Source organism: Gossypium raimondii, chromosome 7 (genome assembly GCF_025698545.1).
Source record: "Gossypium raimondii isolate GPD5lz chromosome 7, ASM2569854v1, whole genome shotgun sequence".
NCBI lineage: Eukaryota > Viridiplantae > Streptophyta > Magnoliopsida > Malvales > Malvaceae > Gossypium > Gossypium raimondii.
In genome coordinates, this window is record NC_068571.1 from 39,400,028 (window position 1) to 39,472,116 (window position 72,089).

The following is a 72,089-nucleotide window of genomic DNA, read 5'->3' on the forward strand; positions in this document are numbered from 1 at the left end:
CAGAGAAAGTTAAGTTTTTCAGTGTTGATTTTTTGGGTCCAGGTTCACAACCTGCCCACGGGTCTTGCTTCAGAGAGTTTGGCGAAAAGTTTGGGAAATGTTATGGCTGAATTCCTCGAATATGATGCTAATGGTCATCGTAATTTTATGCGAATTTGGGTTCGCCTTGATATTCAAGAACCGTTGATGAGGAAAAATAAAATCAGGAAGCAAGGTGATGAATTTTTTGAGGTTGCGTTTATTTATGAAAGAATCCCTGTGGCTTGTTATTTGTGTGGTCGCGTTGGGCATAGTGAAACAAGTTGTCATCGTCTTTTGGACTATCTGAAGGGGCAAGCGGTGTGAGAGTGGCCGGAGGAAATAAGAGCAGAGGTCCGCCAGCAAAACAGGAATTCTTCAGCTCAATGGCGACGGGACAATTGGTCAAATTCTTTCCATAATTTTGGACCGAATTTCACGTATGGAAGCTGGAATTTTGGGGAAATTGTAAAATAGGTGCATTTCTTTCCCAAAAAATCCGACTATTGATCCCTCTATTAATGGTGCAAAATCTGCTGCTTTTACTGCAAGGAGTGCTTCTGACTTGGTCAATGATGGGCTGGCTGCTGCTCATTTTGGTGGTGATGAAAAGGGCCTTAAAGAATCTGCTGTTTAGACATTGAAGAAACGAAAAAACAGTTGCTGGGGCTGGTCAGAGTATTCGAATGGATGGGTCGGGTGTTTCTGATATTCAGTCAAGTGTCTCTCCCTCTACCAATGTATCATTGACTGGTCTCAATAATAAGGCCCGTTGGCAACCATGAATTGTATTGCTTGGAATTGTCAGGGTTTAGGCAACCCGAGAGCAGTTTTGTCTTTAAAAGAGATTGTCTTTTCTAATAAGCCCGATTTCAATTTTCTTGTCTCAAATGCTAGTGCATTCTAATAAAATTGAAGAGCTTCGTGTGGCTTTGTAGTATGATCATTATTTTAATGTTGATAGAATTGGACATAGCGATTGTCTTGCTTTTTTATGGAATTCTGTTGATAATGTTTCAGCTATTGGTTATTCTTCAAATCACATCGATTTAATTACTGAGAATTCTGACCATATTCATTGGTATCTTACTGGTTTTTATGGTTTTCCTGAAGCATCTAGAGAGCGTGATAGTAGGCAGTTGCTGCGATCTTTGGCTAGTCATCAATATTTTCCTTGGGTCTTCTTGGGAGATTTTAATAATTTTTAGTCTCCTGATGATAAGTATGTCGGTGGGGATTATCCGACGAATTGGTTTGATGGTTTTTGGGAACGCCTTACCGATTGTTAACTGACTGAAATTGCTTTGTCGAGTTTTGGCTTCACTTAGGAACGAGGGCACGGGACGGATGCTTTGGTCATGGAGTGTTTGCTAATGTTGATTAGTTCCTCTATGTTGTTGCGTTGTCCTCGTCATTTTCGCTTCGAAGATTCTTGAATTTCTAAAGATGGTTTTATGGATGTGGTGACTGTAAGTTGGGTAGATCATTTGGCTTTGGACATTGCATCAAAAATAAAATCTTATGGTCTGAATTTAATGGATTGGAGGCGACAAGCCGGTACTAATTTTACTTCGCGCATAAAGTTGGAGGATTGTATTGATCGTCGGCGTGTTAGGTGCCCTCACGCGACAGAGATTGTTCAATGGAGATCAAATTCAATTTCTTTATTGGCACAGAAAGCTGTTTATTGGCGGCAATGTTCTAAGAATTTTTTGTATAAATATGGTGAAGCTAATTCTAGATTCTTTCATGCTCATGCTTCTAAGAGGCGAAGGGCAAATTATATTCATGGGCTTTGAGATGAAAGTGGTCAATTGTCTTTTGATGCTAATGGTATGTCTGGTATTGTTTTAAGGTATTTCCAAGAGCTTTTTTTCTTTTCAAATTCTACTGCTTCTACTTATGATGCTTTTTTCGCTTTTTAGGCTACTATTTTTTATAGTTATAATACTACTCTTACCGCTCTGTTTTGTATAGATGAATTTTGGGATGCGATTATGAGCATGCATCCCGATAAATCCTCAGGTCTAGATGGTATGAACCCAACTTTCTTTAAGAAGTGTTGGGCAATTGTTGCCAGGATGTTTTTAAGCAATGTCGTCATTGGTTAGATTCTTGTACGTTTCTTGCTTCTTTGAATGATACTACTATTGTTATGATTCCTAAGAAGGATCAACCTGATAGCATAAAAGATTTGAGGCCTATTGCGTTATGCAACGTTCTTTGTAAGGTTGTTGCCAAGGTCCTTATGAACCGGTTGAAGCGGATTTTTCCAATTATTATTTTTCCATCGCAATTTGGGTTTGTTCCTGGTAGACTTATAATATTCTTGTTGCTTTTGAGTTAATTCATCATATGGAAATTAAGAGGCATGGACAAGTGGGTGAAATAGCTCTTTAAGATTGACATTCGTAAAGCTTATGACTGAGTTGATTGGAGCTTTCTTAAATTTGTAATGCTTAAAATGGTTTTTCTAGTCAATGGGTTGATTGGGTTACGTTGTGCATTACTTTGGTTAATTGTCCTGTCATGTTTAATGGGACAGAGGTTGGCCCGATATTTCCTGGTAGGGTCTTCTTCAGTGTGACCTGTTGTCTCCTTATTTATTTATTTTATGCACTGAAGGGTAGAGTTTTTTATTTTGTGAAGTTAAGCTGAGAGGAGACTTGCATGGTATTTCGGCTTGTCGTGGGAGTCCTACAGTGTCGCATCTGTTTGCTGAAAACAATTTTCTATTTTTTCGGGCCACTAATTTTGAATGTATAACCGTGATGCATATTTTTGATGTTTATAGGCAAGCTTCAAGGCAAGGTATCAATTTCCAAAAATCTGAAATTATGTTTTGTGTTAATACGAAGCTTTAGGAAGATTATTGGTGCAAAAGTTGTTGGGTGTTTTTACCCCTCTAAATCATGGGTGTTACATGGGCCTTCCTCCTATTATTTATCAAGAAAATGGTGTTTTCATTTTTGAGGGATAGGCTTAGTAAGCGTGCTCATAGCTGGATGAATCGTTTGTTGTCAAAATCGGGAAAAGAAGTTATTATCAAGATAGTTGCCCAATATTTACCTACCTTTTGCTTGAGTGCTTTTCTATTTCTTATTAGCACTTGTTATGCTCTGCAAAAGATGATGAATTCTTATTGGTGGGGCTCGAATGGTAATGCTGATAGCAGAATTCATTGGGTCTCTTAGGATAAGCTTTATGTTTTAAAAATTTTTGGAGGTTTCGAATTTTATGACCATTATTTTAATATTGCTATGCTTGGTAAGCAGGTTGCGAGGTTCATTTTTTAGCTAGAATCCCTTCCAAGTCGTATCTTCAAAGCCAAAGATGTAAAAGTTGTCCACCGTAAATTCTGGGCTATGAATTTCCTACTAATCTAATGTTATTGTCGTTTGATGAGTTTGACATTATTCTCGACATGGATTGGTAAGCGCTGCACGATGATGTTGTCAACTGTAGATAGAAACGAATTGGAGTGAGATGTCAGGATGGTGAATAGATAAATGTTGAGGTTGACAGATTCAATTATTCTACCAATATCATATCAGTGATATCTGCTAGAAAACTGATCAAAAAGGGTTGTGAAACGTATCTAACTTACATTTTAGATACCAGAGTACCAGGATCAAAGATAGAACAAGTTCCAACAGTTAACGAATTCACTAATGTGTTTCCTGAAGAATTTTAGGGTTTACCACCTGAGAGAAGTTGAATTTGTTATTGGAGTGGCTCCAAGGACTGCTCTGATCTCTATTGCACCGTATAAGGTGGCACCAATGAAATTGAAATAATTGAAGGCACATTTGCAAGAATTGTTAGACTAGAGATTTATTCGACTGAATGTGTCACCTTGGGGTGCTCCAGTTTTGTTTGTGAAAAAGAAAGATGGAACTATGAGACTATGAATTGATTATCGACAACTAAACGAAGTGACCATAAAGAACAAGTATATGTTGCCCCGTATTAACGACTTGTTTGCTCAGTTGAAAGGAGCTATTGTGTTTTCAAAGATTAATATTAGATTAGGTTACTATTATCTCAGAGTCAAAGAGCCAAATGTACCGAATACTGTTTTCCGGACTCCATATGGATATTATGAATTTCTAGTGATGTCATTTGGACTAACTAACGTCCAAACACTTTTATAGACCTGGTGAATTGAATATTTCAACTATATCTGGAAATTTTTTTTTGTTGTGTTTCTTGACGACATTCTAATTTACTCGAGAAATGAAACTGAACATGTTCAGCTTTTGAGAACTGTGTTGTAGACATTGCGAGAGAAATAGTTGGACGCGAAGTTCAGTAAATGTGAATTCTGGCTTCGAGAAGTGTGATTCTTAGGTCAAATGATATTGGTTGATGGTATCCATATTGACCCGAACAAAATCTCAGCGGTTGTAAACTAAAAAACCTCCAAAAAAATGTCGAAGAGGTGCGTAGTTTTCTGGGGTTGCTTGGGTATTATAGACGGTTCATTAAAATTTTTTAGGTGATAGCTTTACCACTAACGAAATTGTTACAGAAAAATGTTAGTTTTGTTTGGTCAGTTAAATGCCAATAGAGTTTCGAACAGTTGAAAGCTATGTTGACGAAAGCTTTGGTATTGATTCAGCTCGAATTGGGGAAAAAATTTGGTGTATTCAACAATGCTTCACTTAATGGTTTGGGTTGCGCGGTGATGCAAGAGGGAAATGTAATTGCTTATGTTTCTCGGCAACTTAAGTCATACGAGAAGAATTACCTTATGCACAATTTGCAGTTAGCTGCAGTGGTTTTTTTCCTTGAAGATTTGGCGACATTATTTATACGGGGAGAAATGATATATTTTTGCAGATCACAAAAACTTGAATTATTTGTTAACCTAGAAAGAGTTAGATATAAGACATCAAAGATGACTCGAGTTGTTGAAAGATTACGAGTTGATTATCGACTATCACCCGGGTAAAACTAACGTTGAAGCTAATTCTTTGAGTACAAAGTCTTTATTTGCTGTAAAGGCAATGAATCCACATTTAATTCTAGAACATGACAATTCTATTTTAGCTGAATTAAGAGCTAAACAGGTATTCTTTTAGGGAATTCAAGAATTATAAAAAGATGATTCAGAGTTGCAAGCAAAACGGAAGCTTGTTGAAAGCAATCAAACTTTTGAGTTTAGTATTGATGATAACGAGAATCTATAGTTTTGAAATCAGTTATGTGCCGAAAGATTTAGATCTGAAATGAGACATTTTATGCGAAGCTTACATTAATGCCTATTTGATACATTTGAGCAGTAACAAGATGTGTAACAATTTGAAATAGTTATATTGGTGGTTGAGAATGAAAAGAGAAATTTTCGAATATGTGGTAAAGTGTCTGGTATGCCAGCATGTCAAACCCAAATATCAAGTTCCGTCAGATTTGTTATCGCCTGTGATAATTTCAGAATGAAAATAGGAACGAGTTACAATGGGTTTTGTATCAAGATTACATTGAACTCCGAATATGAAAGATGCAGTCTAGGTAATAGTAGACATATTGATTAAGTCAACACATTTTATTCTTGTCAGGACATATTACTTACTCGAGAAGTTAGCTAAACTATACAACTCTAAGATTGTCAGATTACATGTTGTGCCATTGTCTATTATTTTTGACCAAGACCCAAGATTTACCTAAAAATTTTGGGGTAAATTACACGAAGTTTCGGGTATGAAATGAAATTTTAGTACATCGTTCCATCCTCACACTGACGAACAATCAGAAGTAGTTATTCAGATACATAAAGATATATTGCGATGTTGTATAATTGAATTTGAAGGCAATTAGACACTAGCTTTGAATCAGGGTTGCTAACATTAGCTTGGTTCGATGCTGCTAACACTAGCTCTAGAGAATTCGTAACATATGTTGAATCTCAAGTCATTGAATTAATCCCTGATCACAACACACATTTGTTCATACAAGCTGATGTATTTAGGTTGCTAACACTAGCTTGTAATTAGGATTGCTAACACTATCTTGGTACGATGTTGCTAACACTAGCTTCAGAGAATCCGCAACATATGCTAGATCTTAAGCTACCGTATTAACTCTTGATCAAACACCCGTTTTCCTTCTTCCATATCATTACAAACCCTGTAACCATATAAACACTTTCATATTTCAAATAGCAATTCATGCACATTTTGAACCATGTAACATCGTCTTATACTCATCTTCCAATAATATAACAATTTCCAATTCATTCCATATAACGTATCTATTCACATTTATCTAATATTTCACATATCATCGATTTAGTCCACTTGATACCAAAACAATATATATACATACCTTTTAAACAATATAACATCACCATGTATATATATCATTCATTCATATTACAAATTTCACATCCATTCGACATCTGCATATTTATTCGTATTTATCACAAATATCACATTTTCCAATTTAGTCCTTTTGATGCCATAAGTCATTATTATTTCACATGTATATAAATAAATATAAACATACAATTCAAACATAATATAAAATAAAATAGTAAGTTCCATATGAACTTATTTGGAAAAATAGAAATCATAAAGTATTAGGGACTAATCCATAATTTCTCTTTTTTCTTAATTAACTTCCGATATGCAAGGAGGAGAGCTTGGCTGAATAGGGGAAAGCTTTCAACAATGGCTATTTTCTCATTTCCAACCGTGGAAGAAGAAAGTGATAAAGATGGCATTGTTTTAATGTTGACTTTATTTATTTAACACATATTTTAATAGCATACAAGCACTAATCGTCTCACTTATTTTAAAGTGGTTAATTACCACATAAACCCCCAAACAACCACATTTTAAACCTTTCTAATTAATAAAAATCAATAGCGATTAACTTTTACAGTTTTTATAATTTTTACAATTTAGTCCTTATACCTTAATTAACCATCAAATCACTAACATTTTTGGATCAAAATTCAAATCACCTATATAGAAGCTCCATAAATATTTAATAAAATGGTTATGGGCTCGGTTTGCTAAAACTTGGTCTCAATACCTTATTTTTCAAGACCACTGACTTTAGGGTCGAACTACTTGTACTTTAACTAATTGTCCAATTAGTAATTTATTAGGTCAAAATCCAGTATAACATTGTAATAAACTCGTAAATATTATTTAATAATATTTACGGACTCGACCATCAGAGAATCGGGTTTCAAAACCACCGTTTTTGGTACCACTGAAATTTAGGATGTTATAAATATTGTCAAATGAAATGGTTTAATGATATGGCCTCATTTGTATTTCTATGTGAAATATGATGAAATGCCAAATTACCTATTGAAAAAATTATTGAAAATGAGCCTGAAAGGCCGAAATGGTTGTGAATATGATAAATGACTCTAGAAAAGTAATTGAATGATAAGCTACCAAGGTAAAGGATGTTAAGTGAATATGATATTAATTAGTATGTGGTTTTGTATTTAGTTATAAGCTCGATTTGAATTGATTAATGAATTAGCTTATCAATGTTATATGTATGTTATATGTACGAAGATATAATGGAAATGGATTATAAATGTGGCCATGATTTAGTTAAACATGAAATGTACAAGTATATGCAATTGTATTAGATCATGATATTAATGTTTGTGTTATACTATCTTGGATCATGAAAGTACCATTAAGCCCTATCACTCTACCTATGGTTGTTTTCTTTGTGCGTAGGTATAAGTGATCCTAGAGAATACGAGAAGTACCAGCATCCAAGAAGAAATCCCTGACTCGACAAAGTTTGTAAAGTTCTCTTTTGATTAGTATATAACATGAACCTAGGGTTTATTCCGATTTTGTATCATAAACAGTCAGTTTTGGAAATTGGTTTATTGGTGTTATCTTGAAGTATCATTTTGGCATGAATACAATTAGTATGTTATTGAATTGGTTATATTTGGAATGTTTACGTGTTATTTCAGGTATCTCAAACTCGTACCAAGTTGGTCTTTTTGGGAAACAGTGAGACACATTGTGACAACGTACTCTTAACGTCCCGACAAGACCAATCGGAGAGTTACATTGCGATGGCGTATACTCAATGTCGCAACGAGCCTAATTAGTGAGTTGCATCACGATGGGGAACCCTCGAAGTCGTGACGTCAACTCAATACTTTGAAATCATTACTATTTGATCCTAATTCGACCTCGGGTTAGCATTAAAGCTTTCGTAAGCACGTATAAGACTAGGAAATGACTATGCATCGCATCATGTGTTTATAATACTCGTAAATGAATGTTTAATGGTATAAATTGAATGTAATTGATCGAGTTGCTCCAGCAACGAATGTGACATCCTGTAACTTAGACTCGACGAACGGGTTGGGTATCGGGGTGTTACACTCACGATTTACGTAACACCCTTAAAATTGCTATACCATAAAATCAATAATAAATCAAAATTGTGTACAGTTGATTTCTCGATAAAGTGAAATAAGGAAATTAAAAGTGATAAAAGAGAAGGTTGAGTGATGTCAGGGGAAATTGAAATAAAAAGAATGTTGTGACATATTAATTTGAGCTAGGGACTAAAACATAAATATGTGAAAAGCTTTGGGGATTCAAGTATGATTATTCAAAATTTGAAGGGTTGAAGTGTAAACACAAAAAAGTTGAAGGACTAAAATTAAAAATAACCTAATTTCTTATGACATGAAATTGGTGTGTAGGGACCAAATTAAATAAGTTAAAAATATGATGGACCAAATTGCAATTTTACCAAAAGTGAGTAGTGATTCAAGGATAGAAGTTTGAAGAAAAATGAAGGGTAAAATGGCATTACGTAAATTAGATAATTATATGGTGCAATAATTAAGGAAGAAAATGTTAAATTATGATTGGTTGGATACTTTATTATTTTATAAGATATTTTAATATTTTATTAACTAAATTAGTGAGATACTTTTATAGAAAAATATAGAATTTTCTTTCATCTTTTATGCTTATCAAATTACTATGTATATATGTGAAGAGGAAGTTTTCATTTTCTTACATTTTGGTCCCTTACCATGAAATTTCACTATTTCTCCTAAATTCCTTGAAAGTTTCCATAGCCACTTAAAAGAAAAAATGAAATAGAGACACTAGAGAGCTAGAATATCATTTTAGAAGCAAGAAATGAGAAATGCAAGTGATGAAAATAGAAAAGAAAGGAAGGGAAGTGATGGAAGTGAGAAAGAAATAAAAAGGAAGTAAGGAAAAGTAAGTTCTTGTTAAAAAGAGGTTAATTGATATTTCAAAGTAATAAGTTAAGGTATGTACTAAATTGAGTGTTTAATATGTGAATTTTATTTAAGTAGTAGTGATGAAAAGTACATTATAAATTGTAACCCAAAAATAGTGATATAAATTGTGTTATGAGAAGTTATGATTAAAACTATATGTTAATGATATGTGAGCTTTTAAAACTAAATTGAGTAATAATTCAAGAGTGATGATTTACATAATCAAGTGATCTTGTAAAATAATTTAATAGTTGATAAGTAAAATAAATGTCAAGTGTTGGTATCGTTGATATAAATCATAATAAGTAAATATATTCATTAAAATAATTTTGGACAGCAACAGTAGTTTAACTTTGAAAATTCACAAAAAATTGTAGAAATCAATTTAAAGGTTGAATTAAATCTTATTTAGTCTAGTTTTGCGTAAAAGAAATGATGTAAATATATGAATTTTTATGAGACAAGATCAGACTGGTTTCGGGTTTCCTTGTTCTGACTTTGAAAAATTATTACAAATTGTACAAAAATGTTTAGGAGATGAAACTTATATGCTTAAAACATTGATGAGCCTATTTTTAAGGGAAACAAATGACAACATTAGACGAATCTCATACTGAAAGATAATTAATTTTTAGTGAAGAAGGCCAAAGTTGCCTAGCAGTAGAACAGGGGAAAGTTTAAAAATATATTGTATTAATTGGCTTAAGCGGAAATTATAAAATTTTTATGGTAAAAATTTCATTGAGTCTAGTTTCAAAAGCAGCAAATGAATCCAAAATTTGAATTTTGTAGGCCAAGATATAAAGAATTTAGTGACTGCTACTCAAGTAGGCAACTTTGTTAAAAGTATATATGTAATTACTAAAATCATAATTAATGTTGCATATAAACATGCTATACTAAAAGCCATAAATTCTCGTATGAATACATGCACTTATAGGATCTGGAATGAAGAGGAGGAAAAGAAAAGAAAATAATAGAAGAGTTGTAATATTAAGAAGTTGTTCTAAGTTACAAAATTGCTAATATATATATAAGAGAAGTTTAAATAAATTGTTGAGACATTATGTGAGCAATTGTTATAAGAACTATTAATGAAGTTTTAGTTAAAACATTGAAGTATCGTATAGAATTAAATTAATTGGTACATTTTGGTAATAGTTATGGTATGTACAAAAGGCAAACCAAGTTTGTGAGTGTGAGACTTTTAATGGACTCACTTGTAATATTTTAACCATTTTAGTATTTGTTAAATTTAATTATATTTAATTGAGTATCATATTACAATATATGATATCAAGATTGAAATTGGGTAAATGTAAATAACATAATAATTAAATTGGTTGTATTGGGAAGTACAAGCATGATTTGAGGTAATAAGAGATCAAAGAATGGAAACAAGACGAAAACAGAGTTGACATCGCGAAGACAAGCTCACCATGTCGTGATGAGTTTCAAATCAATAAGTGATGTTGCGACGTCGGTCCGAAAGTTTGAAAACTTTACAAATCAGTCTCTGGTCAACTGTTAGACTTTATTGAAGCTATTAAAAGCTCATGTTGAGTTTAGATATGTTTTTAAACTTTACTATAAATGTCAACTATCTTGTTAGCTTGAATAAATTCATATATTTAATTTAATTTTTTTGAAGTTGCTCCGACAACGAATATAATATTCTGGTGCCTAAACCCGGTGATTGGATTGTGTACGAGGGTGTTACAATTTGCAACGAGTGTCTAAAGTTACAATTGATCCTGTTTGTTGGTCGGATAGCTTAATTTGGCATTGGACTACTGATGGTTATTATTCGGTCAAATCGGGATACTGTTTGGCAGTTGACCTTCATACTAATTTTGACCCATAATAGGGAAGATGACCCTTGTTTGAAACTCTAGAATAGCCATGTTCCGCCAAAGGTTAAAGATTTCGTTTGGCGGTGTATGAAGAACTTTGTCTCGACTAAGGTGAGATTACATGGGAAAGGCATTAATATTGATGATGCCTGTGCGTGATGTGGTAATGTTGAATCTTTGGATCATGTGGTTATGTCTTGCTCTCCGACTCAAGCTGTTTGGAAGCAAGTTGGTTGTACGTCTTTGGGATCAAATTTGCAACATTTCCTTACCACAATGATAAATGGCATTGATATAGTGACTGCTCAGAGTTACATTATTGTGCTCTGGAGTGTATGGTTGCATCGTAATCTTTTTATTTGGAAGGGTACTGCTGCTTCTCCGACCCATATGATTCAAACGGCGGATAATTTTCTGCAGCATTGGGTTGAGAGGACGGAGGGTGCACCAAATGTTGTTAATGATTTTCGGGCTAGTTGGAGTCGTCCAGAGCAAGGCTTTCTGAAATGTAATGTTGATGCTGCTACTTTTTGTAACGCAGGTTGTACGTCTTTTACAACAGTTCTTAGGGATCATGATGGTCAGTTTATCCGAGGATTATCAGGGTTTGTTGATACGATTTTGGATCCTTAAACCGTTGAGATTTATGCTATTCGCAAAGCATGGAAATGGCTTCGTGGGCAGCATTTGGATAATTTGATTGTGGAATCGGATTGTCTTCTGGCGATGAAGGCTTTGCAGAGTACTAATAGAAAGCGAGTTTAATCTTTTCTTTGGACTAAAAGGGAGGCGAATAAACCAAATCATTATTTAGCGAGGGCGGCTTTATCGTTGGATTCGTATTATGAGTCGATATTAATCTTTTGTGGAATAGGGATAGAAGTATTCTCTCTTATTTCGACTTTGTTTTAATTTAATTTTAATTTGATTCTATTTTTAGAAAAATGAACAATGGTACCAATAACATGGAGAGAGAACCAGAGACCAATCCCTCTTTTAGTTTCATCACGGTAACTACTTGTGATGCTGCTTTTGTTCTCAGGTAGTGATCCTAGGTTTCACTGTGTTCTTTAAAATTAAACTTATGTTGCTGCCCAGGATCGAACTGGGGACCTTCAGTGTGTAAGACTGACGTGATAACCACTATACCACAGCAACATTCGACGCCAATGTCCGTGTCTTTTTTATGAATAAATTATCACATCGCCAAAATGGCCATCCGGTGATGGGATGAACCGCAGTTTTACTTTATATTTCATAAGTTATGTTTTCTTCACATTTGGAAACCGTCAGAGTCTCACACCAACACTCTTCCTACCTTTGCATTTATTATAAGACATGAGTCATCACTTTTTCACCCATGCAAGTAAATCAAACTTTAATTGCATGTTAAAGCCCATACGTGTGTATATATATATATCAACACATACTTTTCATTTGGCAACTACCGTGGCCATTGAAGAAAACCTAACTACCTTGTACTTTGTGTAAATTATATATTTAGTACCTATACTTTAATTTGATCAATTTTAGTCATTATATTTTTGAATTTTGAAATTTTAGTCCTGATCCAATGATAACAGTGAAATTTGTTTGGTTAAATTATGTCATTAGTCCTATATTATGTGCAAAGCTGTAGACTTAATTCACGTCCACCAATCGAATCATTATTAATGGCTATGTATTTTGAATTTCAAAATTTTAATCTTAATGCAAACGAAAGTCGTTAAATCTATTAACTAATTTTTGTAAGTAATATGTGAAAATCATTAACAAACATAACATTACACATGTGATAATATATTTGACATATCAAATTTAAAAAATAACATAACATAACATAATAAATTTAATATTTATCATTTGGTTAAGACTAAAATTTTCACCGAAAATAACCAAATCAAAGTACATGTAATAAATCTGCAACTTAAATAAAATACAAACTAATAGCAGAATTTGACCTATGTAAATATATATGAAGCACATACATTAGGTAGTCCAACATCTCAACAACCAAAAAAAGAGTTATAATCCAATCTAACCCATGATTTATTATAGTCATTATAGTAAAGATAGGTAATGGATTAGGTTTTAGTATTTTGGACTCAAACCCAAGTTCATGGAGACTTTAAGTAAGAACCAAGTGACGTTTGTTTAGTGTTGTCAATTAATAAAAGAGAATAGCCGGCAAATACCAAAACCACACCTAAGCTTATTAGTTGTCATAGTTACCCAACGCCTTTGAAGTCTTTTGGTCACTTTCAGTGAACACAATGACTTGACCACTTCAACACGCACAAGCAGTGCACAGCTGTGAATGCCAACAGATTTCCATAGCCATCCAGCAGTGAAATTGGAGGCCACGCCATTTCCATATTCTATATCATCAACTCTCCACTTGTCACCTTGTTAGATAATATCAACAAAGCTCATCAAAAATAAAAAATAAAACTATTCCCTCCCTGCCCAAGTTAATTTTTTTTAAGTATGAAATTGAATTTTATATTTTTACGATATTTTAATAATTTTTAAAAAATTAAATTAAATTTTTACTATTTTAAGGGATTAAAGTATAATTTTATTATATACTAATTTAAAATTTTATAAGTTATATAAGAACTAAAAATTAAAATTCTATTTTGGATACATCGAAACTCCTACCAACCTCCTAATTTTGCCATTACTTCCAGAGGCGAAGCTAAAAATTTTTTTTAGAGGGGCCGGAATTAAATTATAATTTTTAATAGTCTATATCTTTATAATTTTTAAAGAATTAAATCAAAATTTTATCATTTTTAGAGAGGTCAAAGTTTAATTTTACCTTTACTAATTTAAAATTTTAAAATTTCTAAAATACCTAAATGAACAACTTTCCATTTTAGGGACCCCGCCAACCCCTAGCTACGGTCCTAATTACTTCCTACTATTGTTAGGGGTGTTCAAACTTTGGTCAAAAGTCGGTTAAAAGTTTTTTAGAATTTCGATTAACGGTTAATTCAGTTCGAAATCGGGTAATTAACCGAACTTAATAGATAATAATATATATTATTTGTATTAGGCTATTACTAGTTGGGTTAATTCGGTTAATCCGGTCAAATGAATATTATAAGTTTATTTATTTTATATGTTTTATACTTGTTTCAACAAAAAATATATATATATAAATTTGGTTAACCAACCGAATTAATCGAAATATTTAAATTACATTAATTTTTTTGAAATAATTTCATTCGATTAACGGTTAAAGAATTAAAAATTTTGATTAATTGATTAATACTAATTCAGTTCAATTAAGCGATAAACTAACCGTTTATTGGGATTATAATAGCGATATTATCTCATATCAATTATGTTAGAGTTGTGTGACCCAAATTCTAAGAGATTGCTTGCAAGTCAAGTTAAACAAAATATATCTTCTTTCTAGAAGATTTAGTATTTATGAGTATAAAATATTTAGCATTTATTAACACAATATATTTGACTTTGATTAGAATTAGATTTTTTCAACCTATAAATAGATTTAGTCGAAACTCCTCTTGTAATCATTCGAATTCCACATAGTGAATTCTCTTCTCCTCTGCCCGTGGTTTTTTTCCCAAAAGGGTTTCCACGTAAAAAATTGTGTGTTCTTTATTTTTATTTCTTTTTTCTTTACAATATATGTCATTACCGACATTCTACTTATACAAATTGGTATCAGAGTTTCTGGGTTGTTCATCTCGATCACGGTAATGGTGTCTTTGACGTATGAAATTCCGCTGTTGGATCGCAACACCAGATTTGTGTTGTGGCAGATTAAGATGCAAGCAGTTCTTGCGCAGATGGATCTGGAGGATGCCCTACTAGGGATAGATAAGATGCCTTTGACATTAACGGATGAAGAGAAGAAGCGTAATGATCGAAAGGCACAATAATATATGTATTTGTCTAACGAAATTTTGCAGGATGTGATGAAGGAGAAGACCGTCGCTGCATTATGGAAGAGGCTGGAACAAATATGTATGTCGAAAACTCTAACTAGCAAGTTGCATATGAAGCAGCTTCTTTATGCTCATCGTTTGAAGGAAGGTACATCTGTGCACGAACACTTAACAGTGTTTAAAGAAATTCTCTCAAACTTGGAGGCCATAGAGGTTCAGTATGATAAGGAAAATCTAGGGTTAATTCTACTTTGTTCGTTGCCCCCGTCTTATTCAACCTTTAGAGACACGATTTTATATAGCCGCGAGTCTCTCACAATTGATGAGGTTTATGATTCTTTGGCCTCGTATGATAAGATGAAGCATCTTGTGGTTAAACCCGACTCTAAGGGAGAGGGTCTCATTATTCGTAGGAGACAAAGATCAGAATGCTGATGATGATCGTGGAAGGACACATGAACGAAATCCTCGCGGTAAATCTAAAGGTAGATCGAAGTTTTCAAATAGAGGTAAAACTTGTAACTTTTGCAAGAAAAAATGACACATTAAATTTGAGTGCTATAAGCTACAGAACAAGATCAAAAGGGAGGCTGCGAATCAAAAGGGAAAACAACCAAAAAATTCTAGTGAAGCTGATGTTGTAGAAGACTACAGCGATGGTGAACTTCTAGTCGCTTCTGTTAATAATTCTAAAGTGAGCGAGGAGTGGATCCTTGATTCGGGCTACACCTTCCACATGAGTTCCAATCGGGATTTGTTTACAACTTACGAAATAGTGTTTGAAGGTGTTTATGAGAAATAATGCTTCGTGTAAAATTGCAGGTGTTGGAACGATTAAAGTTAAGATGTTTGACGAAGTTGTCAGAACATTTAGTGACGTGCGACATGTTCCAAAATTAAAGAGAAATTTAATTTCGTTGAGTACTCTTGATTCAAAAGGGTAAAGATACACATCTAAAAGTGGGGTTTTAAAGATTTCCAAATGTTCCCTTGTTGTGACGAAAGGGTAGAGAAAGACTGTCAAGTTATATGTCTTGCAAGGTTCTACTGTTACTGGTGATGCAGCTGTCGCTTCCTCTTCCTTGTCAAATAATGATATTAGTAAAATTTGGCATACGCGCCTAGGGCATATGAGTGAGAATGACATGGCAGAATTGAGCAAAAGAGGATTTCTTGTTGGGCAAGGAATTTGCAAATTAAATTTCTATGAGCACTGCGTTTTTGGAAAGCAAAAGAGAGTTTGAATCACTAAAGGAATCCACGACACGAAGGGAACGTTGGAGTATATTCATTTTGATCTGTAGGGGTCATCCAGAGTACCTTCGAGAGGTGAAGCTAATTATATGCTAACTTTTATTGATGATTTTCTAGAAAAGTTTGGGCATTCTTCCTAAAGCAGAAAAGCGATGTGTTTTTCACATTTAAGTCTTGGAAAACTATGATTGAAAAGTAGATGGTAAAACAAATAAAATACCTCCGTACAGACAATGGCTTAGAGTTCTGTTCTGATGAGTTTAATAAATTGTGCAAGTCAGAAGAGATCGTGAGATAGTTGACAGTTCGTCATACTCCACAGCAAAATGGCATTGCAGAACGAATGAACAGAACGATCATGGAGAAAGTTCAATGTATGTTGTCAAATGCCAACTTACCAAAGTTGTTTTGGGCCGAAGCAATCTCTACTGCATGTTTTTTGATCAACCGATCTCCATTCGTTGTCATTGAGAAAAAGACTTCACAAGAGGTATGGTCTGGTAATCCTACTAACTATTCTGATTTAAAGATCTTTAGGTGTCCTGAGTATGCTCATGTTGATAATGGAAAATTGGAACCGAGATCCATTAAATGTGTTTTTCTTGGTTATTAAGATGTGTAAAGGGTATAAGTTATGGTGTTCTGAAAATAGAAAAGTTGTGATTAGCAGAGATGTTGTTTTTGATGAAGTTGCTATGCTACCTAACTTATCTCTTAAAGACTCTTCTAATAAAGAAAATCAAAAGTAAGTGGAGCATCAGATTAATCCAGAATCTACAACAGAATCGACTTCTCAAGCCAATACAAAAATTCAGAATAGAGTTGCTTCTTTACCACAATACTCTATCGCCAAAAACAGAACTAGAAGAGAAATTAAATCTCCAAAGAAGTATGCCGAGGCTGATCTAGTTGCTTATGCTTTAAATGTGGTTGAAGATATAGATGCAAACCAAGAGCCATATAATTATTCTGAGGCGGTTAGCTGTGAAGACTCAGAAAAGTGGATGTTTGCTATGCAAGAGGAGATGAAATCACTCCACAAAAACAAAACATGGGATCTTGTGAAACTTCCTAAAGGTAAAAAGATTGTTCGTTGTAAATGGGTGTTTAAAAAGAAAGAAGGGACTCTAGGAGTTGAAGAACCCAGATATAAAGCAAGACTTGTTGCAAAGGGTTACAGTAAAATTTCAGAAGTGGACTTCACAAATGTGTTCTCCCTAGTTGTGAAGCATAGTTCGATTCGAGCTTTACTTGGTAATGTAGCCATGAATGATTTAGAGCTTGAGAAGTTAGATGTAAAAACTACATTTTTGTATGGAGAACTTGAGGAGGATATTTATATGCAACAACCAGAGGATTTTACAGTCTCAGAAAAAGAGGACTATGTTTGCTTGCTGAAAAAAATCCCTTTACGGTTTGAAACAGTCACCAAGACAGTGGTACAAGAGGTTTGATTCCTCTATGACTTCTCATGATTTCAAAAGAAGTAGTTTTGATAGTTGTGTTTACTTTAAGAAAAACAGTGATGGTTCTTTTGTGTATCTAGTCCTTTATGTTGATGACATGTTGATAGCAGAAAAACATAAATGAGAGATAAGAAAGGTCAAAGCCTAACTAAGTGAAGAATTTGAGATGAAAGATTTGGGACCAGCAAAGAAGATATTTGGTATGGAGATTCTCAGAGATAGAAAAACAAGTAAATTGTACCTAAGTCAGAAGGGGCGGATTGAAAAAGTTCTTTGTAGGTTCAATATGCAGAGTGTTAAGCCTGTTAGTACTCCTTTAGCAGCCCATTTCAGACTTTCATTGGCTTTGTCTCCACAATCAGATGATGAGATTGAGTACATGTCACATATTCCATACTCTAGTGCAGTGGGACCTCTCATGTATGCTATGGTTTGTTCACGTCCAGATTTATCATATGCAGTTAGTGTAGTTAGGAGATACATGGCGAATCCGGACTTATCATATATTTGACTTTGATTAGAATTAGATTTTTTCAACCTATAAATAGATGTAGTCGAAACTCCTCTTGTAATCATTTGAATTCCACATATTGAATTTTCTTCTCCTCTTCCCGTGGTTTTTTTCCGAAAGGGTTTCCACGTAAAAATCTGTGTGTTCTTTATTTTTGTTTCTTTTTTCTTTGCGATATATTGTCATTATCGATGTTCTATTTTTATAGATTAAATTTAAAATTGTTTGTGTTTTATATTCATGTTAGTGTTTTTTTAATGGGATGCTTAACGTATATTAGAGCTCGCTTTATTTGTTACTTATTTTATTTTTCAAGTTTGTCACATACGCTCTTCTCCAATGTTTATGCATGATGGACATGTTAAACTATAGTTATCTCACATTAATTAAATGTTGGATTATTTATAATGTATTCAAGTTAAATCTTTATTAATTATTTATAAGTTGAATGCTTAACAATTCAATTACTTGATATAATAATTTCTAAAATTGAATTTTCTTTTGAAAGCCTTTTTCATCAAATAAAAACAATATTGATATGTGATTAAAAAATTTAGAAATTGTTAACTAAACTTTTGATGAATTTCAATCTAATAATAAAATAAAGTGTTATATTTTCATTTAGATTAGACACGTGACACTTTTAAAAGACATCAGGTGGATACCTTTCAACCTCTTATACATTGGACCATTTTTAGCTACTCAACTTTTTAGATTAGCCATTCGTCAAGAGACCACTTGCTAATAGAAGAACGTCCCTTTTAATTAAGTTACTCGCTCATCATATTCTGGCCACTTGCTTTTCAATGTGAATGTTGAGTATGCCTCATATTTCAGTCAAATAAGAGATTACTTGGAAGTTAAGTTAAAGAAAATATATTTTCTTTCTAAAAGATTTAGTATGTATTAGTATAATATATTTAACATTTATTAGCACAATTTATTTTATCTACGAATTTAGCCTATAAATAGACTCTTTTACAACCTTAGAAAATACACCCATTAGATATTAGAAATCATAACACTTTTGGAGAATTTTGTGTTTATATTTTGAGGGTTCTTTGTTTTCGGGTTTCGGGGTTTAGTTTTATCTCCATATTTTGTACTCTTCGTTCTTTTACCATTATAGTAAAATTATCATTGCCTGTGGTTTTTTATCCTCTTTGGAGGTGTTTTTTCACGTTAAATTTGTATATTTAATTATTCAATTTCTTCCGCTATTTTTACTTATTCGTTGCTTAATTGGATCGATCCCCAACAGTGAACATTTTCTTCAAGGCATACTGAGATTTACCTAGACATAATAATCTTGTACTTAAGAACAGAATGAACCTCACCATGGATGTCCCTAATGTATTCCATGATAATAACCACGTTTCCATGTCAGTACTAGCAAACAAGAAGAACTTATATTAACAAAAGGTATTAGTAATTACAAATTTGAATTGATATTGCGCACCATGTCGAATTTGAATTTGTAAGTTGAGATAATTTGGATTCCATATTTGCACCAAAAATAAAAGCCGTGTTAGGAAATATATTATACAAGTTTTAGTATTTAAACATTTGGAGTGGTACTTGGCTGAAAATAATTTGGATAAGATTCATTAGTTAAGAAGCAATAAAAGAAAGCAATATTGTTGATGATGACATTTTCTCTCAACACAAAACTTATTGTTTTAGTTATCCTTTGAGCAATTGAGTGGGCAATGAATAGGAATCGTTCAAATTCAATGTATATTTATTTAATTTTTCGATAAACCAAGATTTAATTTTGGGTCCAATTCTTTTTAATTAATTAAATGAAAAGCAAGCATAAATAGAGTTAAGAAGGAGAGTTATAAGCACGTCGGTTATAGAAAAATAAAGAGGAGAATATTGGGAGGTTAGAAGACAAGGCAAGTACATGTGCAAATGTCAATGATGATCTCTCTCTCTTTGTATTTGGACATCTCACGCAAGTGCCTGCCCACATGCTTTGCCTTTACTGATATTCACCAAAACGTGCACTTAACAAACTCCATTTACACCTCCCCCTCCTTAAGTCAGTCACTAAACCCTGCCTTACTAATCAAAATTTCCATCTATATTTGAAGTGGGTTTCTTTAGATTGCCATAATTTATAAATTTCATGATGTCAACTATGAGTTACTGTTTTTTTCGCATTAAGTGACTTGCAAAGTAAGCGATAATGCAGTTTGGTTAATTAGGTGTAACGAATAGCAGGCTTAAAGCTAAACCAAAAGATAGGCCAATTAAAATAATCCATTTTATAGGAAAAACGTAGAGATACAGATGGCTTGGCCAGTTTCCAACTCACCTTTGCTATCCATTTATTCTTTGTGGTGTAGTGAGAGTGTGTGGAATTAAAGGGGGGGAAATATATATATAGCTTTTATTCCAACTCACCCATAAAAGAAAACTCACAAAGTGAAGATAACCTAATCCGCGACTTTTGGTTGTGGTGTTGATGCCGCCAAACCTTGGATAATCAGTTAACGTCGGCATTTGGATTTTTATTAATTCGTAATAATATTATAAATAGTTTTTTTTAAATAATTAAGTAAATTATAAAAGCAAAAAAAAAAAAGAAAAAGAAAAGAAAATGAAATAAAAGATGCCCCAATCACTCACTTTTCGTGAATGAAAGGCAACCATGAACACTAACCACTTACTTACTCAAAGTATTCAACTTCAACAAGTAGATCATCAAAATTCAGGACTCTAACCCCCCAAAAAAAGGCACCAACAATTCAAAGAATAATAAAACTGTAAATAATATTGGGTTGAAACAATATCAATTATAATTCACATTGATTGATCCATATACTGGTTTTTTTTTTGGGGGGGGGGGTTAGTAATGGCAATCTACCAAAGCTGGTGTGGAGAAAACAATAGCTTGTTGGGGTGCTCCGAATTGGAACTTTGAATCCCTTAGATCATCTTCTGGTGCAGGAAGATTAAGATCCAAAGATAGAATATTTCTGGGTTTAATGCCATCGCCATTGCCAACGCTCACCACAACTTGATTGCTTGCGGTGGTGGCAGCTGCTGCCCTGTGCCGTCTCATGTGACCTCCAAGGGCTTGACCCGACGAGAATTCCGACCCACAGATTGAACACTCGTGAATCTTATTACCCTTGTTCACTTGACAACCCTTACTGTTGTTGTTGCTTACTTGTAAAGCAAGAAGGGGAGTTTCAGACTGGGGTTCTTGATCCACATGTTTATCATCTTTAACTGCTAAAACGAGTGGTTTTTTGTCTTCAGCCATGGTGGCCTTGGGCTTCTTGTGGCTTGCCCTATGGCCACCCAGTGCTTGAAAGGAAGGGAAAGATCGGTTACAAGTTTTACACTCGTAAACAAAAAACCCGGCCTTATTAGTGGTGGTAGCAATCTCAGACAACTTTCGGCTACCAACCTTGAATTTCCCTTCATCCATCCTCTTCCTGGGACCATCACTTTGTGCCAACATGATTAAGCAATTGGCCATATCTTCCTCCTCCTCAGTGCTCTCATGAACCTCACCCGACGTCGTTGGAGAGGAAATGGAGTTGTACTCCTCCGCCACTCCTCCACCACCAATTGAAGCACTGGAGGAGCTACAAGTCACCGTGACACCGAACGGGGACGACGGCCTTTGGCGCTTCGTACGTTTGCCTTTGATGACCAAGGCTTGATGATCATTAGACCCCACAAATTCCTCTTGATGAGCTTGCACATCCATCACACCCGCACCGGCCAATAATAGTGTATAAAGGGTTAAAAAGAATAACAAAAAATTGGAAGCAAGTGACCTAACCAAGGAAAGGAGTAACAGAGGTAGAGAGATAAGAAATGAAGGAGAGAGTGAGAGGAGTCTTATATAGTGAAGGATAATAAGGGTTGTTGTTGGTGTTTGTATTAGTATATTACTCTTAGCTTCCTATAGATGCCGCCTATCCTCTTACTTTTGCTTTCCAACTTTCATAGGTGTTACCATTAGTAGAAACAAAGGTTGTGGTAAAAAATCCTAATTAAAATTTCATAATACTTCATTTTAATATATCACAAATTTATATTCTAATGATCAAAATATTTAATTAAAAATAAGGTATGATTTAAGCATTGAGATCATAATCTTGATATTAGAAGTAAAGCCAACTTAATCAATCGATTACAACGAGTTGTAGATTTAGGAAAATGGAATGGGGGAATGAATAGTCGAAAATGATGAGAAGCATTCAGGAGAAACTGACTAAAATAAGCATTAATTAAACTAAATTGATGGTGCAGTTAAAGATTAGAGTTGAGAATTAGGTGGGGAAGAGAGAGAGAGAGAGGACAGTTCAATTGAGTTGGTGTTAACGTTAAGAGTCAGTTTCACACACACACTCACTTTCACTTTTCTCGCACACAGTTTGGCAGCCAAAGTCACGAATATCCCAACCATATATTATGTCCAATTAATTCATTTTCTAAATTAAAGAAATAATTAAATAGAATTAACTTCATTCATACATTTACCTTTAAAATTAAACATCTCGGTTTATATATATACCAAAAGGAAAGAGGGGAATTGCACGTTAAAAGCATGGGATGGTACACTCATTCACTCCATGTCTTCCTATATTTTCAGGCTTATTATGATTTTGCTTCAACTAGGGGTATTTTTATTTTTATTTTCCCATGATATCTATATAATTTATCAATGCTTTTGAATATAAAAAATAAAACTCGAATTTCATAACCTCAATCCTACTACTTCATTAGCATGAACTGACTTATTATTTAACAAGGAACGCATGGCTGAAATAGCAACTTCAATTATTGGGGGAAATGCTGCCAAACCTGCCATGTTAGTTAAACAAATTGGCTTCAATGAAACGCCAGCAATGTAACTACAAAAGCAAAGAAAGAAGCCCATCTAACCACATCAAATTTATGACTTTCATTCATATGTTTTTTTACGGGTAAGATATATTATACTTTCAAGAAGAAAGCATAAATTTAAATCTTGAATATGACATTATTAAAAGGAATAATCACAAAACCCTGAAAGAATTAATTTCTCTCGACACAAAATCAATAAAACTTTTAAATTTTGTCTGTAATCTCGATTCATATAATAAATTAACAATGGACAAAAAGAGGAAAAAAGAAAAGCCTGGAAAAGTAAGGTTGAGTGTAGTAAGGTAGGAAGATGGCTAATTATCTAAAAAGATTCTCAAATTCACAATGATTAAACCCTGCTTAATTTATTCACAAATTCAATTGATGGACAAAGAGACTTAGCTAAATCCACTATTTCCAACGAAGCCTTCCTCCTCAACAATTCATGCATCATTTACACTAATTTAATTCAATTCACCAGTTTGGCAATTTACAAACAATTAACTAATAATCAGGATGTAAACTAAGTCTATGGTCTAATACCAAAAAACTTTTTAATTTTTTTTTATTTTTATTTTTTCGATACATAACAAGAAAGAGCAAGATATTATGGCCAAGAGAGGCTAATGAATATCTTGTATGCGCAAGCAGCACATTATCTAGCTTTCTTGTTCTCTTGATAGATTAAGATAAAGTTGAGGAGGTGACGAATTTCATTATACGCCTGAAAAAGCTTCCACCCAACATTAGTATGACCAAGGATAATGTTTATCCATTTTGGATCCTTCCCAACAAACCTATGACGAGACATTATGAGTTTCGAAGATCAATAGAATTTGATCGTAGGATAAAGGTTCTGGCCTTTGAAACCTTTTATAGAGAACAATTGTGAACAATTAGATCCTTGGACAATCGCTACTCCACCTATCAGGTTATAGGAGGAGTCACTGTTGATGTGTAGCCATAGAGTCCAAAGAGAGGCGAGGCATTCGATTTCAAGAGATCTTTGAGGCCTAGGTCGAGTAGCTGGAGGGTAGTTAGAGTCGAAAGAGTTTATCTGACTCGATCGTCCGGTCCGAGCTACAAGATGCCACATTCGTTGTAACACCCATAACCCGTATCCGTCTCCAGAATAGGGTTACAAGGCATTACCATAGAAAACACGGCTCAAAATAGTCATATTACACATTCTTTAAAATCCCATCATTCGAAACATATATACCTCTTACTCATATCATTCAAAATCAAATTATAAGATGACTCATCACATTACAAATTCCATGCACACACATTAAGACATCCAAGCATATTTTACTTCTTAAGCTAAATATCAAATATATCAATTCATACTTCTATTCATGTGCAAAAAAACCAAACAATCCATATCGCCCGGCTTATTGTCCATTAGAAAATACAACATAATCAATTTCACCAAATAGTTAGGTTTAGCATATAACATCTTAGCCACTAATGCATTTAACCTTATCAAATATGCACCATTTTTTTAACTCAACTAAAAAGACATACATGCCTAACTCCCCATTTAAGTACCAAACATGTGTATGCTTTGCCATTCATCTTATCTTCTATTCGTCTAGCAAACTAACCATACAATTTACACCCAATTCGCATGCTAATTATTAAGCCTAAAATACATATAAAACCAATACATACTTTACTCACTTGACTAACATTAGCCATTTCCCAAGTACTTTAGCCGATTCAAAACATGCCAATACCATACAGTATAAATCATATCAAAATTTCATATACACACCCAAATCAATATATTATATATATATCTAGTCTTGCAAATCCGGTCATGCAAAATAACTTCTATATAACATTTAAATCACATTCAACCTTTGCCATCCTATATTAAGCCTAAATAGTCAAATCATAATAATGGCATAAACAATTCATAAACTTAAAAGAACACATACCAATGCAAATATTTCATACTTACAATAATAAGTCAATTACCATAATCGATCATACCACTATGTATACATATAACACATTTTGTAATTCAAGCATTAAAACCGTTAGTCCTTTACATACCGAATTATCAAATAACTTATCAAAGACATATATATATATATATATATTTACAATTCATCAACCGAATATATAATAATATATCAATTTCCATTTTCAATCCATTTCACCAATGTACTCATGCCATTACAAATTTACTCAAATTAACCATTTCAATTTACCAATATTCATAGCATAACATAGTCCACACATAATGAATACAACCAAATTCAAAATTAACATATAACTAAATACTTAACTACATGATTTGATCACCAATGCCAAATCACAAACTAGATTATGACCATCACCTATATTTACATCACATAAATCGAAATAACCATTATTTCATCTTTAATATATTTCAGTATTTTACCTATTTAATCAAGCCAAACCTAAATACCATTCCATCACACAAATTAGACCATAATTCATACTTACAAATTAAACTAATACATGACCGAAAATTACTATCATTAGCATCATTGACAAACCACAACCATAACACATCCATCATCCATATCAAGCTTACCAAAATAAAATAATTATAAACCATACATATATATATATATCATTACGTCTTATCAAATTCATATACCAAGCATACTCCACGCCTTTACTATGACCAAAATTACTTAAACCTTGGATCATTAGCATTAGATCAAGCCATTTTCGCATGGCTAAATATATATACAAAAATTAAATTAAAACTAGCCTATACATGCCACATAACCAAAAACTCAAAGCTTTAATTTACCGAAGCCATAACCGGATAGTGTGATCACGACTCCAACATCTTCCAACCCGAGCAAGTCTTTGGAACTCTAAAAACATAAGAAAAACACACAGAGTAAGCAATTACAGCTTAGTAAGTCATAAGCAAATAGATAACTTAACAACATTTAATTAGTTACAACAAAATCAAATCATGTTTTCAAATATTCATATACATTTCCATAATCGAAAAATACATTTATCAAACACGTACTATACATCAAATCCATTTTAACCGAATACACATAAGTTTAACATTTGACCAAATATATATATAATGTCGTTCACATGTGCAACTCTCATTTTTTAACCTCATTATTACATATCAAATTTTGACCGAATATAAACTACATTATCAACTCATTTTTAACCAAATTAAATTATACTAGCATAATCACATTTAACCTCAAGCTTAACGTTTCATATAAAACATGTGTTTTCTTAAGTAAATCTTATCTTAACCGAATGTATATGTATATATATTCAAAGTGTCAATCAATTCAAAGACATAATATCATTATATATCCGAATATATATTTACACACATATACATATAATTTTAAATCAAAATATAACATCATATGCATATACATAACATATGGCCGAATATACTCCACCAATGTACATATGTTCACATTAGTAACTTATATAATTCGTATCATATACCAACTGGCCAACTTACCTTATTTTTATATAGGTAGTCAACTAACTCATACCTGATCGTTTTAGCTCGTTTTACACCTTCGATCACAACTTATCATTGCCTGTTGAACCATTCAGAATTTAATAGGATACTCGGATAATCACATATATCGAACAATGCCAACGTCCCAGATGTGGTCTTACATGCTATCTCATATCGATGCCACTGTCCCAGACAGGGTCTTACACGAATCAAATACGATGCCAATGTCCTAGACATGGTCTTACACGTAAACACAAGTCGATGCCGACGTCCCAGACGTGGTCTTACACAAAAACACATATCAGAGTACTATGTCATGACATAAGTATCCTATCTATTCCTAGGGTTCGTACGATGCTTTCAGGCGTTGATTATCAATCGAATCAAACTCGAAACAAAATCCGTATCTCGTTAATCACATTCAGCCAAAGCATATAACAAATAAAATAATGTAATTTATCACTTATCATTTATATATTATTGAATTTAACAACATTTAAATGCTTATCGACTTACCTCGGATATCGACGGACACAGTCGACTACTCAACTACTTTCGACTTTCCCCGATCTAATTCCATTTTCTTCTGTTCTTGATCTAAATAAGTTCAAATTTAACTAATTTAACCATATATTCATTCAATTAAATCCAAAAACACATAAATGGGAAAATTACACTTTTGCTCCTAACATTTCACATTTTTCACAAATTAGTCCCTATTTCACAAAAATACAAAATAAACAAACTTTCCTTGTACAATAGTTTGGCCGAATATGCACTAAGCTCATATAAGTCCATGCATGTCATTTATTTCACATTTTAATCCCTCAATTTATTATTTTTGCAATTTATCCCCAATTACTCAAAATAATCAAAAATTCAATATCAACATATATATATATATATATATATATCCATTTCATATCTTTTATTTTTTATCATTAAACAACAAAATCACAAGCTTTCAACAATGGAAAAACACAAAATCATCATCAAATTCAAAAATTTAAGCATGGGTCAAGTAGTATTCGAAACAACAATCTCAAAAACATAAAAATCATCAAAAACCGAAACCGAAACATACCTTAATTTGCTTGAACAAGGGCCGAATACCTAGCTTGGTTTTCTTATTTTCTTTCTCTTTTCATTCGGCACAAAGATAATGAATATGACCACTTTCTTATGTTTTGTTTTTATTATAATAACATTATAATATATAAATTATTATTATAACCTTTATAAATAATAATAAAACTATATATTATAAACATAATGCCGTCCACTATCTTTTCAATGGTCAAATTGCAACATAAAACCCCATATTTAAAGAACAACCACTATTCGGCCCTTTTAGAAATAACCACTAAATTTTCATTTTACGCGATTTAATCCTTTTATTTAATCGGACACTCAAACGACAAAATTAAAGCACGTAATTTTCACACAAGTAAATTCATACATAATAAACACAGAAAATAATTTTAAAATATTTTTCTAACTAGGATTTATGGTCCCAAAACTACTATTTCGATTAGGGTTAAAATCGGGCTGTTACATTCGTTAGCGGAGCAACTACGATAAATAAAACTCAATTCGACACTATTGTTGTTAAGAAAGTAAGATAATATCCCTAATATAGTAAAATAAGGAAATAAAGTGATAAAAAGGGTAATTTTGAGTTATGTCAACATTGGGAAGTATATTATGACATATTAATTCAAGAAATGATTAAATCACAAAAGTGAGAAAAGTTTTGTTGCCCAAGAGTAAATACTCAAAATTTGAGGGGTTAAAGTGTAAATATGAAAAAAATGAAGGACCAATAGTGTAAACATTTTAAGGGTGGAATACTCTAGAAACTAAGGAAAATGGATGAATTAGGACCAAATTGAAAAGGTAAAGAATTTTGAGGGACTAAATTGTAATTTTACCAAATTAAGTGATGACTCAAGGATGAAATTTCAAAAGATTATAATGGGCAAAATGGTCAATTAGTGAGAGAGAGAATTCTAGAAGGTAATGATGATGTTTGTGATATTTTTAATTAATTAATTAGATAAATATTATTTAATTAATATTTTATTAAGATTTTTAGTATTATTTTATTATTAAATGATTAATATAAAAGGAGAGAAATCATCAACCTCCCATGCATCCCAACGTATGAGGGAAAAAGAAAGAAAGAAAGAAAGTTTTGTTTTCTTTACAATTTGGTCCTTCTACCAAAAAATTTACCATTTTCATCTAGAAATCAAAAGAATTTCCATAGCCATCAAGAGAGAAAGATAACAAGGAGACTATGGGGAGCTAGAATATCAAGTTAGATTCAAGAAATAGAAGCTGGAGGAGAGAGAAAATCAAGTTAAAGATTGAAATCAATAGCACAAGGTAAGAACATCAAGATTTCAATATATTTTTAAGTTTGATATTATTGAAAAAGCATAGAAATGATGTTATAGTAGAGTTTTTTATATAAAGTCTTATGTTCTTGATATATTAGGGAAGAGAAATAAGCGAAAGTGATGGGAAATATTATAGAGAAAGGGAATAAGGGAGTTATAAACTTAGTAATCAATATCTTGCACTAAAACAGTTTTAGACAGCAGCAGTAGGTTAACTTTGAAAAATCACCATAAATTGTGTAAATTGAATTACAGGACAAAAAAATATGGAATTAAAGCTTACTGAGTCTAGTTTCTTATAGAAGAAAAGATGTAAGAAATATAATTGTAAATCATGAGATATAATAAATTTTGTGAGAAAAGGTCAGAATGATTTTGGGTTCCCCTGTTCTGACTTTGGAAAATCATCAAAAATTGGGGAAAAATAATTAGGGACTTAAATTTATATGTTTAAAATTATTAATGAGTATATTTTCAAAAGGAACAAATGAGAACATCATTCGAATTCTGTACAAGGAGATAATTAATTTTTAGTGAAGAAGGGTCGAAACTATCAGACAGCAGAACAGGGATGACTTTAAAGAATAAACTGTACTTATTGGCTAAACAAAAAATTCTGAAAATTTTATGATAAGAATATATGTGAGTCTAGTTTTGGGGAAAATTATCATATCTTAATTTGGAGTTCCGTAGCTCAATATATAAATAATTTAGTGACTATGACTCAAGTGGACAGCTTTGAATGAATATATAAATAAATGGTGAAATTATAGATTATGTTACATATAAGCATGTTTTATACATTAAGGATGTGGAATGGAGAGGAGGAGGAGGAAAATATATGATTATTCAACTAGCATGAGTTTTCATTAAAATGGCCAATTTGCATGTTTTAGGTTCAAGGACTAAATGAATAAAAGTAATATTTTAAGAGTAAATTGGTAAAAATGTCAAAAAGTGACCAAATTGCATGAAATTAATTGTTTTATTATTTAAATTAATAAATTGAATGAAATATTAATTTAGATCAAGATTGAGTGGAAATTGAGGAAAATAGAAAATTACCAAAATGTCCTTGAATTTTGGTATTTCGCAAATTAGTCTGGTAAGTTCATGTAACTTGAATTATATTCTTAAATGCTTGAAATGTATGTTATTGATGTGAATATGATTTGAATGTTCATTGTATGAAAATTGATGGAACATTGATATATTTGATGAAAAGGGGAATAATGCATTGAATGGATGTATGAATGTTTATCACACTATCCATTAATTCTATCGGTAATTTTGGATGCTTTAATTCTGGTTATAATGGTATGTATGAGTTAAATTGGCCAACGCTAGCTCATTAATGTTTTGATTTTGATTGATTTTAAATATGAATGCTTGATGAAATGAAATGTCTGTAAATTAATTTGTAAACTCCGGTAATGCTCTATAACCCTATTATGGAGATGGATACGGGTTAGGGGTGTTACAATTGTACATTCAAATACAAGTAAATCATGCATTTTAAACAATACATAATCATTTTCGAGTCTTATACTAGCTTACGAAAGCTTTTTATTAACCTAGGGTCGAAATAGGACCGAATTGTAAAGATTTCAAAGTTTTGGACTGACATCACGACTTCGAAGGTTCCTCGTCGTGACACAACTTTCTAACTTGTGCTTATCGAGACCTCAAGTATACATTATCGCGACGTGACTCTCTGACTTGCCCTCGTCACGGCATGACCCCTATTTTCCAACAATACTCAACTTGGTACCTATACAAGCCTTCTAAGAACCTAACAAATGCATAATTATTAATCTTTGGATTCTAATTCAACCATTCATCATATTAGCATGTTCAACATACAACTTCTAACCATTGACACTTTCATTTATATGCATAAACACTAATTATCTCATAACATCACAATTTATATACACATACAAACTTGACCACTTGTAACATTTAGCAAAGTAATTTTAAGTACATGGCACATGACCAAAATAAAAGGAACTATACAAACTTTGTTGAGTAGAATACAGCGGTCTAGATGCTGACTTTGTTGAGTTACTTTAAAAGGTCTTCAACATTTGTTACTTTGAGAGAGATCGATCTTCTTGTGGTCAAACTGTTTTGAAGATAAAATATTCTATTTAAGGGAACTCGGATTGAATTGAAAATCTAATTTCAATCTATCTCGATACGTAGTTAACTTGATTCTCTAATATAAAATCTTAATGGATGATAATATTCAATATTCAACAATTATAGAATTAAATTAATTGTTTAAGGGTATATCAATTAAATAAGCAAGTTATAATGTATTGTCAACTTTTCCTCAAGCTACAACTAAAGTTGAAGTTGAAAATGGGGAAGACAAATTTAAATTAAAATTAAAAATTAAATCCTCTATTTTTAATTTAAAATACAAGTTTAATTATTAATCTTGTTAAAATTCTTTTGTTAAATTCATGTTCATCATAACCTCATTTTTTGTTACATGGCTACCAAGTGATTACTTTTTATATTTCAAATGTCATACCAATGAATTTAATAGAAATTTTTAATTATATTAATAAAAGATTTAAATTTTGAAAATATTTTTATTTTCCTTTTCCTTTTCCATTTTCTTTTAGAAAACATTTTTCATTTTCTATATTTTAAAAATTGAAAATGTATTTGGTAAATAGAAATAAAATTTATTTTCAATAATGAAAAGATGATTGATAATTATTTTCTATAATAGAAACATGAGAAAAATAAATAAATAATTTTTACATTCACATGGATTCGAATAGGGTACTAAATTTAATGTTTGAAAATTTATTGAAAAATAATAATTTTACATTTATATGTGTTTGAACTAGAGTCAATTAATTACAGAGTCTTTTTTAATGAAAACAATAAAACTATTTTTATTATTTTCTAATTTTTGCATTTTTTCATTTTTATTTTCTTAAAGTCATTTTTAAAAAACTTCAACCAAATATGTTTTCTTCAAAGGGATTATAAATTTTTGAAAATGTAAACAGAAACTAAATTTGAAAGGGACTTGGAGCAAAATTTAACCAAGGAATAATTCTAGTATTGGGGTTGGGGGCGGGGGTTGTGTTTTGGGTATGGTTTGAGATGAGATAACAGTGTAGACACACACACACTACACTCGACTACTGCCCAATGAAAGCGAAAAGGAGGAATAGAGGCCTCTCCGGCTCTAATAAGTCGTTGGAGTATGGCTGGGGGGAGAGAGAGAGAGCGCTTGCGCTTTGTAACATACATATGTTTGTTATTTAGTTAGTTACAGTTCGTGCAAGTTGCTGCTGATCATATGTACTAGTAACAACACAAACAGCTTATCATAAATAACTGCTTTTTGTTTTATATGTTTCTTGGCTGTCACTGACCAAACAAAGCTGGTCTACCTGTTTGCTTCGCTGCCTGCCTGCCTTTCCCCTAATAATATAATAATATTATTATTATTAATGATTGGTTGTGAGTGAACCATCGGCCCTTGGGATTGGAACTTGCCCATTTTGCTGGATCACCCAACCCCCCTCGAGATTTATACTCACACAATCTAATCCAATAGATAAGAAGTTGTAAATTTAATATTTGATGAATTTTATGCTACCTTTTGCAGGCCTGCAAACTTGAATATTTCTTCCCCCCATAACTGATGGTCCATATAAGGATGATGTCATCTGTCCCCATAACTTGAATATATTGGAGGCTAATTTGATCTGTTTAAACGTCACTCGAAAGCATTCCCCTAAATCTACGTAGTGGTGGTGGTGTTAGGGTATTGTGGAAGGCACCTTTTCTTTCTCATTTCTAACACTATATATTAGAGTGTAGTTGAAAGTAAGATGCCTTAAAACATCCAATTCTAATTATTGATTTATATATGTGTGTGTGTTTAGTGGTGGTTCACACCATCCATGTTAGCAATTTCAATCATCTTGGTGTGGTGTTAGAGACATTTCGGGCATGGGATTGAGTAACAACTTAGCTTCGTTTTGCTGGGCCCAAACTACCTTCATTTTTCATACAAAATCGGTTTATGTCAATTGTATTGCTTATAAAGTTGTTAATTAAGTTAGTATTACGAATTAATTAGATATCAATTTAATTAAAAAATTAAAAATTTTAAAATTATTACAACGATGGTTATATCTTTCAATAATTATATATAAAAATCTAAAATGAATGAATGGCTAAGTTAAATTCTTTAAAATTCTTTGAATGTTAGTTAATCCTTCGTAATGATGGTAATTTTCTTTTCTGTTTGCCCATGTATCACAAAAAGTTTTATTTTTGATGAGATGGTATTCTCTTGTTCACTTGGACCTATTCATGGGTCAAGTAGCCAATTTGACCCGATAGACAAAGTTGATTTGGTCCAAATTGAATTAAAAGTAAGTAATTAAACAATATGTTTATCTAAATTTAATTATAAAAACATATAAATATTAATATAAAATCTATGTTTTAATTATTTTATTGTTTTTAAACGGTAAAACGGGTTATTTAGATTAATCATGTTAGGCCAAACAATTGTTAAAATCAAGTCGTATTTCAACCCGACTTGATCCATAAACACTCTACTTTTACAAATAATATATATTAATACATGAAATATAAATCGAAAATTTTACGCGAATGTGAGAAAATGAGAATTGTTTGGTGCCAAAACACAATATTCATTTGTCAACTCGGCTAATCCCATAACTTATTGATGAAAGGCTAATGGTAGAGGATCTAACTAACTCTACCATTCTCTTATATTAATATAGCCAATTAAGGTATTACAATAAAGGAGAAGGAATATTTAAGCATAACCTAATTAGTTCAAAACTCTTGAAATGTAACATTCAGTCTGAAGAAAAGAAAAGAAAAGAGGCAAATATCGTAGAAAAATGGGAATTTTAAAAAAATAAAAATAGAAAAAAGACACAGGTAGCAGCTTAGTGATGACTTTTAGTACAAGATAGGATGCGTTGGAGGATGACATCGGAAGTTGTAACAAATGGGTGAAGCAACATAAAAAAAATGAAGGAAAATGAGGACAGCGGTTGCCATCAAATATCTAAATCCAGTGGACAACAACTTTATGCCAACTATAATCCCTTATTTTAGGCTTTTCTTTTTACACTACACACCCTCACTCATCACTTGCATCTCACAATTGCCTCGTGATTTTAGCTCTCGCTCTACCTTTTAAAACCAACAATCCTTTTAACTCAATTGCTGCCTTTCCAATCAAAATCTGAAGCCGTATTCATTTAAATAGTATATGTTTATTAGTTTAACATGATTTAGATATCTAATTATTTTGTCGATTAAATCTTAGTTTAATTAGTATGAATGTTATTGTCAGTGCAAGAAGACGGGGTTCAAATGTGTTGGAGCGTATTATCTAACTACTTTGTTTTTAAAAAAAAAATTTAAATGTGAGGTGGAAATTTAATGTTTTATATAAATTTTATTTTGAAAATAGTGATATTTTTATTTAAAAATGGATAGTGATATATAATGAGATTGGCTTTTTCTTCTTCTTTCCACCATTAAAAGTGAGTAGTTTTAGTGACGCGGATGAAATTTTAAACAATATTTTTTATAAAAAATTTAGTTGACATATTTATCTTTGCATCTTTTTTATTTTTTTAATTTAATTATTCGATTTTTATATTTTTCATCAATTTTGATGTTGATTAACTCATGACACTATTTCAGTTAGGAACTTCATATATAGTATAAATAAATATTTGAAGAACAATGGTATATAAAGAGCTTAAAATAACCTCCCAGGATATATGTGTTATGGGTAATATTAAGGTCTTGAAAATATAGAGCTTCCAAGTTCAAGTTTACCTTTTGTAAACCATGTGTTAATTATTCAAATGTAAGCTCAATTTAGGTTTATTTTGATCTAGATTTTGTTATATTCTAGTTATTAGTTCAATCGTGCTTTTCTAATGATTGGTTTTATTGTACTTATTCAAATGTATTATTTGTAAGTAAAATTGTGATTGTACTTATATTTATACTTTTAAGTTCTTCAAAATATAAATATAAATTGAAAAGTCTAGTAATGAGGTGTATCAAGTGAAGTGAGCACACCTTATGTCACACGCAAAGATAAAAAAGAGAATGCAAAGCATTGTTATAACACAGTTTGAATCTAACCTACGTCTGCAAAACTTTTCCCAGAAAAGAATTTCACTTCTAAATCTCACGAAACAAACAATGATTTAAGTTCAACCTATCTCTACCCTAGAAGAATTGCAACCTCACCTTAATACATTAAAACAATATTTCCTACTAAAGGTAATGTATCTAATCACTTAAAAGTAAAATACAAAGCACTCAAACTAATCCCTTTAGCGGAAAGAAAATGCACTCTCATAATGTTCTATCCATCTCACCATATAAAGCTACCCATAAATAAACTACAAAAGCTTGGTAAAATCGATCTCTACATATGCAAGAGATAAGTGAGGTAATTTTTCAATTTATCTATTTAATTGTTGATATTCAACTTTTATCAGTTTCAGCAATATGAGTTGATATATTCTCAAATTACTTGGTTGAAATGGCTATATCTTATTAGCTAAAGAAGTCTTAATGATGAATTTCGCCTCCTTGATCAATTAAAAGTCTTCGAGAGAGAGAGATATAATGTTTTATATTTGTTTGAGCAAGAATAATTATCTTTTAAGCACAACAGCTAAATTATTGCAATTTTGCTACTTAAAAAAGATAATAATAAATAGCACGTTAAAATTGTCAACCCTTCATAATACTGTATTGACTACCGTTAAGGCGTGGAGAGAACTATGCCAACACTTGAAACCACACTTCAAGCTATGCATCATCATAAATCTTAAACTTTACAACCTTCACATAAACCATTCTCTTTTATAAATAGATATAATGGTAAATTTAACCTCATTTTGTCACTTCGATTTTTCTTTTGGCCCTTAACCAACAAAATTTAATCAAATGATTTTGTATTGGATCAAAAAATTAACTGACCTATTAAAATTTGAATAGTATTGATGGGGTGGCCTACACAGTAATTTACGTACGTGTACTTTGTTTCTAACATGGATAACCTGTTAAAGATTTTTGTGAATTGTTTTTTTATTATTATTTTAATGAGATACATGTGAACTGTTACATAAGTTGTCATATTAACATCGTCAAATTTTTAATGATCCAGTCAACTTTTCATCTAAAAACAACAAATTTATTAAAGTTTATAAAGATTAAGAACAAAATTAATATGAAAAAATTAAAACCAAACTTACAAAAGATAAACAAAATAATATGAAAGTAGGTTGAACATGTAATAACCTTTTAATTACTAGCTCAAAATTAAGAAGAAGAAAAAAAAAGGATTGGTAATGTATGAAAGACAGTTTAAAATTAGTATACACAAATATGAAGCATGTGAAAGATCACCCCCGGTACAAGATTTATGGTTATAATTTGAGTTTGCTTTAGGTCGCCTACCTCCTCCTTCCTTATCTTCAACCTAATGATTACAGATTTAGGTTTTCTTATCAGTTCACCGTTTTAAACAACGCTTGACTGACTTAACTTTCTCATTTTGCAAGCAACTTGTCATATTGAGACTTTGTTCTAACTTCTAACCCTGATTTTTTTGCAAGTTTTAACCCTATCGTTACAATCCGGATTGCATTGTACTTTCTCTACTGAAAAAAGGGTAAATTAGTCCTATTATGACTGAGCAAAACAATCCCTCCACTAAATTTGGTGTTTATATATAAGGTATAATAACAAGTTTAGCTTTCAGTTTCACATATTTATTCAATTTGACACCTACTCTTTTATTAGAAGTAAATTAGATTTGTATTTTTTAAACTAGTAAGGCTAAAGGGTCAAAAAAGGGCCTTAGTAACAATTTAAAAAAAAAAAAATCAATTAAGCCCTCTTAAAATTTAAAAAATTATTTAAAATCATAAAATTATAAACAAGATTTTTAAAATAAAGTTATAAAATTATAAATTTTTTATTAAAAATAACCATCACCCAATAAAAGAGTAGGGTCAAGTTTTTTTTTAAGACCATTAGATTTTAATGGGTTGTTATTGTTATTTTTAATAAAAATATTTATAGTTTTAAAATATTTATAACTTCTTTTTATAAATCTTGTTTATAATTTTATGATTTTTAAAATTTTAAAAGGGCTTAATTGATTTTTTTTAATTTGTTACTAAGGCCTTTTATACCCTTTAGCCTTATTAGCTTCACAAATTTTAATTTACTTGTAATATTAAAAGAGTAGGGTCAAATTGAATAAATGTTTAAAAGGTTGAGGAAAAATCAGTTATTGTACCTTACAAATAAACACCAAAATTTAACGGAATTGTTTTACCCACTCATCGGATTAATTTGCTATTTTTTAATAAAGAAACTAAAATTTTTGTAGTGAGTTATAATAATAAGATTTATAAAGGAAATTAATGCTTTCGTCCTCTATTTGTATAACAAAATAACCCTAACAAGTCATGGTAGTCAAACTTATTAAAAAAGCCAAAACTAAATACAATAATAATTGAGCAATAATGCATCCATCTTCCAAAACCCTTGAGGTAGTTGATATACTGTTTTCTTTTTTAGTTTTTAAATATATCTTAATACAACCTATAACCATACTAAGTAATTGTCCTTGTGGAATGTGTTTTTAAATTTTGGAAGGTATTTTGTCTTACAAAACTTAAATTCAACTACAAATTCTATGAAAATTATGTACTTAGAAACAAAGAGGTGTGTATAGTAACACATGAAATATGTACATATTAAAATGAAAAATATATAATATTGTAAGCAAAGCGACATACATATATCGATTAATAATACTAAATGCACTACAATTGCTTATCATGGTGATGTCATATATCTTTAGTTGGCGTTGAGTTAACTTGTGACATTAACTCAATCAACAATTTTATCAATACTAAATTTTGTCACATTCACGATGTTAGTGAAAGAAAATATTTTCTAAAATTTATTCAATTATAAATGTAGATGGAGTGGTAACAAACTTGTATTTTAATATTATTAAAAACGTCTTCAATCTTTAGGTTTGCAATTTTATTTCTTTTATTTAAAGATGATATAAAAGATAAAAGTGTCATCATAATAATCTTAATTATCATTTTAAAAAAGATATTGATGACCCAATTAACATAAACATTAACTTAATAAAATACTTAAATAATAAAGTAAATACTTAAGGGACTAAAATTATTATATTAGTCCAAGTGACTAAAGCCTTATATTTTCCCTTGCTATGCCCCTAACATTAACATTTTCTTTTATTTTAAATACGTTTGAGTGTAGTTAAATTTATTTATTTTACTCATTTTCACAAATTGTTGTGTAAATATACATGTGCAATGTATTAATGGTTTCTTACCAACTTAAAAAGCAAGTTGATTTATTTGCATAGTTGAAGCGTAAAATACTGAGGTAGGGGCTTCTAGTTTACATAAAATATAAAGGGTCTTTATATATATTGTCAAAATGATGTAATCTTATCCAATTTTATAACACAATAAAAGTAAATAAATTGAAGCTCACATAAAACATTAATGAAAAAGTTTGAAATTATTGTTGATTGAATCTTACCTCGAATAGCATGAGTATTGTTAACAATGTAAGAGGATATGGGTTCAAGTGTGATGCGGCTACGAGTAGATACGATCAGAACTTAAATAATAAAATTTTCTAAGTCTTGTGTATATAAATTAATATAATAAAATGTAAAAAGAAAAACTAGCCATTAGTGTGTGCAGTGTTTGGTTTGATGGAATACGTCGGTGGCCACAACCACAGCATTATTCAGTGGCATGGTGGAATGATACAAGCGTAGGTAAAGCTGTTAAACGTGCAGGCTCGGACGGATTTATTTCATATTCGGAATTTTGGGCTTGATTTAATTTTTTTGGATTCAAGTTAAATCCCACTTTCACATATTTAAATAATTTTGAATTTTATAAATCATAAATATTTTAATTTTGAATGTAATAATTCATTTTATTTTTATATGATGATAACGCAATTTAAAATTTCTTATAAAAAAATATAAATTATATATATTTAATAAAGTTGTTTTATAATAATAGTTATATGTAATAGTAGTACATAATATATTAATTATTATATATTATTGTTTATTATTATATTGGTTGAAATATGCTCTAAGTCCATATACTTTTCATACATTTGAAAGTTAGCCCTCCTACTATATTATATAATGCTATATCATACCATGTAGTATATAGTATATTAATAGTTTATATATGCATCAATGATTTAACACTATAATATAATGTAATACTATATCTTTTATTAAATTCTATAATATAATGATTAAACACTATATCTTTTATAAGCTGAAAATGTAACACCCCTTACCCGAGACCGTTTCCGGAGTCGAGCACGAGGCATTACTTAGCTTATCTTACCAATTCGGAGCATAAAAACTAGGTTTGAAAATTTATTTCATTATTCGCAGCAAATCTGTCCAATCGCGCAGCAGTTACTAAATTAATTATAACTTGAGCTACAGAACTCGAAATTTAATTCCGTAAATTTTCCCTGAAACTAGACTCATATATCTACTCACCATAAAATTTTTAGAATTTTTGGTTCATCCAATTAGTACAGTTTATTAGTTAAAGTCTCCCCTGTTTCACCATTCGACTATTCTGACCTCTTGTTACTAAAAATAGCTTTTCTCATTATAGGATTTTCATATGCTATTCCCACTTGTTCCTACAGAAAATAGACTCATTAAGTAATATAAGCATGTAAATTTCAACTTATAACCATTTTTGTACAATTTTTAATTATTTTCTAAACTCAGAATAGGGGACTCCAAAAAGCAGTTCTGACCCTATCTTACTAAAATTCACATATCTTAAAATATAAATTTCCTTTTTCTACACTGTTATTTTTCCATGAAAATAGACTCAACAAGCTTTAATTACATATATCATTCACCCTCTAATTCATTTTATACTATCTTGGGTGATTTTTCAAATTCACGTCACTGTGCTGCCTGAATTCTGTTTCTTTGCAAAATTTTATCCTTTCATGATTTCCATGCATAATTTATCACCTAATCTTTCATGACAACAAACACCTTCATCCTTAACCATTTTAATGACCATACATCATCAAATACTTACACATCACTCATTAGCAAAATCATCATTACAAACATACAAAATAACTAAATCCCTATACATGCCATAACTCAAACGTGTTTCGATATAAAATACCGAGCAGTTGTGGTTGATAGTGTGGACGATCTCCGACTTCTTTAGGATCCTTGAAGTAGCTTTGCAATACTATAAGAGAAAGAGAAATAAAAGAAGTAAGCATAAAGCTTAGTAAGTTTACTAGCAAATAAATAACAATATTTAACTTAAATAATTAAACTCAAATGTCTATATCTCTAGTTTACTCTTTAGTTAATCTCATACTAGTTCTCTTGCTTGTTTACTTAGAATACTTGTGTACATAACTTACTCAACTCTTGCTGCATCGTTGAACATCAATTGATAGTATAATAAGTTCTTAACTCTTATAACTTACGAGCTTGCCATTTATGCTTTAAACCGAACTTTCATGAACATAATTCGTTTACAAGCCCGTTGAGCTACATTGGAATAATAAGGATACTCGGGTCTCTTCGATAATAACATGCCAAAGCCATGTCCCGACATGGTCTTACATGGGATGTTCTCATATCGGTGCCCATGCCATGTCCTGACATGGTCTTACGGGACCTCTCATCTCGGTGCCAATGCCATGTCCCGACATGGTCTTACATGGGACCTCTCATCTCGGTGCCAATGCCATGTCCCGGACATGGTCTTACATGGGACCTCTCATCTCGGTGCCAATGCCATGTCCCGACATGGTCTTACATGGGACCTCTTTACCCAAATGTCATGACATTCGTATCCATTACCATCCTTATGTATCAACGGGACTTTTTAATTTTAATTCTCTATTATTTCATGCTTAGATCATCATCAAATAAATTCATAAAATAAATTCATAGTTGCTGGAAAATAACAGCATTGATAATAAATATTGAAATATTGCATTTATTTACCGTAAACTTACCTCGGTATCAAATATAGTCCAATTCAACAACTTAGTCTTCAACTTTATTCTTCCCTTTGTCTAACCTCGAGTTTCGTTCTTCTTGATCTAAAATAGCAAATTTAACTTATTTAATACTCACATTCAACAAAACAGCCCTTGACTCTAACTTTTTCAAAATTACAATTTTGCCCTAAACTTTTACATAATTACATTTTTGACCCAAGGCTCGGAAATTAAACTTCATCCCTTATTCTTATGTTTTATGACATGATGAAAATTTTTCTCTTCTATGCCAACATCAAATTCCCACTCTAACATGTACTTATGAACATTAGGTATTTTTACCGATTATGTCGTTTTACTCGTTTTGCTTAAAATCGGCTAACAAAAGTTGTTTAACATAATTTCTAGCTTCATATTCTATCATAAAACATCAAAATAAACACTTTTCACCTATGGGTATTTTTCCAAATATAAACCCTAGGTTAAATTATTGCTAGAATAAGCTAAATTAAGCTAGGGATCTCAAAAACGTAAAGAACATTAAAAACGGGGCTTGGGATCACTTACTATGGAGCTTGGAAGCTTGAAAACCCTAACTATGGCTTCCCCCCTTGCTGATTTCGTCCTAATGAAGAAGATGATGATTTTTGCCATCTTTTCCCTTTTAATTCATTTTAATTACTAGATTACCAAATTGCCCTAACTTAAAAATTTTCTATTTCACTTATCTCATGTCCATTTTGTCTACCAAGTTACCAATGGTATAATTACCATATAAGGACCTCCAATTTAAAGTTTCATAACAATTGGACACCTCTAACATGTAGAACTCAACTTTTGCACTTTTTACAATTTAGTCCTTTTGACTAAATTGAGTGCCCAAACGTCGAAATTTTCGAACGAAATTTTCACAAAATCATTCCGTGAAATCATAGACCATAAAAATATAAGAAAAATAAATTTTTCCTCATCGGATTTGTGGTCCCGAAACCACTGTTCCGATAACCTTGAATTTAGGCCATTACAGAAAATGTGGTAAAACTAATCATGGATAGATTGAAAGCAGCGTCTGATAGACAAAAGTTGTATGCTGATTTGAAACAAAGAGATATTGAATACGCAATAGGTGACAAGGTATTTTGGAAAATGGCTCCGTTGAAAAAGATCCTACGTTTTGAACGTGAAGGGAAATTGAGTCTCAATTTTATCGAGTCGTATGAAATTATCGAGAGAGTGGGACCGATTGCTTATCGCCTAGCTCTACTGTCAGAATTGCAAAAGATTCATGATGTAATCCATGTATCCATGCTCCGACGATATCAATCCGACCTGTGTCATATTATTTCGGTGGAAGAAATTGAAGTTCAGCCTGATTTATGTTATACGGAAGAACTGATCAAAATCTTAACTCGATGAGTGAAAGAACTAAGGAATAAACTGTAACACCCCTAACTCATATTCTTCACCAGAACAGGGTTACGAAGCATTACCAGAATATACAGAACATATACAATTAATTCATATCATTTACCATTCATATATGAAATTAAACATATTAAATCATATTGTCCCTCAAATGGATCCTCGAGGCCTAAATTATGAGATAGAAACAAGTCAGGACTAAATCGAAAACTCAGGGAATTTTTCACAAAATTTCAAAATTTTCCTTATGTGTAGGGGACACACGCTCGTGTGGTCAGGCCGTGTGGCTCACACGGCCAAGTGACACACCCGTGTCCCAGGTCGTGTCCAATTTAGGAGGTATATTGACTTGGTCACACGGCCAAGCCACACGCCCGTGTGCTAGGCCGTGTGAGCATACTGACTTGCATAATTAAGGTGCAGGGTTCACACGGCCAGGACACACACCCGTGTGCTAGGCCGTATGACAGACACGGTTGAGACACACGCCCGTGTCTCTGCCCGTGTGGACAAAATAAGGCCATCTCTAAGTCTTATTTCTCCCCCAAACTTATCTTCTACCTACATCAACATTTAACACATTCACCTACCATTTTAAAACATTAAAATCAAGCTAAATCTAAGTTTTATGCATGACATATCATGACATTTATTCAAATATTCATCTTATTAAAATGATTACCAGTTCATTTTAACATATTTATACATAGTGCACCAATTCAACAAGTTCAATTACATACATACCAAACAATACCAAGTCTCATACATACATACATCAAAATATGCTATTATTAGCCATTCCAATTATATTGCGGTATGTCCGTAATATAGACAGGATTCATACCGATCATATAACAGGACGCTCACAAAGAGCTGCGGTATGTTCGCAACACATGCATGATCAATACCGATCGGGATGCTCGCAGGAACCATATAACGGGAAGCTCGAGAGGGCTTATAACGGGATTCTTGTAAGAGCTATGGTGCGTCCGCAACAAATGTAGGACCACAACCAATACGGGAAATCCAGTATCCATCAAATTTCAATATTCAAACGGGACTCGGTACTTGTCGGATATGTGATTTGTAACAACCCGGTTTTGACCCTAATCGGAACAGTGGTTTCGAGACCACAAATCCGAATTAGAAAAATATTATTAATATTATTATGTGTGTTTATTTTGTGTGTATGTGATTGTGTGAAATTTTCGTGTTTTAATTTCGTCGTTTAAGTGTCCGATTTAATAAAAGGGCTTAATCGCGTAAAATGAAAATTTAGGGGTTAATTATAAAAGCACCTAATTGTTGTTGTCTTTATAACTTAGAGGTTTTATAATGCAAATAGTCCACTATGTAAGTTAGTGGGTGGCAAAGGACTAATATAACCTTATTATATATGTTTTGTTTATTAATTATTAAAGGTTAAATAAGTAAATTAATAAATAATGTATAGTATAATAAAACAAAACATAAACAAGCCATTATCATCTCTTTTGTTGGCGAATGTTGCAAAGAAAGAAAACATCTATGGCATTTAGGGTTTCGACACTTTGCTAGCTTGATTAAGGTATGAAATTGTTTGGTTTTGATAATTTTACGTTTTGAGATTGTTGCTTTGAATACTTCAGAACCCATGTATTAATTTTGTGAATTGTTGATGATTTTGAAATGTGCCATTGATGAATATTTGTGTTTTGTGATGTTTGATGATGAATAATGGAAGATATGTCTTAGTTTAACATGTTTTGTCTTGGGATTTTTGATGAATTTGAGTATTTAGGGCTAAATTGTGAAAAATAAATTTTTGAGGGACTAAAATGGGAAATAAATGAAATACATGGACTTGTATGAATACAATGAAGATTCGGCCTAACTATGGTGTTGTGAGATTTTGTGTAATTTGTGTTTTACGCAATAGGGACTAAATTGCAAAAAGTGTAAAATGTCTGGGGCAAAATGGTAATTTGCCCATTTATGTGTTTTTGGATAAAATTGAATGATTTGATGAATAAGAGGGTTAAATTTGAATATGTTTAGATCATGAATCAAGAAAAGCAAATTAGATCGGGAAAGTCGAAGGTAATCGAATAGTCGATCGAGTCATGAATATCCGAGGTAAGTCTATTAGCTATTTAATGTCATAAAAATCAGTATATAGGTATGTATATGTGCTGTATTTTGATGAATTATAATTGAAAATATGTTGGTTGAAATAATTAAAAGTATGAGTGAATTATATGCATTATTGTTACATGTTGAATCATAGGTATATACTTATATAGTCATTTGAATTTAGTTAAAGTATGAAGGTATATAAGTATATACATGTATAAATTATTAGATTAATCAAAGATATGTATAAGGTATATGTATATATATAAAAGGGTTCGAATGATTATAAAAGTATATATATATATATATAAACTCTTGGATTTGATTTGTGATATGTATGTTATAATTGTATATATATATATATATATAGATTGAATAAGCATGCAAAAATACGTGCATGTGTTGTGTATTGAATTTAGATATGTCATTATATATGTATATACGTGTATAAACCTTTGGAATTAATTTAAGACATGTAATTCATGAGTATATATGTGGTATTGAAAAGTATGTTTATATGTGAGATGAAAATATATGTATATGCAATATTTGATTGGATATGTTTACATACATGAATAGGTACTTAATCCGAATTTAGGTAGGATATATGTAAGATATTATGAAATGCGATGAATCAAGTATATGCGTATATGTTCTTGAAATGAATTTAGGTATGGAACTTATATATGTTTAAGAAAGTTTTGATTATGTGAATTTATTTATGCAAAAGTCTCGAATGGAAATGAATATATGAGGTTGTTAGTTTGAATGACTAATATAAAGTGATCGAATGTAAATCGGACTTATTGCCTAGCAGTGGATGCTATGATATAATTCGGGCTATGTGCCTAATGCCGGTGAATTAATTCGACTTTACGTCTAGCGTGCTTAATGCTTGGGTGATACATTTCGGACTATAGGTCTAGCGGGCTATAAGTTTGTATCGAATCGAGTTTTAAAACCTAGCGGGCTAAGTGCCGATGAATCTATTTAAACTATGTGAGAATATGCAATTGATATATCTATGATTTTGGTTATATGAAATCGATGTATACATAAATATTAGGTTTTATATGCTTGGTGAGTATACATCTACATTCCGGTTTTGCATTTGATTAAACATAATTGTATGCATTTGGTGTATACAAATGATAAAGGCATATGTATATCGTATATGCGGTTGTTGAATTTATAAATGCACATGGGGATATGCGGTTGTTAAATATATACATGGAGCCTATGTGTTTGATAATTATTTATGGATGCAATTGGGATATATATATAAATGTACTCATTAATTTGTATATGATGAATATGTATATATATATATTGAATGTATGTATTAGCGATGTACTCGGTATAAATTCATAATGAGTCTATATATATATAAGTGAATATAATATGTGATTGGTATATATATATATATACATGTGTATGATCAATTTTATGCACATGATAAGTACATATGTGAATTGAAAGTATGCAAGTAATAAAGTGTATGTACATTCGGTTTTTAATTGTTGATAAATATGTATGCATTTGTCTATAAGTATTTGTTAATATATACATATTTTTGTTGTTATGCTATAGACTTACTAAGCTATAAAAGCTTACTTTGTTTGTTTTCTATCCATTTGTTTTATTTTTTTAGATTTTGGAGACGCGTTACGAGCTGGGGATCATCAAGATAGTCCATCACACTATCGACTTCTTTTGGTATTTTGTTAAATGTTTGAACTCAATCTTATGGCATGTATAGGTTGAGCACGATATTAATTACATTTTGATTGTAAATTATAATAGCCATGCAAAGTAATTAAATTTTCATGTTGTGATCGGTTTGTTTAAAAAAATGGTTGTGTTTGTTCGGTAATGCCTCGTAACCCTAATTCGGCGACGGATACGGGTTAGGGTGTTACATTTATTGGTATCGAGCTACGGTTTAGTCGATTCTCGGACTAACGTAGCATGTATGAGTCTAGCTATACATGCCATATTTTTATATCGAGATAGTGTGATGACTGCGATGTCTAAAATGTGTTTTCAGTATAGTAATGGATCCCGATCGAGCCATAGCCGATGATGTTGAGAGTATAGCGCTGCTCCGCGCAAGGGACAGAGCGATGAGATTCTCGACCGACCTCGAGTAACCGGGAGGAGAGGCTAAACAAGCCTTCTACCAAATGATGAATGACTGGTTTACTCAATATGTCCGAACTAATCCGGTTGCACAACAACCCCGCCCGACTAATCCATCTTGATTCTGTTATACCTCATGTAAGTGATTCGATGAGATTACTTAAGCCTCCTGTTGACAAAATTCGAAAACACGGGTCAAGAGTTCGAGCTACGATGATGATGATCTTTGCGAATGAATTCGGCTTGATAATACTATTAGAGTGTTTGATGAGTTATCTTGCACCCCTGATGAGTGCTTGAAATGTGCCATATCTTTGCTACGGGACACTGCATATCACTGGTGGAATACACTAGTATCGGTGGTTCCGAAAGAGCGAGTGACCTGGGAATTCTTTCAGACTGAGTTCCGTAAGAAATACATCAGCCAGAGATTCATTGATCAAAAACGTAAGGAATTTCTTGAATTGAAACAGGGTCGGATGACAGTGACAGAATATGAACGGAAATTTGTGAGACTCAGTAGATATGCTCGAGAGTGTGTTTCGACTGAAGCTATTATGTGTAAAAGATTTGAAGATGGACTGAATGAAGATATTAAACTGTTAGTGGGCATACTTGAGATAAAGGAGTTCGTAGTATTTGTTGAACGAGCTTGTAAAGCTGAAGAGCTCGGGAAAGAGAAGAGGAAAGTTGACTATGAAGCTCGAGATTTCCGTAAACGATCATTTAGTAAATCGTTCCAGTCGACTTCAAGAAAATCCAGAGAGGATCATAGCCAATCTAAAGCTACTGCAGGGTTTCCTAAGTATGATCGAGATCGACCCCCTGTGAGTTCACGAGCTACTTCAGTTGCTAGCATTGGTAGTGTTCAACAAAATAGATCAGAGTGCAAGCATTGTGGGAAATGGCATCCTGGAGATTGCAGATTACATGATCGATCTTGCTTTAAGTGTGGTTCAAAGGATCATTTCATTCGAGACCGCCTGATGGTAGTGAGCAAAACACCGTGCGAATACCGATCGGTAATGTGCCCGTCTGAGGTAGACCACCGAGGCATTTGAGTAATGTAAGTGGCGATCGAGAGAGGAACAAAGGACACGGCGATTCGATCGAGGCTCGTGCACTGCCGAGCATATGCCATCCGTGCTCGGAGGAGGCTTCTTCTCGGATGTTATTCTGGTACTTTCACTCTTTATGATACTAACGTTATTGCATTGATTGATCTGGTTCGACTCATTCTTATGTGTGTGAGACTTGAGTATTGAAGAAGACTTTGCTGTTGAGTCTCTGAGTTTGTAATTAAAGTATCGAACCCCCGGGCGGTGTGTTTTGGTTGACAAAGTGTGCAAGAATTGTCCGTTGATGATTCGAGATTTATGTTTTCCGGTGATTTGATGTTGTTACCATTCGACGAGTTTGATATAATTACGGTATGGATTGTTTAACTCGTATGATGCTATAGTAAGCGCAAGCGGAAAACTATTGATCTCTGATGTCGAATGATGAGATTATTCGGATTGAATCTAATGATCTGAAGGGTTTACCAGCAATAATATCCTTGATGTCGGCTCAGAAGTATGTGAGAAAAGGTTGTGAAGCTTACCTTGCATTTGTTCTTGATAGTAAAGTGACCGAAGAGAAGATTGAATCTGTGCGAGTGTGTGAGTATTTAGGCGTGTTTCCCGAAAAATTACCGGGTTTGCCACCTATTCGAGAGGTAGAGTTTGGTATTGAGTTAGTACTAGGGACGACTCCAATCTCGATAGCTCCGTACCGTATGGCACCTACCGAATTAAAAGAATTGAAAGTGCAGTTGCAAGAGTTGAGTGATAAAGGTTTTGCACACACCGAAGTTTCTCTCCTTGGGTGCACCATTCTATTTGTGAAAAGAAAGACGGAACGATGAGAATGTGCATTGATTACAAGCAACTCAATAAGGTGACTATAAAGAATAAGTATCCGTTACCACGGATTGATGATTTGTTCGATCGGTTGAAAGGGCTCTTGTGTTTTGAAGATAGATCGAGGTCGCTACTATCGATTCTGAGTTAAAGACTCGATGTGCCAAAGGCGCTTTCGAGCGAGGTACGGACATTATGAGTTCTTGGTTATGCCTTTTGGACTTACTAATGCACTCTTTGTTTTCATGGATTTGATGAATCGGATTTTAGACAACATCTGGATCGGTTTGTGGTAGTATTTATAGATGATATTTTGATCTACTCTCATGATGAAACCGAGCATCTTGAACATTTGAGACTTGTTTTACAAACTTTGCGAGATAAGCAGTTGTATGCAAAGTTCAAGAATGCGAGTTCGTTACGTGAAGTTAGTTTTCGGGCCATGTTGTGTCAAGACGGGTATCGGGTTGATCCAAAAAAAATTTCAGCTATACTTGATTGGAAACCTCCGAGAAATGTCTCTGAAGTTCGAAGTTTTCTGGGGCTCACCGGTTATTATAGACGGTTCGTGAAAGGGTTCTCTATGATTGCGACCCCGATGACAAAGCTACTACAAAAAGACATTAAATTCGAGTGGTCAGAAAGGTGTTAGAAAAGCTTTGATCAGTTGAAAGTTCTTTTCACTGAAGCTCCAGTCCTAGTTCAGCCCGAATCGGGTAAAGAGTTTGTTATCTATAGTGATGCATCTTTAAATGGTTTGGGTTGTGTTTTGATGCAGGAAGGCAAAGTTGTAGCCTATGCCTCAAGATAGTTAAAGCCGCATGAAAAGAACTATCCGACGCATGATCTGGAATTGGCCGCTATTGTATTTGCGTTAAAAATATGGCGTCACTATCTGTTTGGCGAAAGATGTCATGTTTATTCCGATCACAAAAGCCTGAAATATTTGATGACTCAGAAAGATCTGAATTTGAGACAGCGTCGATGGTTAGAATTGCTGAAAGATTACGAGCTTGTGATTGACTATCATCCGGGAAAAGCTAATGTTGTTGCTGATGCCCTAAGTCGAAAATCACTGTTTGCTTTGCGTGCAATGAACGCACATATGGTTATGTCTGATGATGGTGCGATAGTAGCTGAGTTGAAAGCAAAACCATTATTTGTTCAACAGATTTGTGAAGCCCAGAAAGTCGATAATGATTTACTTGCAAAACGAACTCAGTGTGACCTAAATGTTGATTCAGAATTTCTAGTTGATGCTGAAGATTGTTTGAGATTCAGAAATCGATTATGTGTTCGAGAAATTGAAGTTAATCTGGTGATTTTGAATGAAGCTCATAATAGCCGACTTTCGGTTCATCCGGAAGTACGAAAATGTATAACGATCTGAAACAGCACTATTGGTGGCATGGTATGAAACGAGACATTTCTGACTTTGTTTCGAAATGTTTAATTTTTCAGCAAGTTAAAGCCGAGCATCAGGTACCATCTGGGTTGCTTCAGCCGATCATGATACCTGAGTGGAAATGGGACAGAGTTACGATGGATTTTGTATCCGGTTTACCATTGACACCCAGCAAGAAAGATGCAATTTGGGTTGTTGTTGATAGATTGACAAAATCGGCTCACTTTGTTCGGTTCGTATTGATTATTCACTTGATAAACTTGCTGAATTGTACATTTCTCGATTGTGAGATTGCATGAGTGCCTATTTCTATTATTTGACGAGAGACCGAGATTTACATCGCGGTTTTGGAAGAAATTACAAGATGCTTTAGGTGCGGCTACATTTTAGCACGACTTTTCATCCATAAGCAGACGGTCAATCTGAGCGAATCATTCAGATACTTGAGGATATGTTGAGATGTTGCATTCTCGAGTTTGAAGGTACGTGGGAAAGATATTTACCTTTGATTGAATTTACTTATAATAACAGCTTTCAATCTAGTATCAAAATGGCACCTTATGAGGCTTTGTACGGTCGTAAATGTCGTACACCACTGTATTGGACCGAGCTCAGTGAAAATAAAATACACAGGGTTGATCTGATTAAAGAGACTGAACAGAAAGTGAAAGTGATTCGGGATAGTCTGAAATCAGCATCGGATCGTCAGAAATCTTATGCGGATTTGAAAAGAAAGGATATAGAGTTTGGATCGGGGATAAAGTGTTTTTAAAAGTCTCACCGTGGAAGAAAATATTCAGATTCGGTCGTAAAGGCAAATTGAGTCCGAGATTCATTGGACCGTATGAGATTATAGAGCGTGTGGGACCGGTTGCTTATAAATTGATGTTACCGCCTGAGTTAGAAAAGATTCATAATGTATTCCATGTTTCGATGCTCCGTAGATACCGATCTGATCCTTCGCATGTGATTAGTCCGACGGAGATTGAAATTAATTCTGATATGTCATATGAAGAAAAACCGATTAGTATTTTGGCTCGGGAGATCAAAGAATTACGGAATAAGAAAATTCCGTTAGTTAAAGTATTGTGGCATAAGCACGGAATTGAGGAAGCAACTTGGGAGTCAGAAGATACGATGAAAGAGCGTTATCCAAACCTATTCACCGGTAAGAATTTTCGGGGACGAAAATCCCTAAAGGGGGGAGAGTTGTAACAACCCGGTTTTGACCCTAATCGAACAAGTGGTTTGAGACCACAAATCCGAATTAGAAAAATATTATTAATATTATTATGTGTGTTTATTTTGTGTGTATGTGATTGTGTGAAATTTTCGTGTTTTAATTTAAATCGTTTAAGTGTCCGATTTAATAAAAGGGCTTAATCGCGTAAAATGAAAATTTAGGGGTTAATTATAAAAGCACCTAATTGTTGTTGTCTTTATAACTTAGAGGTTTTATAATGCAAATAGTCCACTATGTAAGTTAGTGGGTGGCAAAGGACTAATATAACCTTATTATATATGTTTTGTTTATTAATTATTAAAGGTTAAATAAGTAAATTAATAAATAATGTATAGTATAATAAAACAAAACATAAACAAGCCATTATCATCTCTTTTGTTGGCGAATGTTGCAAAGAAAGAAAACATCTATGGCATTTAGGGTTTGCACTTTGCTAGCTTGATTAAGGTATGAAATTGTTTGGTTTTGATAATTTTACGTTTTGAGATTGTTGCTTTGAATACTTGAACCCATGTATTAATTTTGTGAATTGTTGATGATTTTGAAATGTGCCATTGATGAATATTTGTGTTTTGTGATGTTTGATGATGAATAATGGAAGATATGTCTTAGTTTAACATGTTTTGTCTTGGGATTTTGATGAATTTGAGTATTTAGGGCTAAATTGTGAAAAATAAATTTTGAGGGACTAAAATGGAAATAAATGAAATACATGGACTTGTATGAATACAATGAAGATTCGCCTAACTATGGTGTTGTGAGATTTTGTGTAATTTGTGTTTTACTTAATAGGGACTAAATTGCAAAAGTGTAAAATGTCCGGGGCAAAATGGTAATTTGCCCATTTATGTGTTTTGGATAAAATTGAATGATTTGATGAATAAGAGGTTAAATTTGAATATGTTTAGATCATGAAGAAAAATGTAATTAGATCGGGAAAGTCGAAGGTAATCGAATAGTCGATCGAGTCCATGAATATCCGAGGTAAGTCTATTAGCTATTTAATGTCATAAAAATCAGTATATAGGTATGTATATGTGCTGTATTTTGATGAATTATAATTGAAAATATGTTGGTTGAAATAATTAAAAGTATGAGTGAATTATATGCATTATTGTTACATGTTGAATCATAGGTATATACTTATATAGTCATTTGAATTTAGTTAAAGTATGAAGGTATATAAGTATATACATGTATAAATTATTAGATTAATCAAAGATATGTATAAGGTATATGTATATATATAAAAGGGTTCGAATGATTATAAAAGTATATATATATATATATAAACTCTTGGATTTGATTTGTGATATGTATGTTATAATTGTATATATATATATATATATAGATTGAATAAGCATGCAAAAATACGTGCATGTGTTGTGTATTGAATTTAGATATGTCATTATATATGTATATACGTGTATAAACCTTTGGAATTAATTTAAGACATGTAATTCATGAGTATATATGTGGTATTGAAAAGTATGTTTATGTGTGAGATGAAAATATATGTATATGCAATATTTGATTGGATATGTTTACATACATGAATAGGTACTTAATCCGAATTTAGGTAAGATATATGTGTAAGATATTATGAAATGCGATGAATCAAGTATATGCGTATATGTTCTTGAAATGAATTTAGGTATGGAACTTATATATGTTTAAGAAAGTTTTGATTATGTGAATTTATTTATGCAAAAGTCTCGAATGGAAATGAATATATGAGGTTGTTAGTTTGAATGACTAATATAAAGTGATCGAATGTAAATCAGACTTATTGCCTAGCAAGCTGGATGCCGGTGATATAATTCAGGCTATGTGCCTAGCAGGCTTAATGCCGGTGAATTAATTCAGACTTTACGTCTAGCAGGCTTAATGCCGGTGATACATTTCGGACTATAGGTCTAGCAGGCTATAAGCCGGTGTATCGAATCAGGTTTTAAAACCTAGCAGGCTAAGTGCCGATGAATCTATTTAAACTATGTGAGAATATGCAATTGATATATCTATGATTTTGGTTATATGAAATCGATGTATACATAAATATTAGGTTTTTATATGCTTGGTGAGTATACATCTACATTCCGGTTTTTGCATTTGATTAAACATAATTGTATGCATTTGGTGTATACAAATGATAAAGGCATATGTATATCGGTATATGCGGTTGTTGAATTTATAAATGCACATGGGGATATGCAGTTGTTAAATATATACATGGAGCCTATGTGTTTGATAATTATTTATGGATGCAATTGGGATATATATATAAATGTACTCATTAATTTGTATATGATGAATATGTATATATATATATATATTGAATGTATGTATTAGCGATGTACTGGTATAAATTCATAATGAGTCTATATATATATAAGTGAATATAATATGTGATTGGTATATATATATATATACATGTGTATGATCAATTTTATGCACATGATAAGTACATATGTGAATTGAAAGTATGCAAGTAATAAAGTGTATGTACATTCGGTTTTTAATTGTTGATAAATATGTATGCATTTGTCTATAAGTATTTGTTAATATATACATATTTTTGTTGTTATGCTATAGACTTACTAAGCTATAAAAGCTTACTTTGTTTGTTTTCTATCCATTTGTTTTATTTTTTTAGATTTTGGAGACGCGTTACGAGCTCGGGGACCATCAGCATAGTCCATCACACTATCGACTTCTTTTGGTATTTTGTTAAATGTTTGAACTCAATCTTATGGCATGTATAGGTTGAGCACGATATTAATTACATTTTGATTGTAAATTATAATAGCCATGCGAAAGTAATTAAATTTTCATGTTGTGATCAGTTTGTTTAAAAAAAAATGGTTGTGTTTGTTCGGTAATGCCTCGTAACCCTAATTCGGCGACGGATACGGGTTAGGGGTGTTACATGATTAGTATTTTTACATGGAAATTACACACTTCACACACAAAACAATATTCAATTCAAAACAAACAAATATACACATAATTTAGTTACACGAACTTACCTCGTCACTTGCTTGTATACGGAAATATACTAATCCGACACTTTTTTCTTTTCCTCGATCTAACTCCTTATTTGATCTTTTCGGATCTATATAAATGAGTTTAACATTAATTTAATACATCTCATATTCAATTCAATCCAATTTACTTCTTAGACAAAAGCACCATTTTGCCCCTATACTTTTAATAAATTCCAATTTTGTCCCTAAGCTCGAAAAATGAAATTCGTGCAATTTAATCCTTATTCCAAGCTTAACCGAATTTTTCATATAACATTTACAGCCCATGTATTTCACAAAATTTAGAAATTTTCTATAAATTTTACATAAGTTGTTTATCTATTAACAACCTTTCATTTTTTACCATGAAAATTATTAAAATTTCAGCATACTCATCCGTGGAAAAAATTTTAACATTTTGATAACTTTGAAAATTAATCCCCAAATTAGCTAGATTAGGTTATTACGATATCGAAATATAAAAATTATTAAAAACATGACAAGATTACTTGCCCAATTAAGCTTGCTTGAATTTCTTTTCTTAACTAGGGTTTCCATAGAAATTTGGGAAGATGATGATAAAATGATATTTTCTTTTATTTTATTATTTATCATCCTATCATCTCTCTTTTCCAATTTCATCCTTTTCTTTATTTAATTTTCCATTGATGACTAAGCATGTTTATCTACTAACTACATTTAATGGTCTAATTGTCATATAAGGACCTCAAGTTTTTAATTACTATTTGATCATTCTAGCTACTAGAATTCAACTTTTGCATTTCATGCAATTTGGTCCTTACTAACAATTTAACATGGCACCGGTAAAATTTTATTAACGAAATTTTCATATGAATTCTCTACCATAATGCAGACCATGCAATAATATTAAAACAAATTTTCTTCCTGACTCGAATTTGTGGTCCCGAAACCACTGTTCTGATTTTACTGAAAACAGGTAGTTACGTTAATGAGTGCCTTTGGTAAAAGTCCTCTAGCGTAGCCATAGCGTGAAGAGGCGACCTAGGAACTGGAAGAGGAAATGAAATCTCAATATCCCCACCTCTTTTCAGGTAAATTTCAAGGATGAAATTTCTTAAGATGGGAGAATTGTAACAATCTGATTTCTAGTGGTGCCGAAAAAGACGGTTTTGGGACCCCATTTCTGTAAACCGAGTCCATAAATATTTAATAAGAATATTTACGGAATTAAAGTTTAGATGAATTGAAATTTGGATAGTTAATTTAACCGAAATTATGATTAATTAGGGCATAGGGACTAAATTGTAACGTCCAATTTCGCTATAAGTTTTTAATTAGTAAATAGTTTTGGGACTTAAATTGTAATTAACCAGAGGTTTAAAAATAACAAATATACCATGCTAAAGTGTGTGTTAGTGGACGGTACGATTATATGGCCATTAACTTAAGTAAATGAAGATTTGTTTAATACTTATTAATTTTATATATTTATGATACATATATAATTATAGTATTAAAATAATTTATACCAAATTAATGCTTTTAAAAATTATTTCACTTTATAATTTAACATAAAAATTATTATTAAATATTTTTCTATTAATAAAATTTTAATATAAATATCAATACTTATCAATACATTTTCAAAAGGTAAATAATTATCATTTATTTATATTTTAAATATTATCATAAAATTATATTAATTAATAAATTTTATTATGGTTGTTTAGTTATAAGTCGAATTTTGAGTCAAGATTTATCTCGGGCTCGAGTTCTATTGGACTCAAATTTTCTTAAACTCAAAATTTTCAAACTTAAACTGTTACTAGCTCGGATCGGCATGAACGGAATTTCGAGCTTAGACCTGTTTTGCAAGCTCTAAGTGTAGGGCATAGTCCATTAGCAAAGGCTCATAACATTGGGTCAGGCCAATGAATCTTATTAACAATGCTTCATAAGTTTGAGATAGGCCTGCTGCTTTACCCACCAAAAGTTTAGGGCTAGGAATTGCTAATTTCTATCTGAAACCAACTTTGATGGACCCATTGGATCCAAATCAGACCTTATATTTTATTGGTCAAATTCTTTTTGGGTCCCCTTTGTTATGCTAAAATTTGCAATATAGTCTCTCCTTTAATTTTGCATAATTTGCTCATCCTACTTAGTTAGTTTAATTATAAAGATAATTTTACCTAAACACTACACTATTATAATTAATGTTTTTATTCGGAAATCATATGTTTCAAAGTTCAAAGGTGTTTTAGCAAGATTTATTTTTGTGAATATGTCAACAAAATTAACTATTCAAGTGCATTAAATATTTTAATTAGAATGACCTCGTAGTACAAAAATATTGTTTTATGTTTTACTTTCATTTCAAAAGCCTTTAATTATGTATCACTTAAATATCCGAAAATATAATCTAATGCATATTGTTACAAAACTAAAGTTCATGCATTAAGTTACATATTTTTTTTATACAAATACTTTAGAACTACCCATAGTTCCTCCCCAACACTTCAATAGGAGGATAAATATGCTTCAATGCACTTGAATCCACGTCCTCTTGTATAAGTATAACAATGTCAATACACATCGAATTAGAATTCAATCTATATCTTTATATCTAAATATACAATATACTTATCGGTTTGAATGGTGGAAACCAATCTATCATGTTGGGATAAAAGAATGACTATTTCTTTTCAAATCCAAAACATTTGTTGCTTCAACCCCCAAAATTATGACTATTCAATGGCTTTGTTGTATTGGGAAATTGTGAATATGTGCCTAGTCTTAAAAGTTGAACATAGAATTCTAAAAAAAAAAAAAATTGTTTTCATTCTTGAAAGTATCTTTATCATTTAGAGTAATTCAAAAGTGTAATATATATTATTTTATTCAAGTAAAGATAGATAAAAGTATTGTGAAAGTCTTTATAGTAAGATTTAGATTATATTTTGTTTTGTTTTAAATAAGTAAATTAGTCCATTTAAGTTAGATCAAAAGTAAATTGGTCATTTTCTTTAAAATTTCATCTATTTGTATAGTTAAAACTGATGTGATTGATGAGATAATTAAATAATGACACATGGTGTGCCTCATATTGACGATACAATGACCAATTTTAATAGAATGATCAATTTTTTATTTAACATAGAAAACAAAATGCAATATAACTTCTAATACTGATAACCTTCATAATACTTTTTTCCGTAAAAATAATATTTTTGAGATTGATATTCTCTCATAACATTAAGATGGATAAATTATTCTTAAGAAAATTTGTTTGAAAGATTTGCAAGAGACCTTCCAAAGTGGAGCAATTTGAGCTACTATTCACAAAGACTTAGCGGAAAAATATTAAATATTAGGAAGATGCATGAATGGTAGTGCCTTTTATATGTGACTAGTTATTAACTTCCATCATTTACTTACCATAATTATTTTCAAATAAGCAAACATCATATAACCCTTTAAATCTGATCTTATCGTTGAAACATACTACGTGGGAAGTAGCATCTATAGCAAGTCAAAGAAATGATTTTACTTTTAGCTTGCATATAAAAACACACATGGTTTGTGTGTGTACTTAAAATTAGAATGCCGGATTCTTAGTAGTTTACACACGCAACTCAAACGTGTCGCCGCACGAAACCCCTTTTGGGACCATCAACCATCTATTTTGGCTTTAAAATTGTCTACTTTATAATTAAAAAGCCGATATTGTCACTAGATCAAGAGGTTGTTGATAAATAAGAAGAAATATTAAAAAAATAAGGATACAATAATTTTGTAGTGGGCGATCGAATGGGTTAGACCACTAGTTCCAATTCGATTGGTAGGACCGTTTTGATCTAATAAATTATTAAAAAGTTATATATATATATATATATATAAAATTTTAAAAGAAAAGAAAATCAATTCAACCGATCTGTATAGATTCACAAGGTAATTTTGTTTAACTCTTTCCTTCAGACTAATACTCTAATAAGCGGGTCGAATTTAAGTATAATTCACGTGAGGTATTTGAAATTATTTTGGAGTGAGAGATGTTAATGTTTGAAAGGATAGAAATGAAGGTTAAGCATGGTAGGAACAGAAGGAGGCAGCGCAGAAATCAAAGCTTGAGGGCATCAATAAGTGGATACAAAACTTGTCAATCAATTTACAGATTCAAAAGATTAAAATTTATGTCAACTTTAACTACCCTTCCCATACGCCACATATTTCCCACGTCTATCATCCAATTATTCTCATTTTAATAATTTATTTTTATTGACCAAACACTTGTTGATTATTCATCCTGGACAATGTTAAAAATTGTAAAAATCAAAGTCATTCCATACCAATTATTTTAGTTTGACATTTACTAGAAATTGAAGATACCGATTATTATTGGATGATAATCTTGATTATATCCAATAAGTTGAAGCCCGAATGAGCATCGCGCAAAAACGAAAAGCGGCGATGAAATTGGTCCCAGGCCTAAGCTATTATAATATTTGAGGTTTCCTACTTCTTGCAACCTCATTATTATATTATATCATCCACATGCACAACTTGCTTCATTAAACTATTTTTCAATTCTGCTGCAACATAGGATAACCTTTTTTCTCTTTCAAAAACAAGACTTAAAAGGATAGGAATTTATTGTCCATTTGTTGAAAAACAAGCTCCTTCTCCATCTCATCTAACTTAACTTCAACTTTGCTCCATTCCTTCAAATGGGCGGATTTTGGATATTACAACTTATCTGAACTTTTTTTAGATTTCACAACCTAAATTAATGATTTTGGTACAACATTAAGAAAAATCAACACATGTGATAATTGGTGATGTGTTTCGGGCCTTGTTAACAGCTTGCTTTTTTTTTCGTAACTTGAAATTATATCTGATTGAATATTTGAAGGAAGAATAGGAATAAAAGAAAGGATTAATTGCCAATAATGTAGTTTTCAACTTTTTACAACCTTATTTGTTAAGGTCAACACAACTCTATTGATTATTTTAGACAAACACTATTATGTAACTTAAGGAAATGGAAAATAAATAATTGTGTTAATTCATATGGAGATATATCATTTGTGATTTGTTTTGTATTTATAATTAAAGAGTTGAAAAAATTATTAAATTGTAATATGAATTTTTTTGTTGAGAATCAAATTAGATTAATTTGTCTTTATAGAGATAGAGCTACAAATTAACAAACAAATTTAAGTTTGATTGTTTCACCAACATATAAATGAAACACATTCTTTAACAATTAAAAAAATTATTCAGTTTTAACCAAAAGCGAAAAAAAACTATTCATGAACAATTTGAACAAGCCAATAACAAATAAAGACATTTGTTATTTTTTGTAACACCCTAAACCCAGCCTAGGCAAAAATATCAAGTTTAGAATGCCACGAAAACTTACCAGAACTCAGTTGCATTTTAAGCAAACCTTTCAACCAGTGTTAAGTTCTGAAAACATTCATTATCCGAAACATAGTTAAAACTTAGAAGTTTTGCAATACGAATTCAAGGTTATAGATTCACACACATACATATAGTAAGTCCTATAGATGACCGAGTCCCACGTCCACCAGTCGTTTAGTCCTGTGAGCTCCCTGAAATTCATACAAATAGTAAGAGCATTGCAACATAGAATAAAACATAATTAAACTATACTATGTATAGAAACTCAAATGCCATTGAATGTCCAGATACAATTTGGTATCATCAATCAGAGTAACAACCTAGAACAGATTCACACACAAAACAGTCCTGAAATGAAGCAGATCAGTTACAGACGCACGTATAACACAAACACATTGGTAGATATAGATGGCATATTGATATAGATACAGATGCAATTTCCCTAGTCCAACCGCTACACACCATTTCCATCCCCCTACACACCAATAGGTATATTATACCCGTCCATCCCTACACACCTCATAGTGTCGGTATGACACGTTGCAGTGTTTACAGTCTCACTGCCAAATTGAACATAATATATGGGTAGTTTAACCACCAATTCAACATAGAACACTTCCTTCACTTCATAACTTTCACCCAATGCAATCTCAGAACAGATATCAAACACATATATATAACGCAGTTGCAGATACAGTCACACGTTTCTAATATAGCAAAATGTCGATATCATTAATATATATCTTATTCCGATGTTCAAGATCACTAATATTTATGATAAATAAGTTCATACAATTCAGTTCAATTCATATGACGACTTACCCCCGCCTTGCACGTCAACTATCACGCTAACAGAATTTCAAAATTCAGGCTCACACGCTTGTGTGTCTCAAATCTAAACTCAGTGAGTCACACGGCCTAGATACTTGCCTGTGTGACTCTAATTCGAAGTCAGTGCGTTACATGGCCTGGACACACGCCCGTGTCTCTCGCATGTGTGCCTCTAATATAAACTCAGCGAGTTACACGGCCTAGACACAGGCCCGTGTGGTTTGCCTGTGTGACTACAAATTCGAAGTCAGGGAGTTACACAGTCCACCACACGGCCTACACACACGCCTGTGTGGCAACCTATGTGCCATCAACAGTCTCAATTCTGACGAAGAAAAATACAGTAAAAGAAGGGGTTTCGACGCCCACCTGTTACCCGACGCTATAGAAGCACCACAATGCAATTTTCAAGCCTAAAACAAGTTCCAACGTCCAACTCAATAACACATTTGTAAATACATAAACAACAACAACCAATTTTCGTCAAAACCTTCGACACACTTCACCAAAACGTATGGAAAGTAACTTACCGCGAATTCCCCGTACACGCTTGATTTCTAGAGAAAACAAGATATGTTATGCATCTCTTGAGTCCCCCCTAGCGTATCGAAACACAATGAACAACCAAATTAACAACTCAAAAATTTAACGATTCTTCCCCAATTCAAACAACAACAAAATAACAAAGCAACCGACCCGATTTACCTTAAACGCACCAGAGCAAACAATATTACAACTCAACGTAGCAATTTTACAGGATAAACGAAAGAAAACGAAAATTTTAAGATGAACGAAAACAAATAAAAAATGGAAATAATGAAGAAGAAAACACTTTAAAGCGTATTAAAAGAAGGAGCATTTAAAGTTCAGAACAGTTTTACAGAAAAATGTAAAAACATAAGTCTTTGATGTATATGTAACGACTCAAACACGGGACCAGAGAATAGGCAAATACTTAACCAGTGAACCAACAGGCCCATTCTTAACGCAAAAAGGCACAGAATTAAACTTAAAGAAGGAAACCTAAACTAAGGTTCAAATAAAGAAATTAACAAATTCCAAAATTCATGCGACTCAAACCTCATATCACAAATAAGCAAACAAAACACACAACCATAGAAACAGACACATATTCATTAACACAACTTAACAACAAAACTTAAATTTTTGGAGTGTTACATTTTTAGATAAAAATATTACAATTGTTGATACAATGATACAATAAGGAGGGTGTACAGATGAGGTAGTAGTGGTTGTTCAGGAGGTCAGTTCACCTAGTCGAGGTGGAGAGCCAGAGGTTATGTAGAGTGTGTAATGAAAGAATTTTGAGAGCTAAAGAAGTACTAGCAAAGTGTATACTTGGTATGCTTGAAAAGTCGATCCTTTCTTCCTCGTTCTTGGAGGAATTCATAGGCAAAGGTTTCATGTAAGGTCGTGTTAACGTGTTGGACTTGCCATTAAGCCATCGTTATAGATTGCATGAGGTGGATATCTTTGATAGGACGAGGATGCCTGTGATGGGACAGATAGTGTCATTTATTCTGACTTAATGGTATGCCATAGTTGAACCTATGCCATATTTGGAGACCAACAACTTCATATTCCTGATGAAGTTCAAAGATCCGGATGGAAATGCCTTGCACTTGTCTGGATAGTCATCTCAAAAGGAAAAATTCGCAGGTGACCTCCCAATTCACTGGTGTAGTCTGGTGGTAGTCTTACTGTTTGGGCGTCTTTCTGGCTTGCCACCTGTGTTGATACGGAGAGGGGTAGAACAATATTCCTTCCCCCTTTTCAAGTCGAGAGGAGGGTTATAAAGTGACCTTCCTCAAGATATTATGATTCGTTCTCTCTTTTATAAGTTGCTCTGGATGGTGGTGTTGTTTTATGACTGTGTTTTTAAGAAGTCGTGATAATGATGAACAACAACTTTTTAGAACAAGTGGTGAGTTGCTATTGAACGTTGTTCATCCTTCGAAACGATGCATTTTACACCTCTTTAAATTCAACTTCTATCTCTAAATGCTAAGATGTTTCTTATTGTGATTAAAAAAATTAAAATGATTTTTTTTTGTACATTATAAATTGAGGATGTCATTGCCAAAACTTTAAACTTAAATCTTACAAATTTTTTTAATATTCTTTATGTTTGTTTTACTGTTCATATTCGGAATTTGTGATTGCCTCTCCTAATAATGCCACCTCTAACTTGACATGTTGATTAGACTGTCCTCGCATGTCATTGCATATGATTGACAGAAAATAAACATGTTAAGTTGACAAATTTTGACAGAAATTACCATTAACAATAATGATTGGATTAAAAAAGTTTAAATTATTTTAAAATATAATGACTAAATCTCAAATTCTAAAGAAATACGGCATATTATATTTTATTTTGTATGCAAACATTAGGATGGGATAACACAAAATAAAACGGCAATAATATAATGTTAATCATAACATCTTGGTTGATCAGATATAATTGTACAGAAAAGCAGACAAAACAAAATGGACCATCAAATGAATAAACCTATTGTTTTGTTTTGTGTCTTGTTATTTGACATCTTCTTCTCACTTTTATTTTAATCATACAAATTAATATTCTCCAACAAATATTATTTATCTTTCAAATTTTCATCTTAAATTTTGATTGTCAAATACAAAAATAAAATAAAATAAAATGTTTTCCATAAATATTTTTAGAAAACAATAATTTTCATGTAAATAAAAATTAACAATAAATTTTACATGGTATTTCACTATTTTAAATGTTAAATTTATATTATAAAAATAAAAATAATTATAAATTAAATAAAACAAATTTTGATTCAATTTATATTTAATGTAATATATATATTATCGTAGTTGTTTTAACTTCGCAAGTATGCTTTTATTCGCATAAAATATAAAAAGAAGAGAATTCAAATTTCTAATTTCAGTTGAGGAGCTTTGATGAGACGTGGAGGGGTGAAAAAAATATGAGTAAAATAATTGACTTTTGACCCCACCGGAGAAATGGATAAAATGGGTCACCTTGGTGGAAGGGTAAAAACCAATCACCCGACACCAAGAGAGTGCCCCTAAAGTTTTGCAACTATAAATACGTGGCATTTTCTTCAAGTTTCGGAAACCCAGCTTACGTTACGTTTTACCTTTCCCCTGTTTTTAGCTCCTCTGTTTTCTCTGTTCATTTCGCAGCAATCTTTCTTCGGAATTTAAGGATATCCATTACTTTATTTAGTTCTTCTCCTTGACAAGCCCCAAAAAAGAAAAAAAGGTGTTCTTGTTTTTTTTTGAAAGAAAAATGTGTGGGATTTTAGCTGTTTTGGGTTGTTCTGATGATTCTCAGGCGAAAAGGGTTCGAGTGCTGGAACTTTCCCGCAGGCAAATTCATCTTTTTCCTCTCAGCTACTTTTGATGGCTGTGTCTTTAAAACACGTTAACTCAATATTAGTATAAATAAATAAATTACTTAGTCTATCTATCAATTAATTAGTGTTTAATTGGAGTAGCAGAGAAATAGTGAGCTGAAAATTGATGTATAAACAGGCTGAAACACCGTGGTCCAGACTGGAGTGGCCTCCACCAACATGGAGACTGCTATTTGGCGCATCAACGCCTTGCCATCGTTGATCCTGCTTCGGGTGACCAACCTCTCTTTAACGAAGACAAGAGTGTTGCTGTCACGGTAGGTCTCTGCATATTCGGATATGAATCAAATCACACTCCAAACCAAATAACATATTTGCTGCTTAATATATTCCCTTTTTGCCGATGATGGTAACTTGCCCGAATATACCTTCCAAATGAATAATAAAAGAAACCATACTGGCACTTAGGTTTTTCAAATTTGGCGGCTAATAATGACACTCTGGAAATAGTTTGTAATTTTAAGTTTACTGATGGAGATGAACAAAATGTGCTGAAAACTAGGTGAATGGAGAGATTTACAACCATGAAGAACTGAGGAAGAAGTTGGTAAACCACAAGTTCAGGACTGGCAGTGACTGTGATGTTATTGCCCATCTGGTAAGTTTCAGGCATAAATCTGATTTTGGGTTTCAATTTCTCTAGCTCGTGTTTGTGAATTCTTGCTCTAAGTGTAAAATTGTTGCTTTAAACTTAAACTATGTGATAGTACGAGGAGTATGGGGAAGACTTTGTGGATATGTTGGATGGAATCTTCTCATTTGTGTTGCTTGATACCCGAGACAACAGCTACATTGTTGCACGAGATGCTATTGGGGTCGCATCCCTCTACATTGGCTGGGGACTTGACGGTATTCAATCCTTGCATCGATTTCCAGCTCTTGAAATCTGGGTTTTAGTCAGTTTTTGCTAACTCCTTTCCTACTTTTTTTTTAATATTCAGGGTCGGTTTGGATATCTTCCGAAATGAAAGGATTAAATGATGACTGTGAACACTTTGAGTGCTTTCCTCCTGGTCACTTGTACTCCAGCAAAACAGGAGGATTTAGAAGATGGTACAATCCACCGTGGTTCTCTGAGGCCATTCCATCAGTTCCATATGATCCCCTTGTTCTAAGACGTGCTTTTGAAAATGTAAGATACAATGAAGAAACAACCCAACACTTTAAAGAACATTTCTAGTAATTTTATCTCACAGGTCGCATCGATTGTATTTGCAGGCTGTGATCAAAAGACTGATGACCGATGTACCTTTTGGAGTTCTTCTTTCTGGAGGTCTCGATTCGTCGTTGGTTGCTTCTATCACAGCTCGATACTTGGCTGGTACCAAGACTGCTAAACATTGGGGAAGCCAGCTCCATTCTTTTTGTGTTGGCCTCGAGGTAAAGTGGTAAAGTGGTATAATATGTGATAATGAAACCTTAAAAGTATAGCTTTATAGGTTTGTTCCTTGAAACTTATTTTTTTCTTGTGGTCGGTTTATTTGCAGAATTCACCAGATTTGAAGGCTGCAAGGGAGGTTGCAGACTATCTGGGAACGGTTCATCATGAGTTTCACTTCACTGTTCAAGTATTGACTGAACATTTACTAATACTTCTATTTCGTGTTTAATAACATCCTTGGACAAAGTTAAACTTCCTTCTAATGTTGCAGGATGGAATTGATGCCATCGAAGATGTCATCTACCACATAGAAACCTATGATGTTACCACAATCAGGGCAAGCACTCCAATGTTCTTGATGTCGCGGAAGATCAAGTCTTTAGGGGTGAAGATGGTTATATCTGGTGAAGGCTCTGATGAGATTTTTGGTGGGTATTTGTACTTCCACAAGGCACCAAATAAGGATGAATTCCACCACGAAACCTGCCGAAAGGTGATGGATCCATCTTATATGGCACTTGATTACTACCAGGGGAGTTTGAATGTAAGAAGATACTGAGATTTCGTCTATTTTGTTGCTTTTTTATGCAGATCAAGGCCCTTCACCAGTATGATTGTTTGAGAGCTAACAAAGCAACATCTGCATGGGGATTGGAGGCTCGAGTCCCATTCTTAGACAAGCAATTCATCAATGTTGCCATGTCTATAGACCCTGAATCAAAGATGGTAAGCAATCAATTTATTTTTGTCTTGGAATTGCTTGGTCCATTATACATGCTTCTCTATTTCATGAATCAGATAAAAAGGGATGAAGGACGCATTGAGAAGTGGATTCTTAGGAGGGCTTTCGATGATGAAGAGCATCCCTATCTGCCAAAGGTATTATCATATAATCTTCTCCTGTCTTTGGCATTTGTCCACTACAATACAAGTAACCAAACTAACATGTTTTGTTTGATGCCCTGCAGCATATCCTTTACAGACAGAAAGAACAGTTTAGTGATGGTGTGGGTTATAGTTGGATAGATGGTCTCAAAGCACATGCTGACCAACATGTAAGTAACATCATCTCATTTCCATTTGGAATCAAGTTAAAAAAGAGTTAAGGGATGACTTACTGATTTTCACCTTATACTTTCAGGTAACCAATAAGATGATGCGTAACGCATCTAACATCTTCCCTCACAACACACCAACGACAAAAGAAGCTTACTACTACAGGATGATTTTCGAGAGATTCTTCCCTCAGGTGATTTCCCAAAACTCCACATTTAGGATATATTTATAACTGTAAGTAACAATATTTGCTTGGTTTAAACAGAATTCGGCAAGATTGACCGTACCTGGAGGAGCTACCGTAGCATGCAGCACTGCTAAAGCAGTTGAGTGGGATGCTGCCTGGAAGAATAACCTTGACCCTTCAGGCAGGGCTGCCCTGGGAGTCCATCTCTCTGCTTACAATGCCGAGACTCCACTCAGCAACATGCCATCCCAGGTTATCGACAATATACCACGGATGATTGAATTTCCCGGAGTTGCTATACAGAGCTAGTACCTGCCTACACGAAGGAAAGCAGAACACATGAATTGAATAATTCAGAGTAGAATTTGTGGCAGATATCCATGAAACTTCATAATTCTCTGATGTGTACTATAAGCGATGTTTATGAGTAACTAAAACAATTTCTGATTGTTTGATCACCGTCTGTTGTTGTCATCGACATGTTGCTTAAGCTTTTGAAACTATGTTGTTGATAATTTGTACTGGAAAGTTAATCGTTAATGAGAATCTTCACTTCAAAATGATAATGTATTGCTTAATAATGAAGGCTACACTAACCTATCATCAAAATCAATGGTAACCATATTACCATAAAATGAAGTGAACCAGATCGAAACTAGTAGAATAATACAGTATAAAATAGTTCATTCCAAGTATCAGGTAATCCGGGAAGGCACCAATGGCTACAATCAGCTGACTTTTGCGGGTTAGCTCTCTGAGAAGGGCTGAAATCACCACGGTAAATTGATGGGTGCCCGTCTTTCCTAAGCTCAGAGAGCATTGTTATGTCCATCAAATATGTAGGAACATGCATCTCCCTGATGACTTCATTCACTACACCCATCTGATCTGCATATGTGCTGGTGTACGTAGTTCCTTTCATTGGTTCCGTCTCTCCATAACAGTTTTTTGCAGTCGTCGCAGTTGCTGCAGCACTCCATTCGTTTGGACTGTCAATGGAGTTAACCAAACAAAATCATTGAATTATCAAAACAGAGCAATATGGTCATCCATGCATTATCATGACCTTTTTGTGAGGGACATAGGCCCAGTTGCAAGGTGTGGTCGCAGTAGGGCATCTTGCACACGTTTACTGTAACATTTCTAAGCATCATTTAAAATAAAGGGCTATTGGCCACCGACACTAAAAGTGGTTTAAAAAGAAACTTCAGTCACTGTTTCACGAGGTTACAGTTGTAAAAAAAGAACAATAAAACCAGTCAAATCAAGTAAATACATTATTAGTTGTATCGTACTATGTTGATATTGTGGGGTATCAGAACCTCATATTTTCTGCTATAATATGATTCAGATCTTCCTCACCAGCCACAACCCCTCTTATTCTTTAATAAATTTAATTTGATGAAAATAAAAAGTTTAGATTCATACAAAAAGCCTTTAAATCAAAGACATCTGCAATTGCAATTTAAATCCGATGGCAGATTCCAAACAATTGAGAGACTTACTTGTAATGGTCGGGGGAAGCAGACTGGAAAAAGACTCTGGTTCTAGTTATGTCGACATTGGAGTCAACCCAATTGGCCCATGTTCTTAGCCCTTTCTCCATAGCAACCAAACGATCCATGTCCTGGTAATATTTACCACCTGATTGAATCAAATCCCACCTGCCAAGATTTACCTCAAACCATTCAAAAAAAAAAAATCCCATTTGATATCCCTCATTCAAGACTTTTCACAAACACAAAAGCAACACCAGTAAGGAACTGTTTTAGCCTACCCTCGGAGAGATCCTTCATGACCCCACCAATGGCCTGTGTTAAACACCAGCACGTCGGCCATTCGCCAGGCGTTTCCATTTCCAGCTATGTCGTCTAACTTTACAATCCTCTTCCCTTGCATCACATCTACGTCTACCAAAAATGGAGCTCTAAAATATGATATGGATACACCATATTCCTGCATTCATCATTGTAAACAAAATTCAACCCACAAGATGCTCACTGTTCTTAATCATTTGGGATTACTTAGTGGAAACAATAGTCTGTATCTGATACAATTTAATACAAAAATATGAAATATCATCTCTCATAGATAAAGAATTATTGTAATTAAAAAAAAAAAACAGAGCATGTCTCTATATTAGCACAAAAATAATATGGGGAAAAAAGAGAGTAGGTAGTGGCTTTTAGTTGGCAAGTATTAGCACGATATTTGACAAAAAAGTTCTCACTTCGGGTCCCTCAAACGTCAAATTCATGTCTCAGCTTTAGCTAAAAGCAACTGCTATAAGGACATGTGCTTTAAACCACTTTTAGGCCACCAAGTGTAAAAGCTTGGAACAAAAATCTACTTCTAAAAAATTGAAAAAGCTTCAACACTATTTGCAAAAGCAAATTTTGGGTTCAGATATTTTGAAAGACACTATCTGCCAAAGGAAATTTGGGATCCTTTTTTTTTTTTTTTTGTATTAATGTGTGTTTGATACAAGTATATAAAAATGGTCAAAATAGGTTGCTTACAGCCTGTAACCAGTGTAGAAAGAAGGTAAGGGAATGGAATAAAGTAGAAATTAGGTTAGATAAGAGGAAGACTGACCAGGAACTTGAAAGTAGAGAGAGGCATTGCTCTGTTCATCTGAGTCTGGGTTTGGGGGTTGGCAGCTAAAATCATACAAATCAAAGACTCAAATTGATTCCTTCCCAGTGAATCACCAACGAACATCACTGTTTTCCCTCTCATTTTCGACAAAAAAACAAGCCCATCGAACCTGACATTAACATACTACAATATAGATTATCACAAAATGTAAAACAAATCAACTAAAACTTGGGGGGGGGGATTTTTACAAAAAAAAAAAGTTTATCTGATACCTTCGGAGCTGACAATTGAGAGGCTGCCATCGATATTTAAGGTAACCAGAATCAGGTCTCCCAGACATTTGACAGTTGAATTCAGCATCTATGACTGGGCAGTTCGAGTATTGGTACAATGGGTAAGTATCATCACGGACCCAAGTCCCTGCAAACAATGCACAAGTAGTTCGGTTGGTTTGGAACATTGGCCTTGGATGTTGGGGGTAGCTACGGTGGTTTCTCAAGCTCAATATCAGAGCAGAGAAAGTTGTGTGAGACTGAAACAAGGCTAGAAAAACAAAGGTTAGACATGGCTTGAATAGATGAGAAGAAACAAGGGTCATTTTGAAGAGAAAGCAAGCCAAAGGAAAAAGCCAAAATAAGAAAGGAGATAATAAAGAAGAGAAAAGAGGGAGGAAACTGGAAAGGAATAGTAGTGCAGTATTATTACTGTATAAAAAAGAAAGAATGTGGGGGCTTTAGGTTCATGGTGATTGGTGAGGTTCTTATAAAAGAGTGGTGCTTTTTTGTTGTGTTGTGGTCTAGATGATAGGCCATCACGTGAGCTTAGCATGGTGTGTTTCTCAACTTGGCGGTGGATTTGAATTTGTGTTTTTTAATATTTTCACTCTATCACCATTCATTCAAAATTAAAAGGTATAATCACATGTTTAGTCCTCAGTTTTTACAAAAAAAATTATATTAGATTTTCATTTTATCTTTTTTCCTTTTTTTTTAACTCTTGAATTTGTATTTTTTTGTCAAATCAATTCCAAATGAATGGACAATATAACAAACATTAACAGCACGTTTGGTTCGCTGTATTGGATTAGAGGTGTAATGGAATAGAGGTGTAATGGAAAAGCTGTGTAATAGCAAATCAACTGTTTGGTTGAATGTAATGGAATAGAGGCGTAATAGTAATCCTGTGTTTGGTTGAGTGTAATAGAGGTGTAATAGCATAATGAAAAAACTAAAATGACTAGAATACCCTTAGCGAAATTTGTTTTGGTAAATGATTATTGTTATTGTTATTTAAATTTTAATAAGATTATTATTATCAATAATAAATAATTTAATCATATTTAAACATAATTATTATTAAATATATTTTAATTAAAATATATAATTTAATAAAATTCTTAATAATCAATATTCTTATATGAATTTACTCAAATCATAATATATGATACTATAAAATATAAATTAACATAATTATTATTAAATATATTATAATTAAAATATCATGAATTTAATAAAATTCTTAATAATTAATATTCTTATATGAATTTACTCAAATCATAATATATGATACTATAAAAGATAATTTGAAATAATTAATATTAAATATATTTTAATTAAAATATATGACTTAATAAAATTTAAAATAATTATAACTAATAAATTATCTTATATGAATTTGTATAATTTAAAATAATTATTATTACATATAATTTAATAATAATATATAATTTCATAAAATTCTTCATAATAAATTTTCTTATATGAATTTATACAATTTAAAATAATTAATATTAAATATAATTTAATAATGATATATAATTTCATAAAATTCTTAATAATAAAATATTCTTATATGAATTCATATAAGATAATTTATAATTGCTCTTTGAGGACACTTTTGTGGTTTAATCTTAGTTTTGCATGTTAATAGATGGAATAACTTGAACTAATGGTGTTATATAAATCATTGGATATTTGCACACCACAGGATAATGCCCAACCCTTGCAATCAATTGAAGGTGATGAAAAGCAAGAAGATGCATCTGGTAATGGTGGTAATGATGAGCGGATGGCTTCAAGAAGAAGATCTTTGAAAAGGCAAAGTCAAAATCGCCACAAGCGAGCAAAATGAGAAGTCTGTATCGATAGAAGGCATCTTGAACACAAAGATGAAAAGAGTGAGAATAAGAGAAGGAAAAAAGCCAAAATAAATTAACCTCATGGGATGAAGCTATGGATGATGATGATGATAATTATGACTTTGGTGTGGATTATGTTAAGGAAAGGAGCAAAACTAGTGGAGGAGTTCCAATGTCGGTGTTGAAGTTGATGAGTGATGAGAACTAGACATACCTAGAAAATTTTATCTGACATTGAAGGTGTTGGATCCATGCGAGGATCGAAATTTTGTTTAATCGATGTAATTCCTTTCAATCTTGTCACTTGTTAAAATGTTATTTAATGAATGCTTACATACTTTTAAGAACACGAGCGTATAAACACGAAAGTTATTTTTTTGTTGAATATAAAGGGAGCGAAATAGATTCAAACAAAAGGATAATGGGGATTAAACACCACGGATATTATATTTATTTGGTCTTGTGTCGGATGAAAAGTGTGAAATACAAATAGAGATACTTGGCACTATTCCTTTTAGTATCGGGCCCGAGTGCGTATTAGCAGCAGCGAGGTTGGGGGATTATAGGAGGATGGGGTTGTAGAAACTCCGTTATTGGCGATTGAGGGAAGCTT

The 72,089-nt window shown here is 32.5% G+C and overlaps 3 protein-coding genes, 2 long non-coding RNA genes and 1 other non-coding gene across 6 annotated transcripts; 1 reads left to right on the forward strand and 5 right to left on the reverse strand.

Annotated features, from left to right (window-relative positions):
- Window positions 1–12,215: 12,215 nt before the first annotated feature.
- TRNAV-UAC (transfer RNA valine (anticodon UAC)) lies at window positions 12,216–12,288 on the reverse strand. Its single transcript has one exon. It is a non-coding gene; the product is annotated as a tRNA-Val (tRNA).
- Window positions 12,289–20,887: 8,599 nt separating this feature from the next.
- LOC105792020 (zinc finger protein ZAT5) lies at window positions 20,888–22,153 on the reverse strand. Its single transcript, XM_012620382.2, has one exon. It carries the CDS (start codon window positions 22,006–22,008, stop codon window positions 21,136–21,138), a length of 873 nt encoding a protein of 290 aa, XP_012475836.1. The 5' UTR covers window positions 22,009–22,153; the 3' UTR covers window positions 20,888–21,135.
- Window positions 22,154–25,805: 3,652 nt separating this feature from the next.
- Window positions 25,806–27,238, reverse strand: LOC128042310 (uncharacterized). The gene is made up of 2 exons (XR_008197500.1): window positions 27,166–27,238; window positions 25,806–26,014 (listed from the first exon to the last, which is right to left on the reverse strand). It is a non-coding gene; the product is annotated as an uncharacterized LOC128042310 (long non-coding RNA).
- A 12,987-nt stretch (window positions 27,239–40,225) lies between these two features.
- On the reverse strand, window positions 40,226–41,834 carry LOC128042328 (uncharacterized). The gene is made up of 3 exons (XR_008197547.1): window positions 41,769–41,834; window positions 41,217–41,303; window positions 40,226–40,432 (listed from the first exon to the last, which is right to left on the reverse strand). It is a non-coding gene; the product is annotated as an uncharacterized LOC128042328 (long non-coding RNA).
- Window positions 41,835–63,800: 21,966 nt separating this feature from the next.
- On the forward strand, window positions 63,801–67,301 carry LOC105792007 (asparagine synthetase [glutamine-hydrolyzing] 1). Its single transcript, XM_012620360.2, has 13 exons — window positions 63,801–64,070; window positions 64,236–64,374; window positions 64,620–64,715; window positions 64,825–64,966; window positions 65,059–65,249; window positions 65,336–65,497; window positions 65,605–65,685; window positions 65,770–65,991; window positions 66,090–66,224; window positions 66,297–66,377; window positions 66,467–66,553; window positions 66,640–66,747; window positions 66,820–67,301. Exons 1-13 carry the CDS (start codon window positions 63,991–63,993, stop codon window positions 67,048–67,050), a joined length of 1,755 nt encoding a protein of 584 aa, XP_012475814.1. The 5' UTR covers window positions 63,801–63,990; the 3' UTR covers window positions 67,051–67,301.
- On the reverse strand, window positions 67,271–70,077 carry LOC105792013 (protein PMR5). The gene is made up of 5 exons (XM_012620371.2): window positions 69,612–70,077; window positions 69,337–69,508; window positions 68,519–68,697; window positions 68,247–68,405; window positions 67,271–67,730 (listed from the first exon to the last, which is right to left on the reverse strand). The coding sequence occupies exons 1-5, from the start codon at window positions 69,935–69,937 to the stop codon at window positions 67,397–67,399; spliced, it is 1,170 nt and encodes a 389-aa protein (XP_012475825.1). The 5' UTR covers window positions 69,938–70,077; the 3' UTR covers window positions 67,271–67,396.
- Between the last annotated feature and the right edge of the window lie 2,012 nt (window positions 70,078–72,089).

Excerpts from the sequence above, each read along its gene's own strand:
- LOC105792013 (XM_012620371.2), bottom strand. The coding sequence starts at position 69,937 with ATGACCCTTGTTTCTTCTCATCTATTCAAGCCATGTCTAACCTTTGTT. Across the intron at positions 68,698-69,336 it reads TCTCTACTTTCAAGTTCCTG|GAATATGGTGTATCCATATC; the intron begins GTCAGTCTTCCT and ends TGATGAATGCAG. Across the intron at positions 67,731-68,246 it reads GCTTCCCCCGACCATTACAA|TCCAAACGAATGGAGTGCTG; the intron begins GTAAGTCTCTCA and ends CTCCATTGACAG.
- LOC105792020 (XM_012620382.2), bottom strand. The coding sequence starts at position 22,008 with ATGGATGTGCAAGCTCATCAAGAGGAATTTGTGGGGTCTAATGATCAT.
- LOC105792007 (XM_012620360.2), top strand. The coding sequence starts at position 63,991 with ATGTGTGGGATTTTAGCTGTTTTGGGTTGTTCTGATGATTCTCAGGCG. Across the intron at positions 64,071-64,235 it reads GTGCTGGAACTTTCCCGCAG|GCTGAAACACCGTGGTCCAG; the intron begins GCAAATTCATCT and ends ATGTATAAACAG. Across the intron at positions 65,250-65,335 it reads TAAGACGTGCTTTTGAAAAT|GCTGTGATCAAAAGACTGAT; the intron begins GTAAGATACAAT and ends TTGTATTTGCAG.